At 35.1% G+C, this 58,394-nt stretch overlaps 7 protein-coding genes and 1 non-coding gene across 10 annotated transcripts; 4 read left to right on the top strand and 4 right to left on the bottom strand.

The window, feature by feature from the left end:
* Positions 1-12,756: 12,756 nt before the first annotated feature.
* Positions 12,757-16,403, bottom strand: LOC104220445 (uncharacterized). Its single transcript, XM_009771318.2, has 4 exons — positions 15,827-16,403; positions 15,308-15,479; positions 13,757-13,881; positions 12,757-13,428 (listed from the first exon to the last, which is right to left on the bottom strand). The coding sequence occupies exons 1-4, from the start codon at positions 15,959-15,961 to the stop codon at positions 13,000-13,002; spliced, it is 861 nt and encodes a 286-aa protein (XP_009769620.1). The 5' UTR covers positions 15,962-16,403; the 3' UTR covers positions 12,757-12,999.
* Positions 16,404-18,542: 2,139 nt separating this feature from the next.
* LOC104220444 (U-box domain-containing protein 62) lies at positions 18,543-28,743 on the top strand. Of its 2 annotated transcripts, none has more exons than XM_070174251.1 (9): positions 18,543-19,202; positions 19,310-19,544; positions 21,320-21,401; positions 22,261-22,318; positions 23,363-23,451; positions 23,631-23,726; positions 23,811-23,881; positions 24,947-25,044; positions 28,628-28,743. In XM_070174251.1, the coding sequence occupies exons 1-9, from the start codon at positions 18,725-18,727 to the stop codon at positions 28,654-28,656; spliced, it is 1,236 nt and encodes a 411-aa protein (XP_070030352.1). In that variant the 5' UTR covers positions 18,543-18,724; the 3' UTR covers positions 28,657-28,743. The 2 variants fall into 2 exon arrangements, with proteins under 2 accessions (XP_070030352.1, XP_009769619.2); XM_009771317.2 differs by lacking the exon at positions 28,628-28,743 and adding an exon at positions 26,392-26,754 and having other exon boundaries at positions 18,544-19,202.
* On the bottom strand, positions 25,397-26,307 carry LOC104220443 (uncharacterized). The gene has a single exon (XM_009771316.2). The coding sequence runs from the start codon at positions 26,305-26,307 to the stop codon at positions 25,549-25,551; it is 759 nt and encodes a 252-aa protein (XP_009769618.1). The 3' UTR covers positions 25,397-25,548.
* Positions 26,179-26,280, bottom strand: LOC138869922 (U6 spliceosomal RNA). The gene has a single exon (XR_011400160.1). It is a non-coding gene; the product is annotated as a U6 spliceosomal RNA (small nuclear RNA).
* LOC104220446 (uncharacterized) lies at positions 28,665-30,976 on the top strand. The gene is made up of 4 exons (XM_070174250.1): positions 28,665-29,440; positions 29,572-29,829; positions 30,071-30,807; positions 30,899-30,976. Exons 1-3 carry the CDS (start codon positions 28,742-28,744, stop codon positions 30,446-30,448), a joined length of 1,335 nt encoding a protein of 444 aa, XP_070030351.1. The 5' UTR covers positions 28,665-28,741; the 3' UTR covers positions 30,449-30,807; positions 30,899-30,976.
* A 1,937-nt stretch (positions 30,977-32,913) lies between these two features.
* LOC138868274 (uncharacterized) lies at positions 32,914-34,507 on the bottom strand. Its single transcript, XM_070145816.1, has 3 exons — positions 34,186-34,507; positions 33,471-34,063; positions 32,914-33,351 (listed from the first exon to the last, which is right to left on the bottom strand). Exons 1-3 carry the CDS (start codon positions 34,505-34,507, stop codon positions 32,914-32,916), a joined length of 1,353 nt encoding a protein of 450 aa, XP_070001917.1.
* A 10,500-nt stretch (positions 34,508-45,007) lies between these two features.
* LOC104249627 (chalcone isomerase-like protein 2) lies at positions 45,008-47,653 on the top strand. 2 transcript variants are annotated; one of them, XM_070174249.1, is made up of 6 exons: positions 45,144-45,240; positions 45,363-45,449; positions 45,998-46,153; positions 46,450-46,676; positions 47,128-47,230; positions 47,369-47,653. In XM_070174249.1, coding segments are annotated over exons 1-5 (528 nt in total). In that variant the 5' UTR covers positions 45,144-45,239; the 3' UTR covers positions 47,185-47,230; positions 47,369-47,653. The 2 variants fall into 2 exon arrangements, with proteins under 2 accessions (XP_009804396.1, XP_070030350.1); XM_009806094.2 differs by lacking the exon at positions 47,128-47,230 and having other exon boundaries at positions 45,008-45,240.
* Positions 47,654-52,915: 5,262 nt separating this feature from the next.
* LOC138868273 (uncharacterized) lies at positions 52,916-53,828 on the top strand. Its single transcript, XM_070145815.1, has 2 exons — positions 52,916-53,133; positions 53,195-53,828. Exons 1-2 carry the CDS (start codon positions 52,916-52,918, stop codon positions 53,826-53,828), a joined length of 852 nt encoding a protein of 283 aa, XP_070001916.1.
* The last annotated feature ends 4,566 nt before the right edge of the window (positions 53,829-58,394 follow it).

The raw sequence follows: 58,394 nt of genomic DNA, 5'->3' as shown, positions 1-58,394 counted from the left end.
CTATCCTTTCCCATATCATTCCACCACATGTGGAGTTGCGAAGGGACCTCGCTACACACTGAGAATGGTTCATTTTGACTTGTGCTCATCCTGCACATTTATTATAGTGATTAAAGAAGGAAAAACTTTTATTTGACTTAAAAACTATCTATATTCTAAAGAAATATTTTTTGGATTTTAATAATTTTTTTTTCTTGAAAAAAACTTTTAAGGAGAAAGGAAATATTTTTGAACCAATATTCTGAATTTATGAAAGAAATACTACAGAAAAAATATTTTTGAATTTTATTTTGAATATCTTTTAAACAAATAATTGGGATTTTGAGATTAAAAGGAAATATATTTTTTTTTTAAAAAAAAATTGAGGTCTAAAAGAAAAACTTTCTAAAGAAGTGAGTAATGTTAAATATTTTTGGATTTTTTTTTTGAATATGGTGAGCCGAAACCAAAGAGGTTTGCCTCTGATCTCACATCCGGTGAGAATCATACCCGCGTAGTTCAGGCTATAAACTAACTAATTTTTTTTTTTTTTTTTTTTTTTTTTTTTTTAAAAAAATTTTCCACTTCCTTTTATAAAAAAAAAACTATTTTCATTTTTCATTTTTTTTTTAAATAAAGCAAATTAAAATAGAAGACTTATTCCTACACACTTTCTGCTTTCTAGGCAAACCAACAATTCTAAAAGTAAAAATATATATATGCTTTTTTTTTTTTTTTTTAAAAAAAAATTCGGCAGTACTTCGACAGTACTTGGACACTGATTTTTTCTAAATTAATCAAATAACTTTTACTTGCTATTTTTATTTTATTTTACTTTTTACACTCCCGAGACTCAGAAGCCGGTCAACATGCAAGACCGAGCAAATAAATGCACATAAAACAAATAATATGCATCAGGATGGTCATTTTCATTTTTGGTGCACCTGTCCTAGACAGACTCAACCCCTGTGTTGAGCCTCCAAAGTCAGATGCACGTGATGCAAACAAACGTTCCTACTAGGGATCCGACATGTGGTTTTGTTATACTAGGTTCAGAACCTGGGTGTTTGTTCTAGACCTGGCTTACCCGAGCGGACAGCTCGAGCCGAGGGGGGGTAGCGTACCGGGAATACAGAAGCTTCACCGGCTTAGCAACTTGTCCGAACCTCGTTCTAAATTGGGATTTGACACTATACAGAAAAGAAGTCGTACGAAGTACACCCTTCTTCATGATTTAGAAGACTCAGAGAGGAGATGGGTTTCGGCACAGTTTATACACAGTTCACGTAATATCAAAGCGGTAAAAGCAGCATTTAGCACATTAGGCTCAATCATGTAAAAATCAGATAAAACCAAATATAACAATTTATATGAGCTCGAATTTCTAACCCTGAACCACTGGTTCTGGGTTAAGTCCCCAGCAGAGTCGCCAGAGCTGTCACACCTCCTTTTTCCGGCACCGCGAGGTGCGTAGGGAGTTTTTTCCAATTAAAGGACAGTCGAAACGGGATTGGTTTAATTATTTCAGAGTCGCCACTTGGGAGATTTAGGGTGTCCCAAGTCACCAATTTTAATCCCGAATCGAGGAAAAGAATGACTCTATATTACAGTCTGCGTACCAGAAATCCGGATAAGGAATTCTGTTAACCCGGGAGAAGGTGTTAGGCATTCCCGAGTTCCGTGGTTCTAGCACGGTCGCTCAACTGTTATATTCGGCTTATTTATCTGATTTTTAATACAATTATGAACCATGTGCAAATTTTATCTTTTTACCGCTTTATTATTATAATTATTATTTTTTTAGGAATGTGAACATCGCTTAAAACATATCTTTGGATTGTGTCACATGAAATGCACCCACAATACGAAACATATTTTATTTGATGTTTTAGGATTTAGATTTGGGTCGCATGAAATGCGCATCCGAGTTTAAGAAGGTAAAATTAATTAAATCGCGCCTAAAGAGTCTAACGCGTCATCATCTTTGGGGAAGGAAGTGAAATTCACTAAACAATCCATCCCTAATTCTAAGTAATTTTTTTTTTAATAATTAAATAAATAAATGAGAATGGAGAATCCTATACATTTGTATTATTTACATCTATTTATTTTTAGCGAACTCCTTTAATAGTATCCCTAATGACTACCTTTTTATTATTACTAAGTTTTTTATAAATATAAAATCAATATCTACATTCTTGAAAATGACATATTAAATAGAAGGGAAAAACAAATATTAGCAGAAAATAATAAAATTATAATCATAGATACAACATGGAATTATCGGAAAGTAAAAAAATAAAAAAAAAATAAAAAAAACTAATTATCCCATAGTTGGATTAAAATTCAAATTATTAGTAAGACTTAAGCTTATTGAAACTAATTATTTGCAAATACTGAAAATTGAAAGAAATAAAAATAAAAACTTGAGTACTAAATCATATTTCTAAAAATTTAAACAATTTAACATTAACTAACTTTGTTTTAATTCATCATGTCCTAATACTTGTTTGCAAACTAATTCATGTTATAACTGAAATTAACTACATGATTCGGATTAACTTATCGTTGATGAAAAACCTTCTGCATAAGGAACTTAGTTAATTTTTTGCCAAACTGATTCAATAACGCCATTTTTACGTTATTTCTTCTATTTTTTTTTATTAAACAGTTTTAATTAATAATCAGGCTTAAATATATTTCCTAATAATCTGGTAAAGGCGTTATTTAATATGTCGCTATAATATGCCTAGTTATGCCGATGACAGTGATTTACAGAATAATAATACATGAATAACCTAAATACAATACAAAAATTAAATTAAACTAAATTAAAAATTTAACACTCCATTCTTCATTTCAGCTTACAAAATGCCAAAATTACAGTTGTGTACCTGATATTGTCAATATAAGAAGAAGAAAGTCAGCAACGTAATACGTAACACAGCAACAGCAACAATAACCAGCAATAACCAGTCAACGAAAATCCCAGTGACAGCTTTGAAAAATTCAAAATAAAATCCAGGAATGCCGAAAATAATGGACAGAAACCAAAGGAAATTTTCAGATTTTTGAAAGGCTAGTTAATCTTCAACCCTTAATTTCTACACCTGTATACCAGAATATTTCTCAGGTGTGTACTACTTTCTCTTCTAATTTTCAAATTTTTTTTTCTTTGTATGTTTTTTCTTTTCTTGAGAGTTTCAATGTTTTTTTTTTCGGAATAAATGTTCAGCCCTTTTTTTTGTCAATCTCTTTTTTTCTGTCTGTCCTCTTTCTTATGTTCAAGACTTCACATATATATATCCCATCCCATAAATCAATTCAAATCAATCCCTTTCTCTACCAAACCCATTATCTTCCCACTCATCCCCATTACATTAAATAAATATATCACACCACCCCATTATATTTTGTCCCCCATGCTTTATTTAAAATAATGCAAGATTCCCCTTTAATTTAAATCTTGTCCCCCCTTTATATTAAATAATCATATCACAACCCACCCCATTTCATTTTGTCCCCCATGCTTCAAATAAACAATTTCAAAATGTACAATTCCTAAACTACCCCTTCCAACCTTACTGAAATTACCAAACTACCCCTGATCGTATTACAAATTTACCAAACTACCCATCAGCTATAACACATCATTTAATCAAACATAACCAAAATATAGTCAATATGATCAATTTCTAACAATGTTCAAACAACAATATGAACATGGATGAACATCATAACAACAATATCACATGAACATGATTTTAACAACATTTCAACAACAAATCATATGAACATAAATTGAACAACCAAGAACAACCAAAATTTGATTGAACAATATTTTTGGCAACAACAAACCTATTTTTCGGATTTAAACAACAACAACAATCAAACAAGTATATTCAGATTCTTAAATTCAATAATATTGAACTTAACATCAACTCTAACAACATTACAACAAACAATTCTTATATTAAACTTTAAACAAGATTATGAGAACAATTCAAGCAATAATCATAAATGGTAAACAAGAAATCAAACTATATAAAATTCGGATTCAAGATCATCCAAACAAAGTAGGAACATGAATGAATCTACTTTAACAACAATAACAAACAAGCTTTATTCAACTTCGAATTAAACTTAAACAAAACAAATAAACATATTCAAATTACTAATCTTCAAATAATCAATTAATCTTTTTTAAATTAAATCCAACAAAATTATAACAAATATGCATGATCCAAAAATTAAAACCAAAACATAACTTCACATTAAATCACTGAATTAAAAACGAACTTCAAACAAGATGAAACACGAATTAAATCTATATTAACAACAATCAACGGATTTAAACGATTTAAGCTAACACTTTTCTATATTAAAACTAAATCTTCTCAAACTGAAAAAATAATTTAATTGAATCTTCAATTCAAATCTATCAACAATATAATTAAACTAACCATTTTTATCTAAAAATAAATATGAAAAATGAAACAAACTTATACTAATTTCAAATCTGAAAATATCAAACAAATTATGGATGAAAATAAACTTAGAACAACTAACCGTAAATGACCAATGACGAACATCGAACGAACTCTAAACGAAACCAACGAAACTTGGACATAAACGGACTTGAAGACGACGAAGCAACAAGCATCAGTGAAAGATGAAGAAAACGCAGCAGCGACGAGCAAGCTCGTCCATGGTCAGCCGCGATGGAGCAGCTGCGAAGAAGAAAACGGGCAGCAGTGGCAGCAGCAGCGGCAACACGGCATCGGCAGCAGCAATCCGGCAGCGAAGGCAGCAACACGTCGCGGACAGCCATGGACGACGACATGGTCGACGTCGAAGCTCGTCCATGGCTGTGTTCGTTTGGTCATTTGATTGAAACAGAAGCAGCAGCATCGACAGCAGCACGATGGAGGGAGTAGCTGCGACAACCGGCGACGAAGAGAAGACGCAGTCGCGACAGCAGCCATGGCAACGAGCGGAGCTGTAGCGGCGACAAGGCATCGACTGCGTAGTTGTCCAGGAACTAAAGCACGGCCATGGCAATCACTGAAGCAGCAGATGTGTCGAGAAAAGGGTGCAGCAACAGTAAAAAAACGACGCGACACGGCGAGAAGGATGAAGTCGCGTTGGTGGTTTTTGAGGTCGTTCATGGGAGGGCAGCTTGGAGACGACATGTGTGTGTGTGCAGTGAGGAGGATGGAAGGGAAGCCATTGATGCTAGGGAGAAACTTGGAGAAGAAGAAGCAAAGGTGGGGGGGGGGGCGGATGACTTAGGTCTTTTAGGGTTTTCTTCTCTTATTTTTTTTTTGTTTTGTTTTTGTTTTGTAAAAATGAAAGACAAATGGGGTTTGAGTCTTTTGGGTTATGGACTGGGTCGACCCAGTTCGAAATGGACTGGGTCGTAGGGAAGATTGGGCCATTTTTTGGGCTTGTGGCTTGAAATTGAAGAAGAGGCCTAATTCCGACTTTCTTTATATTTTTGCTTTCTTTTCTTCTTTTATTTCTCTAAAACTAAATTATAAAAATACTTAAACTATTATTAAGAATTAAATTAAGTTATAAAAGCGCAAATTAACTCCCAATAACAATTAACGCACAATTAAGTATTAATTAAGCATAAAATTGTATATTTGGACATTAAATGCTAAAAATGCAAACGATGCTTATTTTTGTAATTTTTAAATTTTTGTAAAACAAATTTAATTACTAACAACTATAGAATTAAATCCTACATGCAAAATGCGACATATTTTTGTATTTTTTATTAATTTATCAAATAAACACGCACAGACAAATACAAATAATTATTCAAAATGTCACAAAATATCACAAAATGGCACACCAAGAAAAATCATTTTATTTTGAATTTTTTGGGAGTAATTCTCATATAGGGCAAAAATCACGTGCTTACATTTGGCACCAGAGACTTGGTCATGCACCTGTAGTAGTATTACAAAAAAATCCTTCATTGAAGACTCATTTGTTGAATAAAGACAGTTTAAACTATAATGTTTGTCCTTTAGCAAGGCAAACTAGGTTTTCTTTTCCAACTAGTACAAAAAAAAATGTATGTCCTTTTGATCTTGTACACATGGATGTTTGGGGTCCTTATAGACAATGTACTTACAATGGATACAAGTATTTTCTTACTATTGTAGATGATTACTCAAGAATGAATTGGATCTACTTGATGAAAATGAAGAGTGATGTCTTTCTTTTACTCAAATCTTTTCTTGCTCTGGTCAAAAATCAATTTTCTACCATAATTAAGATCATAAGATCAGATAATGGTCTTGAATTCTTCAATTCCCAGTGTCCAGCTCTTCTCTCATCACTTGGCATTTTACATCAAAGTTCTTGTGTACATACTCCACAGCAGAATGGAGTAGCAGAAAGGAAACAGAGGCATTTGCTTGAAATGGCTAGAGCCCTTAGGTTTCATGCCCATGTTTCATTAAAATTCTGGGGGAAATGTGTACTAACTGTAGCCTTTCTTATTAATAGACTGCCATCTTCAGTCCTATCTAGGAAATCTCCTTATGAGATTTTTCATGGACATCCTCCCACATTTGACTTTATTAGAGTCTTTGGATGTTTTTGTTATGCAACTGCTTTACATAACACTGATAAACTCTCACAAAAGACCATACCTGCTATCTTCATGGGTTATTCTACCTCTCAAAAGGGATATAGATTATACAATATTTTTACTGGGAATTTCATTGTCAGTAGGGATGTCTCCTTCAGAGAAATAGTGTTTCCATTTAAGCATCCTAAATCTACATTCCTACATACTTTATCTTCAAGTTCCTCTCCTACATTTCCTGTCAGTACTCCACCTTTTCCTTTTGATGATTCTTTTCCAGCTTCTATAGATTCCTTACCACCTGCAACTTTAGATTCTCCTGTTCCTCCAACTACCTCTGAACATTCTTTATCTCCTTACTCTTATGTTCCTATATTCTCTCCACTTCTCTCTTCTCCAATTCCTTCTCCTACTTCTTCATCTCCTATCCTGTCTGACCCTCCTACATTATTACCTTCAACTCACCAGCACCAAGATTTGCCCCCTACTCCTACAGCTCCCTTAAGAAAGTCTGGAAGACCATCTAAACCACCCTGGTGGCTTACAGATTTTGTCCATCATATCAAACCCTCATCTTCTACTCCTTATTCCGTCACTGATTCCATCAATTACTCTTCCTTATCACCTTCTTATCAAACCTGCTTGTCTTCTTATTCATCCATCATTGAACCAACTTCCTTTGACCAAGCTGTCACTGACAGTAATTAGGTTCAAGCTATGAAACTTGAGATTCAAGCACTTACAGACAATAATACCTGGGAGTTAGTGAATTTGCCTACAGGTAAGTCTCCCATAGGTTGTAAGTGGGTTTATAAGGTCAAATATAAAGCTGATGGATCTATAGAGAGGTATAAATCCAGGCTAGTGGCTAAGGGGTTTACTCAACAGGAAGGTCTGGACTATCATGAGACCTTTTCTCCTGTGGTTAAAATGGTCACAGTAAGGAGTGTGGTTGCCTTGACTGCTCAACATGCTTGGCCCTTGTTCCAGATGGATGTTTATAATGCATTCCTCCAAGGTGATCTTTCAGAGGAGGTCTACATGTCCTTGCCTCAGGGTTTTGGTAGTCAGGGGGAGACTAGAGTGCGTAGACTAATCAAGTCCCTGTATGGTCTGAAGCAGGCCAGCAGACAATGGAACCTGAAGCTGACTTCAGCCCTTGTAGACTCGGGTTTTAGCCGAAGTAAATTGGATTATTCCTTATTTACCAAAAAGAGTGGCAGGGATATAGTAATCATATTAGTATATGTAGATGATCTCCTAATTACAAGAAGTGACAATTATCTAATCCAAGATGCCAAAAAAGATTCTGAATGATAATTTTAAGATGAAAGATTTAGGAGAGCTTAAATTTTTCCTTGGTATTGAGTTTGCAAGATCACAGAAAGGCATTGTTATGAATCAAAGGAAATATGCCTTAGATCTTATCTCAGAATGTGGCTTAGGGGGAGCAAAACCAGTTATATTCCACTTGATCAAAATGTGAAACTAGCTAGTGTGGAATATGACAAACTATTTGGGAGAGAGGAGAATGATCATGAACTTGAAGACACAAGAGTATACCAGAGGTTGATTGGCAGACTTCTGTACCTGGCAATCACAAGGCCAGATATCTCTTTTGCAGTTCAGACTCTAAGTTAATTTATGAATACACCAAAGCAGTCCCATTATGAAGCATCCCTAAGAGTAGTAAGATCAGCCCAGGGAAATGTCTATTAATGAGCAACAAACAAAGTGGCAAGATTATGGCATTTTGTGATGCTGATTGGGCATCATGCCCAGTTACCAGAAAGTCAATAACAGGTTACTGCATAAAGTTTGGAGATTCAATGATTTCGTGGAAGTCCAAGAAGTAGAGCATAATTTCAAGAAGTTCACCAGAAGCAGAATATAGGAGTATGGCCACAACTGTAGCAGAATTAGTATGGTTACAGGGATTACTTGAGGAGATAGGTGTGAAAGTTGATTTGCCGATGGAGTTATACTATGACAATAAAGCAGCATTGCAGATTGCATCTAATCCTATGTATCATGAACATACAAAGCACATAGAAATTGACTGCCATTTTGTTAGAGAAAAATTGCAAACATGAATGATAAAAACAGCTCATGTACCTAGTAAGGAGCAGATAGCAGACATATTGACCAAGACACTTGGGAAGCAGCTATACAGTGAAATGGTTAGCAAGTTGGGTATGATAAATATTTTTCATCACCCAACTTGAGGGGGGTGTTGAAATTAGTATGTGAAGTGTAGAGTTGTACATAAGCAATGATGTTTGTACATAGTTGATTAGTGTTAGCTTAGCGTTGATAGTTAATTATTCATGTGTTAGAGTTAGTTAGAATAGGAGATATATAAATGTAAAAGGTCACACGTTTGGTATGAGCCAATAACAGAAAACTTCTTCAGAACTTTCCACTCTCTCTCTTACTCTACTCTATGTTCTTTCCATCTTAGCTCAAGGATCAGATCCCCTTCTCCTTTCAACAATATATCATAAGATAACATAAAAAAATTGGTTCCAAAGAAAACTTGACCGTTATGGTGAAGTGCTGTTGTAAAGGATGACTATTATAGAGATGTGTGACTGTAGGTTTACATGAACTAAAAAATTACATTAAAACAACAACCGATCTAGAAATTATTAACGGTAATTGAATTAATAGTTTTTACCTGTTGAGTTTACCAATTAGTGTATTTTTCTACTTATACAGTTTCTCTTAGCACTTTTAATTCTAAATATAAGTTGAAACAAATAATATTATAGTAACTACTATGTTTCAAGAGTCATTCAATATTAAGAACATATTTTAATAGTTAATTATCAAAGTAGCTTGAAAATATGTCTACAAAGGTACTCAAAGACTTAAGAAAAATTAGTCTAAACTAACATTGTAAGTAGATCGATTTAAGTTTGGATGAATTAAAGACAGGAAACAACTAGTAACTACAATTTAAGATATGTATAACTTTTAGCTATAATTATTTTAAGCAAATAATTTAAAAATTCTACCAATAATGCAATTATAAAATATTATATATATTATAGATTTTGAGGGGGAGAAATTCAAAAATAGCCAGATTTACAAGTGGTCATTTAAAAATAGCCACAGTTTCAAAAGTAATCGAAATTTAACCACTTTTCATGTAAAGATAAATTTGAACGAAAATACTGTTCAAAATCCGGGAAAATACTCCAACATAATATACTGGAGTTCCAGTATAATATACCGGTCCAGGATAATATACTAGAGTTTGGAGCACTGGTGCTCCAGTCTCCAGTATATTATACTGGCGCCAACAAAGTATACCGGTCCAGCATAATATGCTAGAAGTTCATACACAGGTGCACCGAACTCCAGTATATTATGCTGGACCGGTCTCTATTACAACAAAATAGTGGTTATTTTTCAATGACTTGGCAAATGCTGACTATTTTTGAATGACCAACCCGAAAACTGCTAGACCGTGACATTTTGAGGCCCTAAATATTTTGGGGGCCTAAGGCTATTGCCTTAGTGGCCTTAGGCTCATATACATCGTATTTCACATATGCATTTTGCATATTTTTGGAGTTCTCACAAACATTATACACAATTGAAGTGTTTGAATCACATGCACCCATTAAATCAAACTAATCTAAGTGAATTCAAAAACCCAACGAGAACAAAGTGAAAAAAAGTAAGAACTAGCTTAATAAAAAAAAAAAGGAAACAAAATTGGTAGTTTTAATCGTTAAACAATAAGGGAGATCAATATCCGATTTGATATCAAAATCTGTAACATGGCAAGTTGTAATATTTGAATGCTAATGCATTTCATTATCCTACTGAACCAAATCCATGCAATTTCTGGTTAATACACTAGTGGTAGTGGGTCCAAACCATCTAATTTTATATATTAGGAAATGAAATCATTTCCAAAGATATGACTAAACACCTATTCATGTTGAGTTTAAGGTTTATACATCAGCAGGAAAAATAGTTTTTACGCTACAGAAATACAATTTTGCCATCTTTTGCAGGCTAAGTTGACATGTAGTTATATGCCAACTTAACATGATGATGTAAAAAAACTTAGTATATACTTTCAACACACAAAATTTAAACTCTTAAAAATTAATATTTTTTTCCTTTTCGTCTAATAAGTGAATCGTTTGAAAAACTAAAACAACCATATTCATTTTTTAGACACAGATGAAAATGAAACCAATATGTTTGTAATATAGGACAGACATGCCATGAAGGTTACTGTCAACTAATAAAAAAGGGTCTTAAGTGAAGCAGCTGAACTTAAGGCAAGTTTATTAGAGAATAAATCACTAATCACCTGACAAATCATTTTGCATCAAACATCAAATGTCCAAAAGCAGTATGTATGAAAATTTAAGCATAAAGCAAGACAAAGGAAAGATAGAAAACTATAGGCATATTTTGAATGAAAAAAGAAAAAGTAAAATACAGTCAAACTTTTCTATAACAGCTTCGTTTGTTCCGATATTTTTTGGCTGCTATAGTTAACACTGTATTCTGGGCCGGGCCCAGGCCTTCGTGGGCCAAACGGGCCGGTCTTCGTGGGCCTGGGCTCTGGCGGTCCCGGGCTTCGTGGGCTCACCTGGTGGAACCGGCCCGTGACGGGCCTAAGCCCATGTGGTCCCGGGGTAAACGGGCCGGGCTCGTGGGCTTCGCGGGCCTACCGGTTTTTTTTTTGTAAAGCAATTTATTGTAGTATCATGGCTATATTAAAAATATATATGTAGTATATATGTAGAAATCTAATTATTAAAGTGCTTGACGAAAAAGAAAAATAACAAAACAATAGTAAAACACTAAATTGTCATGCATAATAAATTAATAACAAAGTACAACATGAAGCATAATAATATATATATATATATATATATATATATAGTATACTAGTATAGAATGTTATGTATATATATTCTCTTATATATTGTCTTGTAGTATATATTGTATGTTATGTATATATATTCTCTTATATATTGTCTTGTAGTATTGTATGTTATGTATATATATTCTCTTGTATATTTTCTTGTAATATATATTGTATGTTATGTATATATATATCCTCTTATATATGTTGTTGTAGTATATATTGTATGTTATGTATATATATTCTCTTGTATATTGTCTTGTAGTATATATTATATGTTATGTATATATATTCTCTTATATATTGTCTTGTAGTATATATTGTATGTTATGTATATATATTCTCTTATATATTGTCTTGTAGTATTGTATGTTATGTATATATATTCTCTTGTATATTTTCTTGTAATATATATTGTATGTTATGTATATATATATCCTCTTATATATGTTGTTGTAGTATATATTGTATGTTATGTATATATATTCTCTTGTATATTGTCTTGTAGTATATATTGTATGTTATGTATATATATTCTCTTGTATATTATCTTGTAGTATATATCGTATGTTATGTATATATATTCTCTTATATATTGTCTTGTAGTATTGTATGTTATGTATATATATTCTCTTGTATATTTTCTTGTAGTATATATTGTATGTTATGTATATATATATCCTCTTATATATGTTGTTGTAGTATATATTGTATGTTATGTATATATATTCTCTTATATATTGTCTTGTAGTATATATTGTATGTTATGTATATATATATCCTCTTATATATTTTCTTGTAGTATATATTGTATGTTATGTATATATATTCTCTTATATATTTTCTTGTAGTATATATATTGTATCTTATGTATATATATTATAACTTATTACTTATATATTTTCTTGTAGTATATATTGTATGTTAGGTGTATATATTACCTTATATATTTTGTATGTTATGTGTATACAAATTTTTATTTTTATTTTAAAAAAATCCATTGGGCCCGTTAGGCCCGCCCGGCCCAGGCCCGGCTGACGGTCCCGGGCTCGTGGGCTAATCTATGAAGACCGGCCCATCACGGGCTTCTCAGGCCCACCAGGACCGGCCCACCAAGACCGGCCCACCAGGACCGTTAGGACCGCGGGCCCGGTCCGGTCCGGTTCAGGCCCGGCCCACCAAGCAGCATTAGCTATAGTGAAGTACTGTTACAAAGAATCATAACATAACATGAAAAATTAGTTCCAAAAAAACTTTGGTCGTTATTGTAAAGTGCTGTTATAAAATTTGACTATTATAGAGAGATCTGAATGTAGTTTTACATGAACCGAAAAATTACATTAAACCAGCTCTATAGAGAACTTAAGTGGTCAGACCACAACTCAAAATGATTAAAATTGAAACTCTTTAGCAGTTTCCTATTCCTGTTTAACATCTACTGCATCCACTTCTCACCATTCTATTTTTTTTTTCCTATGAACTATTTTCAAGAAAATGGAACAAAATCTGTGTCTTTATATTAACTCTTATCCAAATCATCAAAACCATTTGCTAGTTTTCTGCTTATGGTTTTTCCACCAGGTGACTTCACTGCTTCCTCTTCATCCCAATCGTCGTCCCAACTCTCATTCCACCCTTCAGCGTTAGTTTCCAACTTGATGGAAGATTGAAGTTCTGGTTTTCCCATTTCAAGTTCCTGATATGCAACACCATCAAGATGTCGATCTTGTTTTCTTAACTTGCAGCAGATGAATATTCCTCCGATTAGAAGAGCTGTCACACCTAGTAAGTATGCCCCATTCATAGGGGTCACATAAGTGGTATAAGAATATGGCAAGTTAAAGTAGCCTTGCCATACTGAACGTCCAATCTCAATCGTACAATTCCCAGTCCCAGCATCTAGCATAATTGTTGATGAATTCGCTCCAATTGTGGACGAGATATTGATCTGATTTACAAAATGAGGATTTGAAAAACATGGAATTAGGAGCAGCACATTAGTTTACTTTCATGATTTGGAAGGTTGAAAAACATTGTCACCGAAACAGCACATTAAGGTTGATTATATCAATACATGCAGCCTATAATAGTGTCATGTTCATTTTTTGAGTCAGAACTGAACAATAATAAGCTTTATTTCTTCATTTCAGCCTTTTAACATCCAGGATTCCTCGATTGGTACCAAAAATGAAGAAATAAAGTTTATTGCTGTTATTTTGTAGTCTTGGAATTTGTCAGGACAAAAGCCAGTCATTCAGAAAGGAAGAGTTCTTTACCTGCTTGACATCATGTCTTGGTATCTGAATATTTTCATAAGTTTTGTTTGCAGGTGAAACATTGACCTTCAGCATCAAAGGGTTCTCACCGTTGTTGTGGACGAGCAGAAATGATTCCTCATGTCCTACAACAAAATTACAAAGTGAGCTTTATGGTCTAGCCAAATTAAGGTGTTAAGACAAGAAAGTGATCATTCAAATATAACGTAATCTAGGAAAAATGAAATGTACACCAAATCATTTGAATTCAATGTAGAAAGATGTTTGCCAGCGGATAAAATGGAATCAACGGTAAGAAGGCAGGACAAGAGAATATAGAAGTGTCACGATTATCCAATCCGCTCCTTGTTGCAAATTAAAATGACAAGCAAAAAATAAAAGATCAATAGCAAGTCAATACATAAGAAATATTGTAAGAACAAGAGCTAAACAAAATCTTAAATAGACGGAGACATCAAAGTCTTCACGTGTATATTTTCTCAGCACGGAGTCACCTTCAGCGACTATCAGAAATTAAAAGAAAAAAGGAAAGAAAAGAACAAATGGAAGGACAGAAGACAAAAGAGTACTAGAAACTTCTGAACAAGAGGACACCAGATGTAAAGCTTGAAATTTGGATGAAATCTGCATTACAAGTAAGTTAAAATCCTAGAAGCTTGGAATTTAGATCAAAAGAAAAAACATCAGATTCTTTAGAAAGGCAGCAATTTTGGCCCCCAGTGCTAGTCTTAAGTCAAGAAGGTCCAGCAAAGCGCAAGGGATATTGTTCACAGTCTTCTTTTGAGTTGCATGGAACCTAGGCTGCTAGATTCAGGATGGAACTGAGGCCCCGTTTTGGAGCGTGTCTGGAAGATTACAACAAAAGAATACTGCTCAATGACAGAGAGACACTAACTTAAGATAATGACTGGAGAAACTAACTGCAGAAACTTGAAATTCATGAGAAAACTAATCAAATCTTGCACGGATATGTGGACGGCAAAACTTTGCCTATAGCTAAGTCACTTTGCAAGTTTCTCATAGGCAACCTCAATCCGTATTAGCAATGTGCTATGCTGATTATGTTGGACATAATTCTTTGCTTATTTGACACTTGTAATGTCAAACAACTTGCTTTTCAAAGGCGTCAACAATTAGCTTGCACTACAACAAGGTATCCAAGATGACATAATAGCATAATATTCGAAAAATCCACGTTGTCACGTTCGTCTAAAATAAGCTGCTACTAAAAGCGCATTGCAACCCTGTCAAATATCCAAGCTGCTCCGTCGAATCAAACCCTGCTCTTCAGTTTTAATATGCTTTTTGAGCCATATCGACATGAACTTGCCAGAAAATTTACAGCATGTTGTTCATATCAGTACAGATCATAATAATTCATTTCATAACAGATGAAAGAAAAGTGAGAATAAATGCAATAATGAAGTGCTACGTTCTAATTCAAGCACCAAATATACTAAAATTGTAATCACGAGTTTAGCAATCTAAAAATTACATAGCCACAAGGAATTACTGTATCTAGTGAAAAAAACGAAAGAAATGGAGAATTACCTTTCTTGGCAGGAAAAAAGCAGGCAGTCATACTGATATGATCATCCGTACACTTATTAGACGCCCCGTCACAATTACGACTAACAAAAGCCGCCGTTGGTTGGCCTACAGGGGCTTGATTAGTACCTGAATTCGCGTTAACTGCAGCGACAAAGCTTGGTGATGGGGCTACCTGAATAAAAATAAGTTCTTGAAAATTCCACAATCAACAAAGAAAGAGCACAGAACAGAACTGTGAACAATCTTAGTATAAGTGCAGCTGGCCTCAGCTTGATCTAAAGAGTTGTTTTAAGAAAATAAATACTCCCTCCGTCCTAATTTATGTGTGAGCAACACAGAAGTTAAAGAAAGAAAGACTTTTGAATTTTATGGTATAAAATAAGTCACAGACATTTGTGTGGCTATAAAACATCACTAAAATCAAAATTTTAAATTTAAATTATTTCTAAATATAAACATGTAAACAAACTAAAAGAAAGTATGCCACATAAATTAGGATATTGAATGGTGTGTAGAAACCTGATTATTTAATTTCGATCGGGAATCTGGAGGCTGAGCTAAATGTTCGAAGGAGTGTACAGAACGTGCATTGGATTGCTCCAAAGAAATTGAAATCAGCATAATCAATGAAACAACCAATCTCCAGAACACCATTTTAACTCCACACTGCAGCACTTTTATATTAAAAAAACTCCAGATCAAGTGGATGATGGACCCTCTGGATTTGGGCCTCCGAACCGAAAAAAAGCAGAAAAACTCATAAATTTTGAGAAGTGAAAAGGGGAAAAAATATATCAATAATTAAAGAAGATGAGGAAGTTTCAAAGAGAAAGGAGACAAAGACAAGCAAAAGAGCTGACGGACTAAAAGAGGAATTAATTAATGACCGCGTCAATGAGTTATGAAAATTCTTCAGGCTCGTCTTCGTCTCTCACATTTCATTCGTTTACTTTTTCTTAGCGTTACCTAGTCAAAATGGCGTGCTTCAACGTCACACTCATTCCGTGGAAATTCACCAGACTAAAACCCCACGCCTTACTCCTCCCCCTACGCCATGACCTTCCTTTCGGCAAGTCTCCGCCATTCTTTTCAAGTTAGCTCTGTACAAAATACTTTTGACTTGCCATATCAGTTTCTACTGTATTTCAAATTAATAGTATAGTCATAACTCTATGAAACCGCATCATTATATAACAATATTTTATTACAAAAGCTAAGTTTTTCCGGAACTAAATTTCATGTTATGTTATAATATATATTTTCTATAACAATAATTCGCTATAATATCCAAAAATATCTGAAACAAGCAAGGCTGTTGTAGATATGTTTGATTGTACAATCTTGTTTGTTCCAGATATTTTTGGATGTTATAGCGAATTGTTGTTATAAAAAACATATATTATAATAGAACATGAAATTTGGTTCCGGAAAAACTTGGTTGTTATAGTGAAGTGCTGTTATATAAGTATGTTGTTATAGAGAGGTCCGACTAAATATATAATAATAATGGAGTTCACAATAACACATTGTTTGGACGGTTGTTATCTCTTGTATTGTATCATATTGTTATTTCAAATACAATGTTTATTTTGATTGTTATTTAAATTTTATTGTATCGTATCGTTAAATTTATGGTTACGTAGCAACGAAAAATGTCACCTTATGAAACGACAGATTTAGTGTGGTCGTATCGTTTTTCTATTTTTTTCTCTCATTTTGCCCCTTTTTATTATTAAATAATTATATTTTGTTATTTACTCTACCTTTTTTTTATAATATTGTCTCGTTCCTTACTTTTTTTTAATAATATTGCAGTTTATTCTTCATATTGTTGGTGCATGGCTTCATGAAACGATGACAAACAATACAATCTATTCAAACATTGTATACTTCAAAATGATACAATATAATACAATACAATACTACCCGATCCATTATAAAACAATACATAACAACCATCCAAACAAGCTGTAAGATATTTATATACTCTATATTTCATGGATTTTTTAATAGAAATATAGGGTCTATATAAAAGTTATTGGATTCGCGGGAACCCGTGGCGAAATCAGGAATTTCCTCAAGGGTGTTCAAACTCGAAAGAAGTTAAAAATATTCTTTGATAAAGAGTGATTAATTATCTATATGCGCAATGCAATATTCCGACGAGCATCATCAGGAATAACTAATAAATTACAACCCTATTGTACAACAATTGGGCCATTGGTCTTTGCAGCTCTTTGGTTGTTGGTTTCATTACTATAAAGCGACCCCAAAATTGGCTTGGTTGAGGGTGGTCAATTGACCACTCTTTAAGATATATAGCTTCACTCCTGGCGGGAACCCGTATACACTGCTCTCTAGATATGCCACTAGACGTAAAATTTAATAAAGAGAGGAAGACTTTAAACGTCTTAAATATGCCAGAATATTTGGCTACAATATTTTTAAAGCTTGTAATTTTAAACAAATTATATTATTTATGTAAGTATAAAAGTTTCTCATTAATAAAATATAAAAATATGTCAATTTTTTTGAAACGGACTAACAATTAAATAGTAACAAATAAAGCGAAACGGAGGGAAAGCTTCTTTTACATTATTTGAAAAGATAGCTATAGATAGGGGTTTATAAAAAATAAAATTAGTAACTCAGAAAATAAGATAAATGACACATTACTCCATCTGTAAGATGATGTAAGGAAAGGGGAGGGTGATGAAAATTTAACACCTAAAGCAAGTTCGCAGAACAAAATGATTAATTTGTGTATTATAGTAATACCATGATTTATCGGATTTCATGTACTTATATATTTAAATTTATTACATTAACAATAAAGTATATGCAAATCTTTGAAATTAAAATTCAAATTTCAATATAAACAATAAGACAAACAAAACATTACATGTGGTCACATGTGGTACAGCGGATAAGGCTACTCCTCTCGTAACCAGAGTTTTCGTGTTCGAGCCCTAGGTATGAAAAAATCCTTGATTGAGAGCGCTACCCCTCAAATAGGGTCCTACCTAGCCCGAATCCTGATGTAGCCGGGTTATAATACAGGTACCGAACACCGAGTAAGAAACAAAAAAAATATTATATGAGTTTTTCTTCATTTGTCTAACCATCTATTTGTTCTCAACTTAGAACAATGGTACCCATCTTGTATTTTCAACGACCATCAAATTGACCAATGTTCTTAATTGCACTATCCTGCAGCTACACTTAATACGGCGTCGTTTCACTGGCCCACAACCCCCAAATTCCTAAACCCCTAATTCTTACCATTTTTTTCCTAAAACAAAAAAAATTCCCACTTCCTTCATCACCAAAAATGGAGTTTCTCTTCAATCCAAACCTGCAATTCTCTTTACGTTCCAGAAATTAACTTGAATTAGGGTTGTTTTATTGACACTGCCTATGGCTTCTGAAGAAATGGGCCTGGTTTCGACCCGACGAGTGGAAAATGGACTCAATCCACACTCACAGCTCGTTTTCCATGAAACTTTCAGCTGTGGCCCACCACCACCACCTCCTCATCGCTGCGCCGCCGCCATTACCGGTGATCCGGGCCCAAAAACGACCCGAGAACTTACCGGATTCATTGACAAGTACGATAATAATCATCACCACCATTACTTCACTCATCAACCGCAAGCTGCCGATTTTCGCCGTCAAATGTTCACCGACGACCGACGTGGCTATGGATCGGAGGATGATCACGTGGATGATGACGAGGATGATGACGATAATGATGATGACGATGAAAATGAAGCTGAAGGCATTGTTATAGTTGAAAATAGTAATAATAATAATAATAATAATAATAGTGATAAAGTTAATAATAACTGTAATAGTAAAATTGGCAGTGAAAAACCAAAAACCCTTTCTGTCTTTGGTAAGTGTTTTTGACAGTTTATTATATTTTCTAGTTGTTTTTTAAAACTCGGACTTCTTTTGGATTGATGCGTAGTTGACTATTGATTTATTGATATGTTGAATAAGGTGCTAAGGAATCAGGAAATGAGGGCGGCATGGACGCGAGAAATGCAGTGACAATTGCTAGTGTTGATGGGGAGGTGTATTATAATAGTCAATATTTGCAGGGAAGGGAAGGGTCAAATGCAGGGCCGAAGGAAATGGGGTTTGAGAATGGGTGTGGGTTTAGTGGGAGAAAGGAAGGTTGTTATTCAAGTGAATCGGGAGAGTCTTTGAGAGCTATTCTCTCCGATCCAATTATGTAAGTTTCTTGTCCTGTAATCCCTTCATCCATATGATAATTTTTGACGGAGCACGGAGTTTAAGAAAGAAAGAAAGAGTTTTGAAAGTTGTGGTAAAAATAAGTTATAGACATTTGTGTGACTATAATCATTTCACTAAGGGTAAAATGAAACTTTTTGAAGTTAAATTGTTTCTAAATATAGAACGTATCATTCTTTCATGACAGACTAAAAAGGAAGAGTATCACATAAATTGGGTCAGAGAGAGTAATCTGTTTTGGCTGTTCGCTTGTTCTTCTAGTTTAGCTGCGGCTTTCTGGATCTTAAGTAAAGCATAAATTGCGTTATGACTCCTAGATTGTCTTAAAAAGGCAAGTTATTTAGTATTAGAATGAGATGGGCCAAATGGAGGTTTCATATAGATGGCCTCAATAAATTTTGGATTGTGGCACAGATGATTGATATTGATAAAATTGGTGTTAATAAGATTATTAAAGGTTGTTTGCTTTCTTGGAGCTCTTAGTTTAGACTTCGGACAAAGACAATTAGGGTGATCCCACATGTTAATATATTTGCAAGGTCAAGTGACAACTAGTGTAAATGTGCAATTAGCAGTTATATGCTAGAGGTTGCTTTTTAGGAGAATGCATTAAGCTGCAGTAATGTGGATGCAATTAAAAGTAAATCCCGCAGGAGAGCATATTATTTTAGCTTTAATCAAGTGTGATCTTGCTTGAGAATAAAAGAGTATAGATGCTTTGTCTAATGCTAGCTCTAGTTTCTCAGTTATACTGTAGGTGTGCTCTGCTACTTCCTTTCTGTTATAGGAAGAAAAGAAAAGGGCATTTGGTGGGATGAAATGATTTATTGAATTTTACCTAGATGACTCTTGTAAGTTTTTTTCAGAATCTGGGATGGTTGTCGTTTTGCCACAAAAACATAAATTGCACCCAAGGGTGTGACCTAATGGTCAATGAATCGGATAGAAACCTTGGAGACCAGTGTCAAATTCTAGTAGGGACAAAAAACACTAGGTTATTTTGCCTAAGTATTGGTGGGTAGACTTATCCAGTACCTATGTTGGTGGGAGATAGCAGGTACCCAGTGAAATAGTCGAGGTGCGGAATATTAACGGTAGATTTAATATTACTGCCTCCATTTCATTTTTCTGTGAACCTGTTTGATTGAGCACAAAGTTTATGAAAGGAAGACTTTTGGAACTTGTAGCCATGACATTTCTGTGGCTATATAATCATGACATTGAGGGTAAAATGAAAACTTAAAGTTAAATTGTTTCTTAATATAAAACGATTGTTCTTTTTTAAACAAACTAAAATGTCATATAAAATAAAAACGAAAAAAATGTCACATAAAATGGAAAAAAAGGTGTATGTTGTTAGCTTATGCAAGTTTTCCCGCCTAATTTTCATTAAAAAAATCTTCTGAATCGGCATTTGTCAACAAAATGTTCTCTTTTTGAAAAACGGCTGAGGCGTGCTTTTACTTTTTCGTTCTTCTAATGGCTGTATAATATTTATCTATTCTGAGTTATCAAATGATAATGTTTATAGTAGAGGTTAAAATAATCTTATGATTATTTGCTTATGTAGTTAAGTAGTTTCTTTCCATATTTGTATTTACCGTTTTTGGTTCATGCATTATTTTATTTGTCCTGGCTTAACATCACGTGCTCTTGCAGTCTCTTTCTATACGTTATTTGCTGTTCTAGATTCATGCATTATTTTATCCATCTCGTTACTTGCATCCACACTTGATATCATGCTGTCAATTTCAGGGGAGCACTTATGGATGATGCGATGATATTGCCTTGTGGGCATTCCTTTGGTAGTGGTGGAGTGCAGCATGTGATTAGAATGGTATGTCCTCTGGAAACAGTTTGTTACCAACTTTCATTGATACTCGATATTAATTGCATTTGCGTCTAAACTTCTTTATATCTCTTTTCTTTGAGGATTTTGATATTCAATGCTGCTTAATCAACAAATTCTGTTTCAAGATGCATTAGATAGAGAGACTTACAACCTCATTTGCATAATAGGAGAATGTGTTCCCGAATTCGGGGTTTTGCTCTGGTTTTTATGCTTTTTGATTTAAGTAAGCATCTTTGGAAAAACTTCTCTCCACTTTCAGTTTAGGGGAACTGCACTGTATCTGATAACATAGTGTGATAACCAAGAAAATGCTAATATTCTTATTGGTTGGAGAGAGATGCAGATGGCAAAATCAGATGCAAATGCCTTTAATTTTAGATTTGAAATTGATCGGACCAACTGTTCTGAAACCATGTCACCTCCAAAAGCTATATATGGACATTGCATCCCTACTCAAATTAAATCTCGTCTCTCCTGTCAAACAAAAATAGTTGCATAATCCTCTGTTTGCACTATCATCTAATGTTGCTTCACAGTTCACAAAATATTTCTGAATCTATGTATTTATCTATTACCTTAGTAGTTCTAGTTATGACATTCATTGATATCTAATGAATGTACAAATTCACATAAATGCAAGAGACACAAAATTTTCATTCGTCTTTTCTCCTTTTGTTAAATGTTAGTTTTTCCTTTCACATTTGCAATAGGAAGTTGTCTTCTCGCACTTAAGTTGGCAACAAGGTCCTAGAAAGAGAATATGAATCTGTGGTGACTTTAGTCCGTGTGCGAGTGAGCTAGTTCTAAAGTAAGTCTCTAATTAGCCTTTATGGTGTAATTGCAGAAAGCTTGCTATATCTGTTCACACGTGGTGTCTGAAGATTTAGTGGCGCCAAATTTATGTAAGTATATATTCTCTACTTTTGGTAGATTTAGTATACCATTTACTCTGGTTTCTCTAATACTTGATGATTCTGTCTGGTGGCATGGACTCACTGTCCAGGAAGCACCACCATGGTTCATGGTGGCCCCTATCTAAGAATAAATTTGTAAACATGCCCTGATCGTAGTACCTATCAACAGACTGTAAACATCTCATGTTTCCACTTTTGGAATGCACACTTCTATCTTTATTAAAAAAACGAGCTAAGTCTTCTTTCTCGATCACAGTATAAAAAAGAAAATTATTCCTTCATCATGCTTTCTATCTCACTACGTTCACATGTTAAGCTGTCTATTTCTGAACTACCATTTCTCCAGTGTCCATTCTCTGTCATCTCTATCATTTTCACTTCTTCTGACGAAGGCAACTCTATTTTTGCAGTTGATTTCCAAATTAGAAGCAGCAAACTTAATTTCTCATAGCAGACCGAGGATATCTAATTAACAACCCGCATGTTTTGGCTCTAGCTTCAAATTTCAAATTCTAACCTTAGTTAGAGTTAGAAGGGCTTCCAAACTTGTTGCTTAACTTGTCAAAAAGTAAGTTTGCATTAAGTCAACTGGATAAATTTCTTTACTAATGCCTCGGGGCTTTGGTCTGGTAGTAAGAGAACTCGTGATGCGTGAGTTAGGCGCATGTCACTGGTTTGAACCTTGCCAGCAAAAGCTTGGTATTTAAACTGAAAAGGTAGAGGAATGGCCCCATTATCCGTCGAGTTTCGTACTGCGTGCCATTGGGTCTCGGGGATTTCTAGATTATAAAAGAAATTTTCTCTACTGGCTCTATCATATTCATGATTGTATGATCCTAGTTTTACACTCTTTTTGAACTTCTAGTCAAACCTGTCCGTACTTGGAAGAACATAGATTGAAGGGTCTTTATGTGCTTCACTGGTCCTTTCTGCATTTTTAAGGTGTGAAATGAAGCTAAGAGTAAGTTCATATAGTCCTATTTATCTCTATTCTTTCTGATGACCTCTATTTGCCTCTCCATATTTCTGTAGCTCTTCGAGCTGCAGTTCAAGCATTCCGTCGAGAAGAGGAATCACAGCTTAATCGTTCTTTAAAAAGAAGAAAGGAGAGATATGACCAGGTTTGCCACTTTTATTTTTTTTTACCTATACCACGACCTGAAATTAGATGGAAATAGTGTTGAACGTTGTTTAATTTAGACTAAAGATAAAAAGAAAATCAGGGAGAGTTACATCTGATTGTCCTTGTGCTCAAAAGCCTGACTCTCTCTTAAGGCATTAATATCATAACGTGATGCAGGATAGAGGGACCTTTGGTGATTCACCGCTCTCGGATCATCTAAGAGGAAGAGGCGTTCAGTTTCCATTTGCTGTCACAGACAGGGTTATTATAAAGGTTCTTCCTGTAATATCTGAATTTCAATTGCATTTCCAGATTGGTTTTGAATGGGCTATCTAATTGAAATTTTTAATCAAATAGGGTAACAAAAGGACACCTCAGCGTTTTGTGGGTCGTGAGGCTGTTGTTACCACTCAGTGCTTGAATGGATGGTACACCTCTTTTTTTGCATCATTTTGTTTTTCAAATTTCATTACATCCTTTTTGACCTCCCAAAGCTATTTGCCACAACTTTTAAAAAGTCCACTAATATATCCTTTGTGCTTAGGCTCTCAACATTTGAGTTCTATATATCTGTTAAGCCTAAAAGGTTAAAATCTTCAGAAATCTAGACCTCTCTCGCTCTTGGGGCTTTGGTTCACTGGTAAGACGTAGTGTAATGCGTGGGTCGAGTTCGAACTTTGCCACAGAAAACCCCCTAGTATTTAAGCGGAGAAGGGTAGAGGATTGCACCCATTATTCATTGAGTTTGGATCGTGCGCCTGATTCTCGAGAATTTCTCGGTTATTAAAAAAATTTCTAGACTTCTCTAGCACATAGCTCAGATAAGTGGTATGCCCTTTGAATTTTAAAATGCTTTAGTGCCAGTCAGACATGAAAGGGTCAACATATTTCATTATATTGCATCCAAATCTTTGACCTTTAAAATGCTTACTTTGTGTAAGTAGTTTATTAAAAGAATTCTTCAGCTCATTTAGGTTTCTCGGCCTTCTTATATAAGGAAAAAGAAGAAAGGTTAATCTTAAGTTTGTTGCATTTTGCTATTCCCTTCGAACTTCTTGCCTCAGATTGTCTTCATTGGCTTCTAAGTTTTGTCTTTCGACCTAATGATATCGTATTCATTTTGAGTGCTCTGCTGAATCCAGCTTTTTTGTTTTCGCTTTTCTTCTTTGTTATCTGGATTTGCATCTATATAATTGACAGCGCGATTTGACTTCTCGTCATCTTGCAGTATCTGATAAAATTCTTCAACTACATGTCTAATGGTGTTCTATAGTGTGAGGAAGACGGAGTACTAGGTTCAACCTTTCTTAAAACAGATTTTTTTTTTGGGTAACTTAACACTGAGAAGTTATTACCTCTTATTATGAATGTGTTGTATCCCTTATGTCACACTTAAATAAACACTGGTCAAAATGTTCTTAAAGATTCCAACTTCTACTGACTCATTTTACCTATGAGGACTGACTCCTTATTTGAATGTACAACTTGTGCAGGTATGTTGTAAAGACACTAGACAATGCTGAGAGTGTAAAGTTGCAATATCGCTCCCTAGCCAAGGTTTCAGATAACTTATCAATCCAGCCAATATCAAGTAAGACGGCAGCCAATTGGCTGTAGAGTTATATTCAGTATAATGATCATAACTCTCTCATCCCCTAACTTACTGCACATATGATGCCACGTTTGATACATATAGTCTAACTAGTGACAATCATGAGTTTTTTCAGCTGTAATCTAGATCTTGTATCTGTTCCACGCGATTCTCAGGCATAGGTGTTGTATATTGTAAAGGTTGTCTTGTAGCACTACAGCCTTGAGATATAATCAGAGAGATGAATTATAGAGCCCCACTTGTTTAAAATAAATGAATTATATGGAGTCATTTCCACAGGACTTTGTACTGACTGGTACCTTTCAGATATATGAAGATTAAATAATCTTACTAGTACGAACAACAACAATGTTTTCATTGTTTTTTCTTTCACATAGTAAACATGGACCCAAATTTGTGGTCCGGAGTATAGGAAGGACCATATTACGATTCAAATTGTGATCTCTTGACCATTGAACTGTTCACTTATCGCTGTTTGTTACTTCATAACCAACAACCTTTAAGTTGTGTCAAAGCACTCTCCCTAAAATTCTTAACTCTTACTAAACAATAATGAGTGCAAAACAATCCCATTCCTCTACCAGCTCCAACTCTGCTTGTTTTCAACAGATAACAAGCAGGTCCAAATTCAACTCCTTTCCCTTGTACAATTAACCCCCAAGATTTTGTCAATCCTTCAACTGAATCTTCTTCTGAATTGTCATTTCCATTTTCATTTAATTCTCTATCTTCTTCATCTCTAAGTTCTTCAACAAATATTAGTCCATCTGGGGTTCTTTTCTCTCCATTTTCCCATTCATTTTTCATTTTCTGCCATTTCTCCACTAAGGCTCTTTCAGTTTTGATCTGGGGTCTTCTCTCTTGGCCTCTATCATCTTCTTGCGCATAAATGTGGACCAGTAGTGGCGCTTGCTTCAAGTTCTTTACAATGTCCACCATCCATTCCTTCATCCACTCGTCCAGATTTTCCGATACTATGGCTTCCTTTCTTTGATCATCATCTTTGATAACTGTGTCCTGGGGCTGTGGATTTGATAGAATCATAGAAGCAGAAACACTAAGAGGCCTCCTTTGCATCATTTGATTAGAGATTGAGAGAGATGGCTTTGAAACAAATGAATGAGTACTAACACATTTGTGCCTGTCATTCTTGCGCACAGACCATGTTAATCTTCTCAGTATCGTTCCACTTTTATCCAATGTTCCTACCGGAACAATAGGATGAATATGTAACGACGTCATCTTGAGAGTATATATATATCAAATTTCTGCTAAAATTGTCTTTCTTACCGGGGTTTTATTTCCCCGGAATGGTTTTTGTTTAAGGAATTTGAAGACTGGTGTAAATGAACAAAAATATTTTCATGTTATGGCCTTATGAGTGCCATTGAAAAGGAGGCACGAGCATAGAATGCGCAGTTATAGCAAAGGCACAAGCAAGGAATAGGTTGGGTGAAATAGGCACACGCCTTACCTTTGACATGTATTATTTGAGACCAATCAAATTCATTTGTTTAGTGCTGAGGTGGAACCAATGATATTATTCCACGTCAATGAAAAGATGAAACACCACATATTACAATTCTCTGAGGTGAGAGTTTGGTTCTTTGGTTATTTGTAATATCCACTTCCATCTCTCTCAAAATGTTGGCATTTTTGTTTTTCATGATATTCAAATTTAGTAGACTTGAATATATGTAAAATTTAAACTTTCATAAAACAATTTGAAGGTCCAAAGTTGCCCTATCGAAATTGTTCAACTTTGTCATCCGCTACAATGTTAGTGCCTTTGTACCATTGCCGTTGGTAAATCGTCTAATATTTATTTATTATCAATGGAGCTCCAGCGTAAACAGAGTGGACTGCAAATGTCCAAATTTTTCGAGAAAGATATATCCAAATTTATCCCTCAACTTTCAACGGTGTTAGAAATTACCCTTAGGTAGAAGCTCTGCTAGGGATCAAGGGTAAAACAAGACTTTTGTCAAACAACTGGGGTGATACTATTAGATTAGAAGTGTAACAGAGGGCAACGTTACTCAATTTCGGATATTATATGACAAAATGTGACCCTTTTCCATTATTTTATTATGAAAATGAGTTAATATTTGTATGAGCTTGTGAAGCCTGGACTAATCCAGCTTCTAGCCAAATGTCTCGAGGATAAGAAGGACGAGAATCAAACGTTGATGAAAATCGAGACTTTGGAAAACATTGTGACCCTAATTAAGTAAAAAATTAGAGAGTTGTATTTGTATGAATGCATGATTGTGTGATTATTCATTTTCAGCGGCAAATCGAGAACTTTTAATTTGATGGATACCATCTTCAAGGTTTTTAGAATGAAGTCTATGTACCTTTAAAACTATGGATTTAAATATTTTTTGAAATTTTAATAAATTTTTACACATAACACGTTGAAAATGATCCGACCCTGCTCATTTAGCATGGCCATAGTGGATAGTGTCAAGTTACATATCCAACTATCCAAGTGACCTAACCTATGTTTCTGGACAAAAATAAAAGGGAAAACTACCCTGTATAGCCCTTCAAAATTTTAATAGCCCAAAGTTTTCCCCTTTGACCCGAAATGTCCCTCCGGCCCAATCTTATTACATCTACTAGCCCATAATCCATAAACCACCCACGCTTTTGAATTTACTCGTTTAACTCGGCTCTCTCAAACCACCTTTCTCCTCAAACACAGCTTCTGCATTTTTACTCTTGGTTTCAATGTAAGTCAAAATTTCAGTAGGTTTTTCAATTTTTCTTCATAGTCAACTCTAGGTTTTCCGATTTTTGTTCATAGTCAACTCTATAATGGGGGAAAAGAAGTCTTTGAAGAAAAAAAAGAAGATGAAGGCATCTCCAAATTCTCTGAAATTAGCCGGTAAATTACTGAAATATAACCCTAATTTCATTAGCAATGACGATGACGATTTTGAAGATTTACCAAAATTTGGGTGCGATTTGGGGCATGCAACCCATAATTCTATTGAAGCAATGCAAAATACCCTTAGTGAAAGAAAGCAAAATACTCATGTTGATAGAAGGACTCGTTCTCATAGCGGGACTCCCAGCGATAGAGTAACGAGGTCACACACTGCTCAGCATGTAGTTGTTGAAAAAGGTACAAGTTCCAAAAGAAAGATTAAAATAGCGAAAAAGGATGTTATGAAGGATAATGGTAAAGGTTCTAAAAGGAAAGCTAAAAGTGACGGGATGATGTTCCATCAAAAAAGAGAAAAGTTCATGTTGATAAAAAATGTTCTAGCTCATCTGATTTGAAGGTATTTTCTAATGATATAACTTTGACTTGTATGCGCCTAGTTTATTTTAATATGTAGAAATTTAACCAATATGACAGTTATGTTCCAGATTTGTATATAAATGTATCATTCTTTTTCATATTGTATATAATGTGTATCAAGTCAATAAGTAATGTGCAACTTTTGTATATAAAGTGTATCATCTATCCACATATTGTATAAGTAATGTTTAAAGTGTGTATTTGTGATTGTTAAGAAGCTTATATATATTTATATTTTTGTGTTGTTTGCAGCTTTGGGATTACTATGTTCCTTTGGCTGATCATTATAGTACCCGTATCAGTGTGCATACAAACTGCACTATAGTGGAACATTTGAAAAATAATTTGGATGATCAGCAGATTGAGATGTTTAGAAGAACATGTTTTGGTTATTTTGTGGACTTGCCCGAATTTTTTATACAGAACCAACTTATCCATTCACTATTGCTTAGGGAAGTAGTGTCACCTAAAGATAATGAGTTATGGATTAAAGTGAATAGCACCAAGTTGCGCTTTGGACTTGCAGAGTTTTGTATTATTACAGATTTAAAGTGTAATGGTGATCCCAATAAGGATTATGAATCTGTCCAGTCGAGTCGGTTGATGGAATTGTACTTTCCAAGCATGTCGAAAGTGTCTAAGAAATCGTTAACTGACTGTTTCTTAAACAAGATGTGGAAATCTGATGAGGATGCATTAAAGATTGCAGTATTGTATTTCATTCACAATTTCCTATTTTCTACTACGAATGATGATTTGATAACTAAGAATAATTTTCTGTTGGTTGAATCTGGTGATTTTGAGACTTTCCCTTGGGGAAAAGTGGTTTTTAATGTTACGTTGTGTTCAATGAAGGATAAGGTTCGTAGTAGGAGAGAGATGTACCGATATGGTGGTTTGCCTTTGTCATTCCAGTGTTGGTTTTATGAATGCTGCCCCTATACTCGCAAAAACCTCGCTTGCCGGGTTGGAAATCTTATGCCACACATACTTAACTGGAAAGTAAAGAAGAAGGTGACGTTTAAAAGGTTGAGGAAAGAGTTTTTTCTTTTAAGTCAGGAGCAGGTAAAAGATATATATTTCTGATACATAAATTATACATTTCTGATACATGCATTATACATTTCGGATACATGAATTATGCATTTCTGATACATTTGGTGATTGCTAACTTTTATTTATTTATTTATTTGTAGTTGGTGTTTGGTAACATTTTCCCAACAAATGATGAACAAACAAGACTTCAATTGGATGACTTTGTCCCAGTTTGTGAAGATAAAAATGAGATTCATATTGAATCTGGAGTCGTGGTTGAAGTTAAAACAAGTGCTAAGAAGCACTCCAAAAATAAGCCAGAATCACAATCTATCAACAATGAGAATCCGAATCCACAGTCCAGTAACTTGAATTCAAGCGAGAAAGAGCTAAAACTTATGAGAAGTGAAATCAAGAAGGTACAATTCTATTTTGTCTTTGAGCAGTTCTGACAACTTAATTGATATTCGGTTTCACTTTTCCTTTTATAGGTAAACGATAAGGTTTCATCTTTGGAGAACTTAATGATTTCCTCATTTAAAAAGGTTTTTAAAGCTCTAGGTGTACGCAATGCTTCAAAGTATTCTCATGACTACGCTTATTTGTTATTTTTACCTTTTACTATAATTTTACAACTTGTTGTATATTTTTTCTGAACAGGGTAATCAAAAAAATGACAACCATCATGATAAGAAATTTTTAGAGAATAATTTTAGTAGTGAGGAAGTTATGGAGAAAAATATTGGCATTGAAGAAGTTCTAAAGAAAAATGTTGACAATGAGGTAAGTCTAGAGCAAACTATTGATGTTATGGAGGGTGTGGTGAAAGATTCTATACAAGATGGTAAAAGTAGTAAAAGAGTTGGTGATGACGAAGCCTGGATTGAGGATGCCGAGCCTGAAATCACTGCAATCACCCAACAGTTTTGTGACAAAAATACTTCTAATATGGGGAGTTTGGTGGATGATTCTGTACAACTTGGTAAAAATAGTTGTGAGGAAGGTGGTAAGGACAATAGCTGGAGTAATGATGCTTAGGCTCAAATAACTGTAATCACCCAAAAGTATTTCAATCAAAATATTGTACATGGTGATTGTTTAGGAGTGGAGAAAAATATTGCTACTATGCAGGAAGATCATATAGTTGTTGTTGATCATGACACACCTGAAATGAACCCTAGAGAAAGGAAACCAGCAGGGGTCATGAAGTCACCATTCATAAACACATTTGACTCTGGTGGCACAATCCAAGTTGTTGAAAACAAGCCAACTAAGTCAAAGAAGCCCATCTTGACTATAAAGTATTCTTTTGAGGGAAATGTTGACAATCCTGTTGATTTCAAAATATTGTGTAAGTGGAACACTTTCATCAATAGAGGCTTAAGGACTAATGCGCCGTAAGTTTTATGTTTCAGTTTTTTCTTATTTCTTTTTTTGTTCTTGTTTATTTCGTGTTATGAACCATATCTTTTTATCATGATTCATCAGGGACGGTGTTTATACAGAGGCTGGCAATAAGCTAAATAAAATCTTTGAATTTGGAGTTGATGATATTGGAGAAAAAAATGGTTCTTCACATTTGCATATCCCGGCCTACCCTTGTGTGATTCAGTACGTCAACACTTTAACTGTAAAATATAAACTGGTGATATACATTTTTAGTTTTTTCATACTGTAATTTTGTGACTGTGTATATTCTTCACATTTCAGCATATTGATGTAATTTTTTACTATTTGAGAAAGAAAGGGAAGTACGATGTTGATGTTCCAATAAGATTCACAATGACTGACTGTTGGTTTAACTGCTTGATTTCGAATTTGTACAAGGAGTTTTTGGAGAAAAATAGAGACATGAATTTGATTACTGAAACAGATCCAATTGTTGAGTACATACTTGGGTATTTTTTAAGATGTAATGTTCCTTGGTCTACTGTTGATGAAATCCTTTTCCCTATAAATCTGTTTGATAAGTGGCACTGGATATTGGCGAGATTGTCATTCAAAGATCTGCGCATTTATGTATATGATTCCATGAGTGGCGCGCGACAGAATAGTGCAGTTCAGAGATCAGTTGAGCCATACTCAGTGTTGCTCCCATATTTCCTTCATCGTATTGGTTTTGGGGACACAAAGGAGAATCCTATGGGAATCCCCGCCAATGATCCTTTTGAGATTCATGTCGTTGATGGGTTTCCAATGCAAGATAACACGTAAATTATTATTGAATATTTCTGATTCTTATTCATTTTTTGTATATGAATTTCTATTTGGATATTATCTTAACTTTTATTCAATGTTTATGTGCTACCTTGTATGTAGTGATTGTGGTGTTTATGTTGCTGCATTTGCTGAGTACATCATTCAAGGCAGCAATATTCCTAAAGCTATTGATATTGACGGGATACAAAATCGATATGGTATATTGCTATGGGATTATGGAGTGAAGAAACAAAGAGGACATGCAGTTAGTGATGATGAGTCTACTGGTAGATTGAAGGATAAGATAAAAAAGGATAACAAGAAAAAGAGCAAGTCGCATTCCATTGTTGATGACAAGTCTTTGAAGGATAACATGAAAAAGGGCAAGACGCATGTTGGTGATGACGAGACTTTGAAGGATATCAAGAAAAAGGGCAAGTTGAAGGGCAAGATGAAGTAGTTTGGGATAGTTTAACAGAAACTTCACATGTAGTTTTAAGATGGAAGTAGTTTGGTTCTTATATTGTCTATGATAGGATACAGTTGCATACCTATATTACATTTTATGCTTTTTGTTTGGGTTGTCTTTGAACAATATGTTTGAAATGCTAATGTTGAAACAACTATTGCATTTTCCACAGCTTTTGCAAATTGGAAAGACATGCAAGAAATATATGTTGCTTGTAATGTTACGGTTTTGCTGTTTTCATATTATGCCAGTGAATAGGTGATAAGAAAGTGTTTAAAACCTGTCCTGTTGCATTGGGCCGGTTAAATTTACAATCTTAAGCACCGTGGCATCATTAATTGTAGCGTAAGTGTAAGATATTGTTAACTGTAGTTTTATATATCTATCTGTATATTTTTTGGATAGTCAGAGTCTATTGTATGTAATTGTATATATATACAATTTCTATTTTGTATATTTAATTGGCAGTCCCTCTTTTTTGTATAGTTTTTATATAATGACATCTATTTTGTATATGTTTTGTATAACTATAGTTTATTTTCTATTTTTTTTGTATAGGAACAAAATATTACATATAAATTGTATAGTGACAGTCTATTTTGTATATTTTTGTATAGTAACAGTCTTTTTTATATATTGTCATCTATTTTGTATAGTGACATCCATAATAGTATTTGAAATAAAACTTCTACCAATACTTTCATTATGACAAAAAGTAGCATCTTAATTCATACATCAGAGAGAATCTGATTGCAAATCTCATTATTTTTCTAATATTCTAATTGCAATATTCAATTTTTTTTTGCAAAATACTAAATCACTATAGCAACATCTACTAGTTGTCTTGAGCATTCCTACATGTTCTTCTATTATGTCCTTGTTTTCCACAAAGTCCACATGTAACAGTTTCAGTATACAGATATTCATAAAGTCCCTTGCGTCGCGACTTCGTCAGTATTCTTGGTTTGCCCTTCACTATCGGTGGTAGGACCACATTATCTAACACCTTTGTTGGAAGGTCCCATGTAGTTTCATCACGAAGTGGATTAACTGGTACTTCATATGTCTTCTTGAAGTATTCCTTGGTATAATGGGCAGAACAATATTTAGGTGCTTCCATGTGTGTGTAGTCCAATACTGCCATAGCATGTGGACTAGGAATCTCATCCACTTGAAATCGTTTGCACGAGCATTCTCTTTTTTGCATGTAGACTATGTTTCGCCTTTTTTTAGCATCCATTACTACATATACATAATCGGTTGAAGGCTTCACCTAAATTTAAATAGATATTATTAGTAACACTAAAACAGGGATATGACAAGTATTACTGCATTTTTGTCAAAGTATGTTACTCCGGCGTATGAAGTAAAACATAATAAAAGAATATTTACCGTCATCTTTTGCGACAAATAGCTATTTTCCTTCAGTACTTCATGATATTTTTGTCCTATGTCAATAAATGTACTCATTGCAGTCATTCTATTTGTATTATTCCATTCCATAACCAAATTCATCATGTAATCTAGCAAACTCATGATTGGTAGCTCTCTTGCCTCTCTGTTCCTTGCATTGAGTGACTCGGCAATATTTGAAGTCATCACCATGGATCTATTAACAATGGAATGCACTATAGACCACTTTTCATAACCAACTTGGAATAGGTAACCCCTTACCCTCTTATCAATGCTGTCCATATCTTCCATGAGGCGATTAAAATCTTCAATTTTGTATGCTCTGGCCATTGCAAAAAATACTTCCCTCAGCCGGTCATGGTTCTTATTGAACTGCTTCTTTATGTTATTCCAAAGATGAAAGATGCATACACAGTGAGATACCTCTGGATACACAATCGAAGCACCCCTCAATATGCTTGCATGACGATCCGATACGATGCACATCCTTTCCTTTTCCCCAAAAGCCTGTCTAAACATTTCAAAAAACCATTCCCAGGAAGCATCATTTTCAGAATCTACAACAGCATATGCTAGTGGAAAAATTTTACCCGCTTAAGCAAATAAGAAAGTATCCACATTTTATTTTTGTTATACACAAATAAGAACTATCTATACCATATATAATTATTATACGAGTCTGCAACATATTCACCTGTTGCATCTTGTGCGCTAGCTGTTAACATTGTTCCTCTGTGTGATGATTTGAGGAATGTCCCATCAACCACTATGATAGGGTAACAATATTTCCATCTTATGATTGATGCATTTAGTGCGATAAAAACATACATGAAGCGCTCGTCCTCTGATTTATGTAACCTTGTGACAGAACCAGGATTTGTCATATTTATCATATACAAGTGACCCGACAGTTTTCTATAAGATTCACGCGGTATCCCTCTTAGTAGTTCAAGCGCCTTTTCTTTTGTTCTATAAGCTTTTATGTTACTCTTATTAATCCCATACTGTTGTTTCATGTTGCTCATGATGTCTGTCTGAGTGTATATTATTTTTGGATTGGTATATTTGTTGCAAATCAGTTTTGCAATGGCTGACGAAGTAGCATGACGTTGTGAAAATAGTCTACTCATCTCTGGGCAAGTATGGACATCATTGAACCGGCTAATCTTGAAGACATTTGATTTGTGTAAACTTGAAAATCTAAGACTCCATTTACAACTTTCATCCACGCATGTAAGACAATACCTATTTAAAATATAATGTTATGATAATGCATTTCTTCAGATTTTTACACGTGTCTCAAATAAACAAGCAGTATACATATGCAATCTCACTATACAATAATTATACATTTTTATACATATCTATATAAAAAAATTACAGAGAAGTGCAATCTTATTATACAATAATTATACATTTTTTATACAGATCTGTATACAAAAAATTACAGAGAAGTGCAATCTTATTATACAATAATTATACATTTTTTTTATACAGATCTGTATATATACAGATATGTATATAAAAAATTACAGAGAAGTGCAATCTCACTATACAATAATTATACATTTTTTATACAGATCTATATACAAAAAAATTACAGAGAAGTGTTATCTTATTATACAATAATTATACATTTTTATACAGATCTGTATACAAAAATTACAGAGAAGTGCAATCTTAGTATACAATAATTATACATTTTTTATACAGATCTGTATACAAAAAATTACAGAGAAGTGTAATCTTATTATACAATAATTATACATTTTTATACATATCTGTATACAAAAATTACAGAGAAGTGCAATCTAATTATACAATAATTATACATTTTTTATACAAATCTGTATACAAAAAATTACAGAGAAGTGCAATCTCACTATACAATAATTATACATTTTTTTATCCAGATCTGTATACAAAAAATTACAGAGAAGTGCAATCTCATAAGTAGAAATCATACCTTGTTGTAGATGATCTATCCACTATAAATTGACATTTTTTTCGTATTGCGTAGTGCTTCATTATACTAATGAGTGTATTTTTGTCCCAATACAACTGACCTTCTGCAATTTCTTCATGTTGTGGATTGTCTATTATACAATTTCCCTTCAATATCTCAATTTTGTCTTTCTTTACATGATTATCCATCATCTCAATAATATTAGTTCCATGTACTTCTTCTACGTTCTGACATTGTAAACCAACTGAAGTTGTTGCGAGTAAGTTTCCGGCTGAAGTTGTTGCAAGTAAGTTGCCACCCAAGTATGAACTTGAATATGAGCATTCAACACTTGAATATACAGTTTTCAATGTTATGCATAATGGATATTCAGTGATATCCAGGTTTTTCTTTTTCATCTCCATATACAAGCGTACACTCATATCATTGTATATTGGAATTGCTACATAGCCATCCTTCACTGTATATTTTATCTCCATTGCACTCGTAATTGAATCTCTACCCAATTGCTTGTATATCTCATCAACAAAATAATCATAGCTACAGTCCGAATTGATCAACACGCCATTAACAAGGAAATTAACAAATTTACTCTCACTTACCCATTCACTACTGTGTTGAAGTAAAATCGGAATCAAAGTTGGAACTGTAGTTCCAACATTCACAATCTCCATAGACATTTGTTGATTTTGTCGATTTTGTATCAATTTCACAATTTAAGAACGAAATCTCAACTCTATTAAGCTGATTGTAGGCAGCAATTGTGCAAAAAATTTGAATTTCAGCATGAATTTTTGAGAGCTCTTCTCTGGGTTTAATCTTTAAAAACCCTAGAATTTCTTTCACAATGTGAATAATTGGGCGACTTTTATAGTGTTTGGAGGTTGAAGATCCCATACTGAATGCGTGAATTTAGGATACAAAATCGATTAGGACTGCTTTCTTTTTCGTTTGCGTTGAGCGTATGGTTTCAGCTTTTTCAGTTGCTAGCCTTTGTTATTGTTTTGAGGCTATTACTTGTAAGAGATTATTTTGTGGCTATCAGGTGATATAAGTTTGGCTCTAGTGGCTATAAATGAAGTTTGCTCAAAATAAAAGGTGGGCTCTTTGGAGCAGCAGTAGCAGTGGGGTGCTTAAATCTCATTATTTCAACTAATTAATAGAGTTGTGTCCTTAGACTAGTAGATTTTAACAAATTTAAAATTATAATAAGGAGAAGTATTTTAAACATGGTTTAATTGCTAAACACAAGTTATATTTATGAAAATTTGTCCGTGGAAGTACCAAATGTGATATTTCTATTATTTAAAAAGTTTGATAAGTTATTCATTTCATTAGAATCAAAATTAAACTTGACTAATAACTACAGGAAAAAAGGGCACCCTAGTGCTTGAAGCAACTCACATTCATGCAGGATTCTGGGAAGAGTCGCACCCCAAGGGATGTAATGTAGGCAGCCTACTTTAATACAAGTATTAGTGGCTAATTTCACGACTAGAATTCGCGACCTGTCAATCATACGTATGCAATTTTATTACTGCTCTAAGGCTCCCTTCCAATAATTATTCTTTAATTGGATTGCCCATATTTAGTGAGTCATCAAAATTCTTACAAAAATGTGATGAAATGTTCGACAATTTTTATCGATCAGTAAATATTTTTAAAGTACTTTAATAAATAATGTCAGAGGTGTTCAATGAGACAACAGGGCCTAAACTTGGTTGGTGAAAGGAGTGGTGGTTATGCAACTAGAGACGAAGGCAGATTTTGTCCTCTTCTTCCTTGAGCTAATTAATAAAAAGAATTAAACTAGAAAGTTAATGATAAATATGGGATATAAATAATGACATAACCTGATAATTTACGTGCAAAATTGAGCTATTTTTTTAAATATAAAATTTGGTTATTTACGAAAACAATAATAATATACTCAGTATAATCTTATATGTGGAGTCTGAGAAAGATAATGTGTATGCAGACCTTACCTTTAACTTGTGAAGGTTGAGAGATTGGTTTTGATAAACCCTCGGCTCAAGCAGAGCATTCCAAAGCAATTCTAAAAAAGAAAAATCGATAATGAAGAAGCCATAGAAAGGGAAAAAACAGTTGATGTTGTTTTGGAGGGAATAAAGTAATTTGCTCACTCATTATACCAAAAATAATTATTCATAATTATTAAGTTTAAAACTTGCATCCATTTTCAAGGCAATACACAACTTTTAAATGGTGTAAGGTATGGTGCAACATTAATGTTTTTCATGCAAAATGATTTTTGAAAAAAACGATTGTTAGATTATTTTTAGTGTTCGATAGGGCATTAAAGGTTATCAATAATACATGACCCAAAAAAAAGGTTATAAATAGTAAAAATAAGAGAAAACGTCTTGGCCATTGTTTTAGTAACATTACTATGATTGAGGCAAGTCACAAGAATCAGAATTGACATATTTGTTAAAAAAAATGATAAAGTTTTATTCAACTAGTTTGGGCACGCCTCGATTTTTTAACCTACCGTTTATTTTTTGAGAATCTTATGAAAATATTCAAAATAAATCCAAACTTACCAACTTTTAGCTATTAATTACATACTTAACAAAACTAGCTAAACTCATACAAAAATTGAAACCCCACATAAATAAGGATTCTTTCTCTCCAAGAATCATACGCAAAGATCTCTTTCCATATTTTTAAGCGTGATCAGAAACATTAGATGCAAGAAGGACATAAAATTTCAATGATAGGTAATAAACAAGGTGATGAAACACAAAGAAAAGAATATACAAGAATCCAAAAATCTAAGCGAAAAGGGACCTTTTTTCATGGGTATGGTTGAAATTCATTGAAAACGTATAAATTAGTCAATATGTAAAGTTTGAGGAAGATTGGAGATGATTTAGACTAGTTTTGAGTCAAAATCAGTTGTTGAAATCGAGTTTAAAAATTTCTCTGCCACACATGTATCAAGCATGTATCTCACGTATATGTATATTGAAGAAACTCACTGAAATCTTGATCGACATTGAAGCAGGGCAAAACATAGATGAAAGAAGAAAACACATGCAGAAGTTTGGAGAATTTTCTGTGTATTATCAATTGAATAGTGAAATGAATAAGCTAGCTACACCTATATATACAAGTTACAACTAATTGGTCAGCTGTTGCCAACTGTCTAACTAACCTCCACTATCAACATAATTAACTAATAACTAATTACACTACACTAACTAACGCAACTAAAAACAGATCAAGCCCTTAGTGCACGGTTAGGGAGTTGTCTAATTCCTTCACACATCCCCTCAAGCTAGGAGCCATGAAGATGTTCTTCATGCCTAGACTGGACAACAAATAATGATGTTGGGTGACACCCATACCCTTAGTGAGAATATCTGCCTGTTGTTCTGAAGAAAGAAGATGTAAAAGATGAACAAGTCCAAGTTGCACCTTCTCGCTAATGAAGCGACAGTCTATATCAATATGCTTTGTGCGCTTGTGAAACACTGGATTAGCAGCTATTTGAATCGCAGACTTACTGTCACACATCATAGACACAGGTTTCTGCATATGCACCCCCAATTCTTCAAACAAACCAGTCACCCAAACTATTTTTGCAACTGTTGATTCCAAACTTCGATACTCAGCCTCAGTTGAACTTCTGGATATAGTTATTTGTTTCTTCAACTTCCATGAGATCAAAGAGCTCCCAAACTTAATCAAATACCCAGTTACTAATCGCCTGATATTGGGGCAAGAGGCCCAATCAGTATCACAATAGGCTGTGAGTTGAGAGGAAACATCTGCTGACATTAGTATCCTCATGCCTGAGGATTGCTTGATATACTTGATCACCTTGATGACAACCTCTATATGTGATGTATTAGGACAATGCATGAACTGGATCAAGCATTGCACTGCAGATGCTATGTCTGGTCTAGTCATAGTGAGGTAGAGAAGTCTTCCAATCAATCTTTGATATGAACTAGGATCATCAAGAACTTTAACATCTTCAATACCAAACTGAGTGTCAAACTCCAATGTTGTAAGCTTCTTGTTGACCTCCAAAGATGCCCTCACTGGTTTTGAACCTGGGAGTCCTATATCTAAGATGAGTTCTAATGCATATTTTCTTTGATGCATTAGAATTCCCTCTTTGCTTCTAGCAAATTCAATCCCTAAGAAAAACTTAAGCTCCCCTAGGTCCTTGATTTTAAAAACTTGCTATAAGTACTCCTTAGTCTTCTGTATTAAGGCAGCATCATCTCCTGTAATTATTAGGTCATCAACATAAACTAGACCACTACTATTTTGCCTTGGACTTTTCTAGTGAATAAGGAATAGTCCAAGTGACTCTGATAGAACCCAAAAGTTGTCAATGTAGATGTTAGCTTAATGTTCCATTGTCTAGAAGCTTGCTTAAGACCATACAGTGATTTGAGAAGTCGACAAACTTGATGTTGTCCCTCACAAGCAAACCCTTGTGGTAATTCCATATATACTTCTTCAGTTAAATAACCTTGCAAAAATACAGTGTATACATCTATTTGATGAATGTCCCAATTATACATTGCTGCCAATGAAATAACAGTTCTCACTGTTACCATCTTGACAACATGGGAGCATGTTTCTTGATAATCAAGTCCCTCTCTTTGGCTATACCGTTTGGAAACCAACCTTACCTTAAGCCTTTCCACTTCACTTGTAGCTTTATATTTGATCTTGTATACCCATCGACAACCAATAGCCTTCTTCCCTGGTGGCAAATGCATCACTGTCCATGTTTTATTATATTACAATGTCTTGATCTCTGTCTGCATTGCTCTATCCATTTTGCATCCTTGACTACTTCTGCATAGTTTTTAGGCTCAGTGTCTGCAGAGAATTTGGTGATGAAACTTTGATACTTAGAGGATAAGAAGTCATAACCGATGACATCTGAGATAGGGTACAAACAAGCATGTGCTCCTGATTGTTTATCAGTCCTCATATAGTCTTTAAGCCAAATAGGTGGCTTAGTTGTTCTTCCTGATCTTCTTTCAGTCAATTCTGTTATTTGATGTTCTTCTACTGCTTCTATGTCTTCAACAAATTCTGTCACACCTTCATAAGGGTCCTGAGATTCATGATTTTCTTTATCAAGATCTGCTGATGCACCTGGAATCTGCTATGAAGTAGAATCTGCAACATCTTGATCATACAAAATGCTTCTACTTATAATATCTAAATCATCCACTACACAAAACCTCTGCAATTTTGTAATGTCAGTACTTTAGGAGCTTTGGTTTTTATGATTATCCTGGAAAGGAAATATGCTTTCATGAAATATAACATCTCTACTAATAAAGCACACTTTATTAGATAGATCAAATAGCTTGTATCCTTTCTGATGAACACCATATCCTAGCAACACTGATTTCACTGCTCTTGGACCAAACTTATCATGTTTTGGAAAAATAGTTGCATAACAGAGACAACCTATCACCCTCATGTGGGCCAAAGAAGGTGGACTGTTATATAATATTTCAAAAGGAGATCTACCTTTCAAGATGGTAGATGGTACCCTGTGTATTATATATGTTGCTGCTTCAACACATGTGCCCCAGAATCGAATTGGCAAATTAGATTGGAACCTAATGCTCTTGCTGTTTTTAGGATGTGCCCATGTTTTCTCTCCACCACTCCATTCTGTTGGGGAGTATAAGGACAAGAACACTAGTGCAAAATCCCATGATGTGCAAATAATTCCTTGCAAGACATGTTAAAAAACTCATATCCATTATCTGACCTAAACATTTAAACATCTTTCCAAATTAGTTAAGAATCATTGTAATGAATGTTTTAAGTAACTCAGACACATCTGATTTCACTCTCATTAAGAAAATCCATGTCCATCTTGTGTGATCATCTACTAATGTTAAAAAGTAATTCATTCCATTATAGGTTGAGGCCTTATAAGGACCCCATACATCCATGTGTATCAAATCAAAAGATTCATCTACTCTACTAGTACTAACATAGAATGGTAATCTTGTTTGCCTAGACAAGGGACACACATCACAATGCTATAATTGAAAAGCATCTTTATTCCTAAAACCATAAATTTTTCTAATAACTGCTATAGGCACATGGCCTAATCTCCTGTGACAAATCTCAGGTTCTTTCATCTACTCTACTGCCATAGCCTTTGCTCTATTTATTCCAGCTTCCTTATGGTGTCTTCTTAGTACATACAAATCATCTTCTCTACTACCAGTTGCCTTCACTTTCCCAGTGTAAAGATCCTGAAATATAAAGTGTTCAAAAAAGAACATTGCACAGCAATTCAGTTCCTTGGTCAATTTGGACACTAATAATAGATTGAATTTAAAACTTGCACACTAAGTACATCCTTAAGGATATCACCTCCTGCCAAAGGACTGTTTCCTATCTTTGTTATTTTAGCAGACTCTCCTATGGGCATTTGCACATTTCCATCACTTCCTACTTTACCATCATCCAACAACAAATGTTCATTTCCTATCATGTGATTTGTAGCTCCTGTATCTACCATCCAATATACTGTATTATCTTTAACAAGGAAATACTTACTTGCCAAATTTGCACTTGTTTCAGATGTGGAAGCCTTACTGAGCATGTTGAGCAACATATTGTATTACTCATGTGTGATCATTGGTGCAACAATGTTGGAAGAATTGATGTTCCCTTGATTGGTTGCACTAGTCTCAAATTGCAGAGAATGCCCATCAACCAATTAGCTCTGACCTTGGACTTGAAACCTGCAGAATACCCAATCAGTTTGTAACAATTTTCCTTAAGATGACCCTTCTTGTTGCAATAAACACAATGCATCAGCTTGAAACATCCATCCCTTGTGTGACCTTTTTCATGACATAATCACATTCTACACCCCAATTTCTCTTCTGCTTAGGCACATTGTTTCTGGCTGTGAATAATGCAGTTGATTCCATGGTTTCAGCTATAACATAGTTACTTCCTGCCACAGGTTTTTGGCTCTCATCCTGAACAATCAAGGCATATGTTTGGTTCACATTAATCACCTCAGACTTCATTAGAATTTGACTCCTTGCCTGACTATAACCTTCATTCAGTCCCATTAAAAACTGTAATAGGCACTGATATTACAAATGCACTACAAAATCCTTTGATTTCTCACAGTCACATGAAAGAGGTGGCATCATTGAATCATACTCATACCATAAATCCTTTAACCTTGAATGGTACACTGACACAGATGATGTTCCTTGAGTCAAAGTAAAGATCTCCTTGTGAAGAGAGTACAAACATGATCCATTCACCTTATTGAACCTCTCCTGTAATTCCTTCCAAACCAAGAGTGCATTAGAACGAAATAGAATTCCACTTAGCAATTCTTGGCACATATTTCCAGTAAGCCACGAAACTACTATTGCATTACACTGATCCCACTGATATCCTAAAGCTAGTCCAAAGATATCTCTAGTGATTGTACCATCAATGAAACCTAGTTTATTTTTTCCTAGGAGTGCAACTCTCATTGCTCGATCCCATAAAGTGTAATTCTCCATCCCTGTGAGCTGAATACCAACATATAAGGACCTAGGGGCGTTAGAAGGATGAAGATACGGGGGATGATTATGATCAATCACCACCGGAGCTGGAACAGAGGTTCCTAAATCAGATACATCCTCAATCGCCATGCTTATACAACAACAAATTCAGTGAACTCATATATACAGTGAAGAATCGTTAATCAAAAATAGAATTAACAAGTGAATCTAGGGTTTGGTACAATTCAGTCCAAGAATTGTTTTCTTACAAAAAATTGTCGATGAATCTCTTGATCGTCTTCAATCCGCAAAGAACAATCCTTAGACCTTATCGACGAGACCTCGTTATGATACCATGAAGAAACTCACTAAGATCTTGATTGACATTGAAGCAGAAGAAAGCATAGATGAAAGAAGAAAACACATGCAGAAGTTTGGAGAATTTTCTGTGTATTATCAATCGAATAGTGAAATGAATGAGCTAGCTACACCAATATATACAAGTTACAACTAATTGGCCAGCTGTTGCTAGTGGTCTAACTAACCTCCACTATCAACATAATTAACTAATAACTAATTACACTATACTAACTAACGCAACTACAAATAGATCAAGCCCTTAGTGCACGGTTAGACAGTTGTCTAATTTCTTCACATATATACAGTAGATACACATTTGATACACATACGATACATATGTGATAAAGAAATGATATGTATTGCGATATACATATTATCTTTTTTTCTATTTATCTTTTACTTCGAATTTTCAATCAAAACCGCCTCAAAACTCCACATCATCCCAAAACAGAAATTCAACCTCCTTAAAATGCATCAAATTCTATTTCAATAATACTCACTCAAAAGAAAATAAAAATTTGATATTTTTTGGCTACAAATAGCTAATTGGCTAATATTAGTAGTATTTGGTTAATATTGATAATATTTTATGAATTTATTAATTTATGTACTAATTTACTTATGAGATGACGTAGCTAATAATTTCTTTAATTTTTAATGTATGTTGAATTTGAACGATAGTCTCCAAACTTTCATCAATTTCATTAAAGCATTATGCCTCACCCTTGAATGCTGGTGTAAAATATCCCAATGAGAAAATAATTCTCTATTATACAAGCTTTTGAAAAATAATTTTTGAATCTCTTTTATAAACTGTCAAGTAGCATTAGAAGTAAATACGAATTATTGTTGATTATCGAGACTTAATGTCTCGTGGTACCAATAAAAATCTCACACATAATAAGTCTGAGGTCAATTCTCATTGTGTCTTATTTAATTACACTTCCTTTTCCCAATATAATAAAACTTTTCTTGTATTTTATGAAAAATTAATTTTAATGGTAAAATTATTTCTGAACTATTTATTGGTACCTATGAATGATATTGTCTGCTTTGGGCCTAGGCCCGCACGGCTTACGCGTCTCTAGGGTTTGAGGCATATTTACGTATATACACAGCATCTCTTCCGTGTTTTGCTAATGTGGGATTTGTCTAGAGTGTCACATACATCTCCTCTTAGGGACTCAGCATCCTCATTGAGGTTTGCTCCATCACCGTTCAAGGTTGCATGCAGAGTAACTCTATGTAACAGCCCAGCCCATTAGTATATTATCTGCTTTGGGCCTAGGCTCGCACGACTTTAAAACGCGTCACTATGGTTTGGGACTTGTTTACTTATATACCCAGCATCTCTCCCTTGTTTTGTCGATGTGAGATTTGCCTAGGGTGTCACAAGCCACTAATGTTTGCATTAGAATAGGCTATCCACATCTAAGAGTGCGGCCCTTCCCCATACCCTGCGTGAGTGCGAAATATTTTGTGCACCAGAGTGCATTTATTTATTTATTTCAAACCATTGATTAGGAGAGAAACACACAACCAAATTATCCTCAACTTAATGACTGATTTGACTAATAACTGCCAAAAAAATGTCATTAGGAACTAAAAACTATAGGCTATAAATTTTACAAATTCATACCATCCTTTCTAATTATTCGTGCCAACCTTGTTTTCTTTTGACCAAAAAAATGTCTACTCGTACCTAACAAGTCTCATTGCTGGAAGGTAGATTGAGTGGTAGCTAAAAGTTCTCCTAATAAATTTCCCCTTATATATTCCACACAAATACTTATTATCATTCTTACTTTCATATTTTTAATTCCACAATTTCATTCTCAAAATCACCTAGTCTTCTGTTGAGTTTTCTCAGTCAACATAAAGAGTAAGCCATTTTAAAAGTTTCTCTCGTTTTTTCTAATTTTATTTTATTACTTTTGTATTTGTTGTGTAAAACAGATTCTTGATGTATTTGTTCTAAAAAATGTTTAATTTTTGTGTATACAGTGGGAAAGAACGAAGTGATGATGGATGAATTTCCTTTTCCTTCTCAGTTCATGATCAACACTAAGCCTTTATCTTTGATGGGCTATGGTAAAAAAAACTTTTACCACAACTTCTTTATTTTTATTGCATTATTTTAGAGCTGCAAAGGTGAGCCCTAGAACAACAATAAAGTTGTCTCGGTATAACCTATAGGTCATGGATTCGAGCCGTGGAATCTACCACTAATGTTTGCGTTAAGATAGATTGTCTATGTCACACTCCTGGGTGCAGTGCTTCATCGGACCCTGTGTGAACGCAAGATGCTTCGTGCATCCGATTACTTTTTTTTTTTTATTTTATTCTAGAGCTGCATGTCGTCCATGTTCTAATTTTTTTTTTTGAATGGTAAATTGTAAAAATTTTGTTTTTATATTTAGTAACATATATTATCCCTTTGTGATGATTAGTTAAAATTTTGTACAAAGATGTAAGCCTATGACAATGCTACCTCAGAGTTTAAGATGTAACCTTTTGATTTGGATTTAACTTATTTACGCAGTGTAAAGAATTTTTGACATTAATTTTAACCTGTTGTATAAGGTACATATTTTTATTTTTCGGGTTACTAATCTTACTGGTTCTAAATATTTTGTCAGGAATAACTGATATAGAGATACACTTTCTCCAAATTAAATTCACTGCAATTGGAGTTTACTTGGATCCAGAAATTGTGACTCATTTGCAGCAGTGGAAGGGCAAAACAGGAACTGAATTAACTGAAAATGATGACTTCTTTGAGGCTATTGTTAATGGTAAAATCTTCACTAATGACTTTATATTCTTGTTTTTCATAAGTTGTCGACAGAGGCGAAGCCAGGATTTTAATTTTATGAGTTCTTAATTTCAAAACGAGTCATAACTGGGTTTTAAACTTACTAGTAATTTTTTATATTCAATGAATTTCTTAATACAATTATACTATTAGAACAAAAGTTACGCCGAACCCGTATCTGGGCTACTAGCTCCGCCCCTGGTTGTCGACTTTAAGATAAAAATCTAAAAAGAGATAAATGAGTATAAATAAAATAGTTTAAATGTCAATTTGCAGCTCCAGTTGATAAATTCTTGAGAGTAGTTGTGATTAAAGAAATCAAAGGTTCACAATATGGAGTGCAGCTAGAGAGTGCTGTACGCGACCGTTTAGCTGAAGTTGATAAATATGAAGAAGAGGAAGAAGAAGCACTTGAGAAAATTGTTGAATTTTTCCAGTCTAAGTATTTCAAGAAAAGTTCAGTTATAACATATTCTTTTCCAGCTACTTCTGGCATTGCAAAGGTAAGATACATATGAATTAATATCATCAAGTCATTTTCTAATTCTAAAGGGGAGCTTTCGAGTATAGTAAAGTTATCTTTGTGTGACTTATAGGTCAGGGGTTTGAGCCGTAAAAATAGTTACTAATGCTTATATTAGGGTATGCTTTCTACATCACACTCCTTGGAGCAACGTAAAGTTGACTCCGTATGACCTATATCAGGGGTTCGAGTTGTGAAAATAGCTATTAACCCTTGCATTAGGGTAGGTTATCTTAATCACATCCCTTGGAGCGATGGTAAAGTTGTCTCCGTGTGACCTACAAGTCAGGGGTTTGACAGCTACTAATGCTTGCATTAGGGCAGACTGTCTACATTACTCTCCTTGGAGCAACGGTAAAGTTGTCTCCGTGAGACCTATAGGTCAGAGGTTCAAGCCGTGTAAATAGCTACTAATGCTTGCATTTGAATAGGCTATCTACATCACACCCCTTGGAGCAACGGTAAAACTGCCTTTATGTGACCTATAGGTCAGGGGTTCGAGCTGTGGAAACAACTACTAATGTTTACATTAGGGTAGGTTGTCTACATCATACTCCTTGGGATGCGATCCTTCCTCGAATCCTGCGTAGACGCGTGATGCCTTTTGCACACGCTGCCCTTTAAATCAGTTTCTGATTTTGGCTGATTGATGTTTGTTTATGACTTTAACAGATTTCGTTCGCAACAGAAGGTAAAGAAGACTCTGAAATTAAAGTGGAAAATGCAAATGTTGTAGAAATGATGAAGAAATGGTACTTAGGTGGAAGTAGAGGAGTATCTCCTACAACTATTTCTTCTTTGGCCCACAACCTTTCTGCTGAATTATCTAAGTAAAGAAAACATGTTATGTTTATGTTGTCCTCATTTGTTATTTGGTCATGTTGGCTTTTGTATAACCTAATGGAGACCTGTCTTTGAATATTTGTGTTTGAAATTAATAAAATAGAAGTTCATTTAGCTTGTTTGCAATATTGACATGTTTTCCTTTTTAGTCTCAAGAAATTGTTTAAGGGCGTTTAGTGGTTTCTCCATTGTCGTATTTCTTTTTTAATACTATTGTGATTGTGATTTCCTTGAGCTTAGTGTCTATCTGAAACAACCCTTCTATATTCATAAGGTAGGGGGTAAAATCTACGTATACACTATCCTACTCAGATTTCACTTGTAAAATTACACTAGGTTTATTTGTTGTTGTAAATTGTTTAAGGGTGTTTGTTTTTGCTAATAACTTGGTATTCTTAACAAATATGCGTAACCTAGTTCTAATAGCTTGTTTCAAGAAGATTATCAGAGGAATCAATTCCTGCCTAAAGAACAGAGAACGATATTGCAATATATTGTGCAGACCTTATTCTATTTGGCGTGAGATAAAGAAACTATTTCCGATAGACCTTCGGCTGATACCTTGCTTTGCAACTATATTATGCCAATATTGAGTTAAAACCTGAAAATAGTGTAGATAATTAAATTTTGTTAGATTTAATCCGTAAAACAAGTTGGACTATATTTTAAGTTCAAGTTATATTAGTCCAAAAAGTATTATGTGTTAGTATAATTGAATTAATTATATATGTCCAATATATATGGATTAAATAAATAACTCTTAATCTATTAGGCTAGCCCATTTAATTGAACTAAAGTGATGAGTCCACTTCATTGTGCCCAAGATGTCATCTTCCTAGAGGCCCAGTTTGGTGCCACGTGTCATATGATGTGGCACGACAAGTCAAGCAGAAGAGCCAATAAGATCATGTCACGCGTCAAAATGACAAGGCATGTCAAGTCACATTAATAGGCTAATGAAATCGTGTCACGTGTGCAAGTGACATGTTCTGGCAAATCAAATGCGGCCTTGTCACACTTCAACTTGATTGGTCGGAAAGAGTTTGTTCTTATCATAACTCTTTCCTCCCACAACTATAAATAGGGGTCTTCATAACCTAGAAAAGACACCAAAAGTGATAACAAGAAGCAAAAGAGAGCTTGTGGATCAGACGCCGCAAATTTCTCTACAAGTTTCGAGTTTCAAGCAATCAAGTTCAAGTTCAAGAAATCTAATTGACTGTGTTGAGTTGTGTCCCACATCGGTGGGTTATGGGTATCTTGGTCTCCTTATATGGTCTTGGGCAATCCTCACCTCACAAACTAGCTTTTGTGGTTGAGTTAGACCCAAGGTCCATTCTTAACATGGTATCAGAGCCAGGTCCATCCTAATTTATTGTTGTCGATGTTGGGCCCCCATTTATATTGTCCACGCTCCCGTTGTAGGCCTGGGCGTGAGGGGGGTGTTGAGTTATGTCCCACATTGGTGGGTTATATATAGATATCTTGGTCTCCTTATATGATCTTGGACAATTCTCACCTCACGTGCTAGCTTTTGGGGTTGAGTTAGGCTCAAGATTCATTCTTAATAAACTGAAAATTAGAATTCTACCGAGGCAAAGCCAATTGTCTTCGTGTGATTTACTAGTAGTAATGTGAAAACAAGTGAGTAGCTATATGTAGGTGTCTAGATCATTTCAACACACCTGGCAGAAGGTACTTCAATATTGATTCTTGCATACCTTTCTATACATCTGGGGGCAGCATACCTTTCAATCCGAAATGCTATTTTCGATTTTGATTTTATTTTCTCAACACAATTTATTGTCTATAAATATAGTTTCTCAATTTGATCCATTAAAGTGGACAAATAGAAAAAGAAAACAAAAGGAGAGAAGGAGAAATTAGTACTTAAATAGTCCCATATAAAATGCAGTAAAGCGTAATTGTCACTTTCTAAAAGGACACCTAGCTAGGATGACAGGAAGAGAGGGGGGGGGGGGTCCAGATGTATAAGAAGTAAAAAATACTTGGCCAGTGAGAGCAACAGTACATATTTAAAAAAAAAAAATTAAGACAAACTCAACTCCAAAAGCTAGCTCAGGGGTATTTCAACCAATGTGACTCTATACATTTGATCAATTGCCAAATTGTGCATTGCCCTTCAAATGGTATTTTAAACTGTGCATATGTAAACGGACATATTTTTAATATCGCGAACATTATATTCTTCAAGAATTTTCTTTCTTATTTTCTCCAACTGGTTAAATCTAAATCATTGCTGGAGATTTATTCATGAAATGGTTCGGCAAAACCCAGTATTTATATGTGCAGAAGAAAGTCTACATAGAGGTAAATATATATTTAGAACTGTACTTTCTCAACTTAGAACTCATAACGTGTTAATTATGAATAATGTATTCTTTTTCTCTTGATCTCGTAACTCAATTATTTCCAAACATATTACGAGGAGAGAATCAAACGCAAGTTAGAATCCACATATCCTTTGTGCGGTTATGAAATATTATTATAATGCAAGTTTGAACCCATCGTCCGTTATTTAAGCTTGTTCTATACAAGGAGAGATTGATAAAAAGACTAGGAGTCTAGGATCATAACTTACGATTGATTTCGTGTTTCCATGAAAGAACCGAATGACGATTTGTATATGTATATTGTTTAAATTTTAGCAAAAAACTTGGTGGTACGTAGTGATACGTCAAAATTACATGTTGAATACAAAAAAAAAAAAAAATATTAAAGAGGATTGCATATATAGGATATTGATAATAAGTGAATTTAACTATAATTAGGCCCTAAATAACCACTATCTTGTATAGTTTGGATGATAAAAGTGATAACAAAATGCTCTTATTAGTGTTTTTCATGCTTTGCAGGTTATATATGACCAGAGAAGGCTATGGAGTACTTTTGGGATCAAATATGGAGAAAAAGAAGCCGATCGTAAAATTCCGTCAAGTAAACCACGCGAAACAGCTCAAGTCAGAACCAAAAGAGGATTGCCGCGGTTCCACCGCGACTGCGGCAGAACCGTGGTAGAAGAGGGCTGCAGACAAAGTGAGAATCAGAGAGCATGTTTGGCCGCGGTTTGACCGCGGCAGAACCACGGCGGAGGCGGAGAACTTCAGGGACTAAAGTGCAAAACACGGGATTTTTAGCCCAAAACCCTATTTGAAACACTAGACTCCGCCCAAGAGAGGCATGTATTATTTTAGAGAGTATTTTGGCAAGAAGAACAATTGTGAGAGATCACCCAAAACATCTTTCTTTTCTTTATTTTTCTTGCAAGTTTTATGATGAATATTGTTTTAGTTTGTTTACCCATAGTTATGAGTAGCTAAATCCTTTGTCTAAGGTTTTGATGGAACCTATTGGGGGATGAACTTCTTGTTTATGTGAATACAAATTGCTAGTCTCAATCTTTATTTGTTCAACTTTGTGTATGTTGTAGTTAATTGACAGGATCCTCAATTAGCTGTGCCTATTTAGTGTGCATAACTCGGGAGAGAGTGCATATTTAGGTTATTGTTGAACAACACCACTCCCAAAGTATAAGAGGGATCTATAACTGCGGGTTTAAAGGCGGGATTAGGGATAACGAAGCCTTGAGTGCAATCTAAAGTGAACCGTGTTAATTAGAGCTAGCTAGTGTATCTCGGGAGAGTGCATTGAGTATATTACTGTGATTACTCGGGAGAGATTTACGGTAAGATGAGCGTTCATGGTTGATAGAGAAGTGTTGGTCAAGTTATATGAAGCATAAACAGAAGAGATTCCATCAATAGGGGAAGTCATTACCTTAGCGTTTTCTCATTATTGTTTACAACCTTAGCATCCTTAGTTTACAGCTGTTTATTTACTTGCAATTTTAGTTATTAAAGACACCATCAACTGCGATTCAAACGTTTGGGGAAATTGGCTCTCAAGAGTTTAGTGGGTCTAAAGATAGTGATTGATAGGTTAACTCTCTGTGGATTTGACTCTGGGCGGAATACTCAGGTTATATTTGCAACGTTCGCAAGGTCCTTTTTATAAGGCATAGTTGGGCGTGATCAAATTTTGGCGCCGTTGCCGGGGAGTTAACGGAATTATCAATTACCATTGATAGAAATACAAATTTTTTTAGTGTAGTCAGTTTTCTCTACATCAAGTTTTAATTGAAAATTTTGACGGTTGTTGACGTGGTTGCACAGGTGTATGCCTAGAAACTCTACGAGGACTGAAGAATTACTTGAAGGACTCTCAGACCCCGAGAAAACATTCCGGATATTGAACCGTGCCAACAAAAGACTTCAACAACCTCATCAAACACACAAACTCGAAATTGACATGGGTGACGTAGACAGCGTCAACGGAAACGTCAGAGATATGGCACCTCCTGTGCCTGAGGCTGCACTATATGACTGGGCACAACCCACAACTGACAATCTAGCCACTGTCATTGTTGTGCCCGCGATACAAGCTGAATCGTTCCAGATCACGAACAACATGCTGCACTTGCTGCAAAACAAGGGACTATTTTCTGGGACACCAGCCGAAGATCCTCAGCAGCACTTGAAGAACTTCCTATCGATTTGCAAAATTCAAAGGCAACCCACCGTAACTTCGGAAGCAATTAGGCTATTATTATTTCCATTCTCGGTGACAGGAGCTACTCAGGTCTGGCTAAACTCACTCCCCATAAACTCTATAGAAACTTGGGATGAGTTAGTCAAGCAATTTCACATCAAGTTCCACCCGCCCAACAAAACAGCTCAACAAATTGATGAGATCGTGAGCTTTAAACAGAAACCAATGGAGACACTGCATGAGACATGGAGCCGGTTTAAAGGAATGTTGGTTATATGTCCACACCATGGTATTCCAGATCAGATGTTGGGACAACGGTTTTACATGGGACTGTCAGATAGCATGAAGAACATTGTAGATGCCTCAGCTGGTGGGGCATTTTTGAGCAAAACTTGGAGAGAAGGTCAGAGTCTATTTGACAAAATGGCTCAGAATTCGGGGTGAACGACGAGGAATGCACCTATCACTCCAGTGGTACACTCAGTGCCTTTTGACCCATCAAATTCCATGGCTGAAAATGTGGCGACCCTTTTGACACAGATGGGCATACTCACCAAAAAGGTGGAGGAATCAGGGAAGAAACAACAAGTGCACATTGTAGATACTACCAATGTGGGCTTGTGCACATCTTGCATTAGTCAGCCAGTTGGTAATCCTTGGAATGCAGAACATGATCATCATCAGCAGCACCCTGAAGACATGAACTATGTGTCAAACTATGGAGGCTAGAGACAGGGCAATCAGAACTGGGGTCAGCAAACTCAGCAGTCATACAGACCACCTCAGCCACAGTACAACGCTGGAAACATGGGAGGTATGAGACCTACCAACAATATGGCACCTTATCCAAGGCCACAGGGGTACAACAATCAGCAGCAAGGGTATCCCCCACCTCAGCAACAACATGGTGGAAGGCAAGAAAATGGGTTCACGAGACTTGAAGCAATGATGCAGCAGGTTTTTGGGTCCAATGCAAAAATAAATGAAAGAGTAATGCACATGACGCAGCAATCAAAAATATTGAAGTGCAATTGGGCCAAATTTCATTGTCTCTGAACAATCGTCCTCAGGGGACATTACCTGCAGACACCAGATTAATCCAAAAGATCAAGGCCCAAAGCAGCTGATGGCGGTAAGTCTCCGTAATGGCAGGGATCTAGATGTAGAACAAGAGAGAGCTCGAGAAAATATACAGGCTGAGACATTCATTACAGTGCCCATTGAGCTGGATGAGTCTACGATACTGACAGAAGTGACAGTCCAGCCTGCTCAGGAAGACAAGAACATTCAGCAGGAGACCGAGAAAGTAGCTGAGCCAGTTGAAGAGCCAGTAGTTGAAATAGAATTTGATAAAGAGAAGTCCCAAGTGATTGGGAAGAAGAGACCTCCTGCACCCTTTCCACAGAGGCTGGCCAAGCATCAAAAGGAGGAGCAGTATAAAAAGTTCTTTGAAATGCTCAAACAAATCCAGTTAAATATTCCATTGATTGAAGCTTTAAAGGAGATGCCTGGGTACGCAAAAATGATGAAGGACTTGATGTCCCGGAAATTTGATTTTCAAGACTTGGCTACGGTTACACTTACTCAGACCTGTAGTGCAGTGGTGACGAGACCTATTGCTGAAAAGCTGTCTGATCCAGGTAGCTTTACAGTTCCATGCACTATTGGGAATTTTGCCTTTGCTAAGGCGCTCTGTGATTTAGGGGCTGTGAGCACGTGATTTTTGCCCTACAAGAACTACTCCAAAAAAATATTCAAAATAAAATAGTTTTGCGTTGCTTGTGATTTATTTGTACTTTTCTGTGCATGTTCATTTTTACTTTAATTAAGAAAAATACAAAATATATGTGTTGCATTTGCATTTACAATTTAGGATTAATTAAATAGTAATTTATTTTATGAAAATAAAAAATCGAAAAATAACGTACTTCGCATTTTTAGGGGTTAATGGAAAATTGTGTGATTATCTTTGTATTTAATTTTGTGTGATATTTGTTTTTAAGAGTTAATTAGCATTTTAAGTTAAATTTGGTTTTACAATTTAAATTAGGATTTTTAGGATTTTAATTTTGAAGATTAGTTTCAAAAGAAAAGAAAATAAAGAGAGAACTAATAAAAGAGAGGAAACAAGATCTGGGCCAAAAAACCCCAGCCCAAACATGAAACCAGTCCAAACCCATCAGAAAAACCGTCCAAACCCGTTCAAAACTGGCCCAACCAGCCCAGACCCGTCTCCAACCTCAACCAAACGACGTCGTTTCAGGCGTTTTAATCTGGACCGTTGAAATTAACTTGATCAAACGGTCCCAAAGCCTTGACCCAACCCAACCCCGACCCGTCACTCCAATACCCGGACCGCCCAGTACTACTCCAAACGACCTCGTTTTGTCTTATGAATTAATCTGAGCCATTGGATTCAAATTATCCAACGACCCAAATTAATTCGCCAATTTCATATACCCTAAACCCTCACCCCTACCCCAAAGCCATACCCCCCTTCGCCTTCGTCTCTAACCTAGAGACAGGCCCAACACCCTCCGCCTTCAACCACCGCCCTCCGCCCACTGGAAATCGCCTCACGGCGGTTTTGGTGGTCCAAACAGCCCCAAAATTACACCATAGCCTCCCCACAACGTCCTCTTTCCAAATCCCGTATCAGTTTTCCTCGAATCAGTACCCAATATTTCAAATCTTAGATCGAAGAATCGAACCAAACCCTAATCCGTCCAATGACCACCAAAATTACACCACAGCTTCCCCTCGACCTCCCCAACCTAACCCCTCTAACCATCACCCTCGAAACATGGCTGACTGCTTCGAATCTCAGATCGAAGTCAAGACCTCAAACCTCAAACCTACCCAATCAGTCCTAAAGTTACACCACTAAACCACCTAGCTACCCCCATCCCAAATCCCACCCAGGTTCTGTCCAAATCTTATTAGAGCCTTTCGAATTTTAAATCGAAGGCAAACCCTAGAGGAACCAGCTTCAGACTGTGTACGAAGTTAAAGGTTTGAGGTCTTAACCGACTTTAGTCGAGTGTTCTCAGTCGAGAACACTCGATTAAGGTCAGTTTTGGCTTCTAAGTTTCAAGACGAAGTTCATACTGAAATGGATTGGGTTTGGTCTGAAGTTTCGAGGTATTTCTTTTTGTTTGCCTTTTTCTTTTGTTGTTGTTTTATTTCTGACTGATTAGTTCATCATTTAGGTCAATTAATCCTCCTCCTCTTCCGGGCCTTTTTTTTTCTGGTCCAGTTTTTCTCATCTTGGTCGATTGGCATATGTTGAATCAATTAAATGGTCTCGTCGATTGACCCATTCATGTATATAGTTCAGTTGTTCTCCTCAAGTTATTGGTTGTTGTTTTATCTTCCGACCTTGGTATTTTTAGCCTTAGGGCTCATAGCCATTATACTTGTTGTTCCAGCATTTTGTTCGAGGTTAAGTTAGAGTTGTATTTGTTCCTGATATAGATAGCTTACTCGCATGCATCTGTATGAATCAATTTCTTGACCTTAATAGTCCAGTCTGACTATTGTCCTGAATCATTGAATCCCCGTTTTGGTTGAAATGTTGTTGGATTTGATTTGAGTGCAATTGATGATTAAGTTTAATGATTCAAATCTGCTTGTTTGTTCTGTTAAGCTTGTTCTGATATGAATCTAACCTGTTGAAATTGTCTTAATGTTGTTGATTGGGAGTTAGTTTCATGTATCTAATTAGTCAATCGATATGCTTAAATTGGCTATAGCTGAGGTTTCATACAGGTTTAAAGTGATCGGGGTAGGACAGTAATCACAGGGGTTTCAGGGGATAATTTGGGACTTAAAAGTTTAAAAATGGTCTTGCTAAGTGGGCTGTCAGTAAAGCACTAATGTAACATTAAACTAATGCATTTGTTTAGTATTAATGGGGAACAAAACATAATGGTATGGAAGGCTTAAAAGGGATTGGTTAAAATATGTTGCACATACCTGCTTGAACATTAAATAAGGAAAAGACAAGGGATAATGAAAAAAAATATATTCTAGTGGAGTTCTAAAGGTATCATGGGCAAAATTAGTTTCTTAATTCTGCCTAGTGTCATTACAGGCTGGGAGGGTCAGTGTTTGGGTATAAGATGGAGGGACATAAGAAAGAATTAGGGGTCTTGGTCTTTTCTTTTGGGGGTTCAGTCTTTGAGAGAGTCTTGTTTCCTGAATCAGTTTCTGAGAACTGGAACTCATAGAGAGGGTTTGAGAATCAGTTTTCTTGAGAGCTTTTAAAGTTTAATTCTTCTACACTTCGAAACCTTAAGAGTTTGAGAGAGTGCTTTAGACAATCTTCTCACACTGTTACATTGATCTCAAGAGTAGAAGTAGTTCAAATCTTTCTGCTCCTATTCTGTGCTTGGATATTCAGGGCATTTGAAGATAATTGGGGATTTACTCGAGGGGGCTGGGTATTATCTGAATTGATGAAAGGTGTCCTATGACTGCCTAGTATAATTTCTAGTAGATTCAGTGTTTTGGTTAAGCTTCTTTCTTCCTGGGCTTTGTGACTGTGGTTTGGTCTTGAGCTTGGCCATGTTTGTTGTTGTTGATTGTCAACCTGTTGGTGTTATTGTTTGTTGTTGCTACTGTTGCATTGTTGTGGCTGATCTCTTCTTCTTCTTCCATTGTAACTGATTTCCAGGTACTCCCCTTGATCTCGTGTGAACTGTAAAGGATCAATGTAGATCTGATTTGGGGATTAAATGATAAAGTGTTGTTTTGGGTTGATCTCTGAATTTCTTCTATTTTGTTTTGATTTAAAGGTGTAAAGCAGTCACGTTTATTTGAAACTTTGTATCGTTTGTATAATTGGACTGTTCAAACTAGAATTGTCTGTATATTGCTTCATTAGTTTAGTCCTAGTGTATTTTAATTTCCTATAAATAATCAGTACTTTAGAACTTATATTAACTGGAATTACTCATCCAACACTCTACATTAGAGTATCTATGAGATACGAGTGTTGTTGAAGAGCTGCAATTCAATTAAGGAATTCGCAGTTCGACGAAGACTTTAAGGCGTGGTTTTACGTATTCTAGTATCACTGGTGTATTCCAAATCGAGATTCAGAAGTTACCTAACACGTAGGTCATTAAAAATGAAGAGATAATTCATCAGTAGTGCCAATTCAAATACTCTTGAGTTCAGTTTCAACAAATTTGCTTTTGTTTCGTCAAACAATCAATGTGTGTTGCTTAGCCACAATAGATTTGAATTGAAGTGTCTGCCAAAAATGAATTTGTTTTACTCATGTTAATTGTGTGACAGATTCAGCATGTTTGGTTAACCATGTATGAATCAGTGAATACGCCTGTGATGATTCAAAGTTAGCATGATGAAATTAGCATGAATTTAGAAATGATTATGTGATCACCAATAATTGAGCTCGTTGTGAGTTAAAATCAGTAGGCTGAGATTTAAATAAAATCAGTATGGGATCTAGGCTCGTTTAGGATCCTAAATGTGACAGCCTCTATTTGAACAAGATCTGGGCCTGAATCTGCTTAAGGCCCAGCGTCAGACAGCCCTTCCCCTTTTGTAAGGTTAAACAATTCTCCTTCTTTTGGGCTGATTTTGAAGCCCAATCTGCTAAAGATACTAGGTTGTTTATTAAAGTTTTTTTTATTTAATGTTGTGGTGTAATACTTTTAATGATGGTTTATTAACAATGCTAATTAATTAGGGCCCTTTTAGAGACAATACTTAATAGAAAATCATAATTCTTTTAGGTTGGCTTTAAAACAAATGAGGTGCGTCGTGCCAAACCAATATCATATATTGCGTGGCCCTCTTAATTATAGTAAAAAATATTTTAGATCTCGGGACGTGCCATTTAACGAATTTCATGGCCTCCTCCAAAGTTAACAATACGCTAGTTGCTTTAGGCCCGACATTTAATAATATTACCTTCTTAAACTCGGGTGCGCATTTATGTGACCCAAATCCAAATCTCAACGATATTAAAATATGTCTAAGACCACGGGTGCATTTATGTGACATGGTTCAAGACGTGTTTTAATAACGTTGCAATCTTCCTAAAAATGAATAAAAGCGGTTAAGGTTAAAAATGCACATAGGTTTGAACATGTACTAAAATCAGATAATTAAGCCGAATATAGCAGTTGAGCGACTGTGCTAGAACCACGGAACTCGGGAATGCCTAACACCTTCTCCCAGGTTAACAGAATTCCTTATTCAGATTTCTAGTTCGCGGACTGTTAACAGAGTCATATTTTCCTCGGTTCGGGATTCA

This window comes from Nicotiana sylvestris, chromosome 5, assembly GCF_000393655.2.
Source record: "Nicotiana sylvestris chromosome 5, ASM39365v2, whole genome shotgun sequence".
Classification (NCBI taxonomy): Eukaryota; Viridiplantae; Streptophyta; class Magnoliopsida; order Solanales; family Solanaceae; genus Nicotiana; species Nicotiana sylvestris.
This window is presented reverse-complemented; position numbering and strand designations above follow the sequence as displayed.

Bases quoted from the DNA above. Each gene is read 5' to 3' on its own strand.
- LOC104220445 (XM_009771318.2), bottom strand. From the start codon at position 15,961: ATGGTGTTCTGGAGATTGGTTGTTTCATTGATTATGCTGATTTCAATT. The intron at 15,480-15,826 runs GTTTCTACACAC...ATTTTTATTCAG, and splicing joins GATCGAAATTAAATAATCAG to GTAGCCCCATCACCAAGCTT. The intron at 13,882-15,307 runs GTAATTCTCCAT...ATTTTGTTGTAG, and splicing joins CTTTTTTCCTGCCAAGAAAG to GACATGAGGAATCATTTCTG.
- LOC104220444 (XM_070174251.1), top strand. From the start codon at position 18,725: ATGGCTTCTGAAGAAATGGGCCTGGTTTCGACCCGACGAGTGGAAAAT. The intron at 19,545-21,319 runs GTAAGTTTCTTG...TGTCAATTTCAG, and splicing joins ATTCTCTCCGATCCAATTAT to GGGAGCACTTATGGATGATG. The intron at 23,452-23,630 runs GTTTGCCACTTT...AACGTGATGCAG, and splicing joins GAAAGGAGAGATATGACCAG to GATAGAGGGACCTTTGGTGA.
- LOC104220443 (XM_009771316.2), bottom strand. From the start codon at position 26,307: ATGACGTCGTTACATATTCATCCTATTGTTCCGGTAGGAACATTGGAT.
- LOC104220446 (XM_070174250.1), top strand. From the start codon at position 28,742: ATGTTTAGAAGAACATGTTTTGGTTATTTTGTGGACTTGCCCGAATTT. The intron at 29,441-29,571 runs GTAAAAGATATA...ATTTATTTGTAG, and splicing joins TTCTTTTAAGTCAGGAGCAG to TTGGTGTTTGGTAACATTTT. The intron at 29,830-30,070 runs GTACAATTCTAT...TTTTCTGAACAG, and splicing joins TGAGAAGTGAAATCAAGAAG to GGTAATCAAAAAAATGACAA.
- LOC138868274 (XM_070145816.1), bottom strand. From the start codon at position 34,507: ATGAAACAACAGTATGGGATTAATAAGAGTAACATAAAAGCTTATAGA. The intron at 34,064-34,185 runs GTGAATATGTTG...TTTTTCCACTAG, and splicing joins TAGCGCACAAGATGCAACAG to CATATGCTGTTGTAGATTCT. The intron at 33,352-33,470 runs GTAAATATTCTT...ATTTAAATTTAG, and splicing joins ATTTGTCGCAAAAGATGACG to GTGAAGCCTTCAACCGATTA.
- LOC104249627 (XM_009806094.2), top strand. The intron at 46,154-46,449 runs GTAAAATCTTCA...GTCAATTTGCAG, and splicing joins CTTTGAGGCTATTGTTAATG to CTCCAGTTGATAAATTCTTG. The intron at 46,677-47,368 runs GTAAGATACATA...TGACTTTAACAG, and splicing joins CTACTTCTGGCATTGCAAAG to ATTTCGTTCGCAACAGAAGG.
- LOC138868273 (XM_070145815.1), top strand. From the start codon at position 52,916: ATGGGAGGTATGAGACCTACCAACAATATGGCACCTTATCCAAGGCCA. The intron at 53,134-53,194 runs GTGCAATTGGGC...CATTACCTGCAG, and splicing joins CAGCAATCAAAAATATTGAA to ACACCAGATTAATCCAAAAG.